Source organism: Glycine max, chromosome 9 (assembly GCF_000004515.6).
Source record: "Glycine max cultivar Williams 82 chromosome 9, Glycine_max_v4.0, whole genome shotgun sequence".
Taxonomy (NCBI): Eukaryota; Viridiplantae; Streptophyta; class Magnoliopsida; order Fabales; family Fabaceae; genus Glycine; species Glycine max.
Genome location: NC_038245.2, coordinates 14,894,738 through 14,966,826, shown reverse-complemented (window position 1 = coordinate 14,966,826; position 72,089 = coordinate 14,894,738). Strand labels below are relative to the sequence as shown.

General features: G+C 38.5%; 2 protein-coding genes across 2 annotated transcripts; both read right to left on the bottom strand.

Annotated features, from left to right (window-relative positions):
* Positions 1 to 41,535: 41,535 nt before the first annotated feature.
* On the bottom strand, positions 41,536 to 44,675 carry LOC100806228 (uncharacterized). Its single transcript, XM_041004921.1, has 4 exons — positions 44,552 to 44,675; positions 44,380 to 44,474; positions 42,960 to 43,029; positions 41,536 to 41,711 (listed from the first exon to the last, which is right to left on the bottom strand). Exons 2-4 carry the CDS (start codon positions 44,455 to 44,457, stop codon positions 41,551 to 41,553), a joined length of 309 nt encoding a protein of 102 aa, XP_040860855.1. The 5' UTR covers positions 44,458 to 44,474; positions 44,552 to 44,675; the 3' UTR covers positions 41,536 to 41,550.
* A 774-nt stretch (positions 44,676 to 45,449) lies between these two features.
* PIN9C (auxin efflux carrier component) lies at positions 45,450 to 50,904 on the bottom strand. The gene is made up of 6 exons (XM_003535012.1): positions 50,097 to 50,904; positions 46,841 to 47,108; positions 46,629 to 46,714; positions 46,158 to 46,315; positions 45,620 to 45,696; positions 45,450 to 45,516 (listed from the first exon to the last, which is right to left on the bottom strand). Exons 1-6 carry the CDS (start codon positions 50,902 to 50,904, stop codon positions 45,450 to 45,452), a joined length of 1,464 nt encoding a protein of 487 aa, XP_003535060.1.
* Positions 50,905 to 72,089: the final 21,185 nt, after the last annotated feature.

The window sequence follows — 72,089 nt, the reverse complement described above, 5'->3', positions numbered from 1 at the left end:
GATCGAGGTCGACTGGAAGTCGGTGATGAGGGGAGTGAAGAGCAGCATATATGTATGCAGTCCGCAGATGAGAGAAGTTTTGGAAGGCCTAAGCCTTTGGTGGTATATTTCAACAAAGACGCAGCTCCCCAAAAGCCCCGATACCCCTCGGTAGTTAAACCTATTCCATTCTCATACCGAAATAGCCACGCAGTCCCGTGGAGGTATGCACCTCCAAGTGAAAGGAAGGAAGAGGCCACCGACATCAGCTCGTTGTCAGCCAAGGTAACCAATATCACGTGACCCAAAGCGGTCGCGTGTTTGCACCCCCCGACCTGTCGACACAACCCGCAAATGTTAAAGGAAAGACAAAGATGGTGGAAGAACAAAATGACAAAACGAACCTCACTCCGAACGAGGATATTCCAGTGAAAGGTCTTCTGGAGAAAAGGGATGGTTGTGGCAAGAAGGAAGTATCACTAGAGGAGGTAGGCGAATTCCTCCACATTATTCAGCAAAGAAAGTTCAAGGTCATTGAGCAGCTCAACAAAACCCCAGCCAGGGTCTCTCTTTTGGAATTACTCATGAGCTTTGAGCCTCATCGGGCTTTGCTAGTAAAGGTATTGAACGAAGCTCATGTGGCCCAAGATATCTCTATAGAAGGCTTTGGAGGACTCGTCAATAACATCACCGCCAACAACTATCTCGCCTTCGCCGAAGAAGAAATCCCTGCCGAGGGGAGAGGGCATAACATGGCTTTGCATGTATCAGTTAAATGCATGGACCACGTCGTGGCCAAGGTGTTCATCAATAACGGTTCCAGTTTAAACGTAATGCCCAAAAGCACGTTGGAGAAATTTCCGTTTAATGCTTCCCATCTAAAGCCAAGTTCCATGGTGGTCCGTGCCTTCGACGGCACCCGCTGAGAGGTTAGGGGAGAGATCAACCTCCCTGTACAGATAGGCCCCCATACCTGTCAGGTTACCTTTCAAATAATGGATATTAACCCGGCTTACAGCTGTCTTTTGGGACGCCCGTGGATCCACTCGGTGGGAGTCATTCCCTCTACACTCCACCAAAAATTGAAATTCGTAGTAGAGGGGCATTTGGTTATTGTGTCGGGCGAGGAAGACATCTTGGTAAGTTGCCCATCCTCTATGCCATATGTGGAAGCCGCGGAGGAGTCATTAGAAACAACCTTCCAATCTTTTGAGGTAGTAAGCATTGCCTCCGTAGATTCCTTCTCTGGGCAACTTTGCCTATCCGATACGGCAGTAATGGTAGCCCGGGTGATGTTGGGGAATGGTTACGAGCCCAGAATGGGTTTAGGAAAGAACAACGGCAGTAGAACCAGCCTGATAAGCACCAGAGGAAACCGTGGGAAGTTTGGGTTAGGCTATAAACCCACACAGGCGGACATAAGAAAAAGTGTTGTGGGAAGGAAGAGCGGAAGCCAAGGCTCGCAATTGGGACGAAAAGTCGAAGGGGGCCCGCCCTGCCACATCAGTAGGAGCTTTATAAGCGCGGGTCTAGGACACGAAGGCCAAGTCGTTGCGATATGCGAAGATGATTCTCCAAGTAGGTTAGATTTGGTACGACCATGCCCTCCTGGTTTCCGACTAGGAAATTGGCGAGTGGAGGAGCGCCCAGACATTTACGCGACAAGCATAATGTAACCCTTTATGGCTTTTAAACTCTACGGTTGGGCCTAGGCTTTAGAGTTTCCTTTTGTTAAGGCTTTATGTCTTTTGTTCCTGAATTTATAATATAAAGATCTTTCTTCATCTGTTCCTGCGTCTCTACCCATTCTCATTCATTTCCATGTTTATTTCTTTACGTTTAAAAACTCCAGATCCAATGACGAGTCCCTCGAAGGTAATAATACCTGGGACCCATCCATCGATTTCAAGCAAGAAACAGATCAGACGAAGGGTGAAGAGGACGAAGATGTGGGACTTCCCCCGGAGGTGGAGAAGATAGTCGCCCATGAGGACCAAGAGATGGGGCCTCATCAAGAAGAGACAACACTAGTGGACTTAGGAACCGGCAGTGGGAAAAAGGAAGTAAAGATAGGCACGGGTATGACCGCACCCATCCGTGAAGAATTGACAGCCCTGCTAAAAGACTACCAATACATCTTTGCTTGGTCATACCAAGATATGCCCAATTTGAGTTCTGACATCGTACAACACAGATTACCTCTAAATCCTGAGTGTTCCCCGGTAAAACAAAAACTGAGGAGGATGAAGCCCGAGACATCCTTGAAAATAAAAGAAGAGGTAAAGAAACAATTTGACGCTGGTTTTTTGGTTGTCGCTCGGTACCCATAATGGGTTGCCAACATTGTACCAGTCCTTAAGAAGGATGGGAAGGTGCAAATGTGTGTGGATTATCGGGACCTGAATTGAGCCAGTCCCAAAGACAATTTTCCTCTACCGCACATCGATATCCTCGTGGATAATACGACCAATTTCGCTTTGTTTTCCTTCATGGATGGGTTCTCCGGTTACAATCAGATAAAAATGGCGCCGGAGGATATGGAAAAGACTACCTTCGTCACCCTGTGGGGAACATTCTGTTATAAGGTGATGTCCTTTGGACTCAAGAACGCCGGGGTAACTTATCAACGGGCTATGGTAGCTTTGTTCCACGATATGATGCACCGAGAAATCGAGGTCTATGTGGACGAAATAATTGCCAAGTCTAAGAACGAGGAGGAACACCTTGTCAACCTGCGGAAGTTGTTCGAAAGGCTTAGGAAATATCTATTGAGGTTAAACCCCGCTAAGTGCACCTTCGGGGTCAAGTCAGGGAAGTTGCTAGGTTTCATCGTAAGCAAGAAAGGGATAGAGGTGGACCCCGAAAAGGTGAAAGCCATCCTTGAGATGCCAGAACCTCATACCGAGAGGCAGGTCCGAGGTTTCCTGGGACATTTGAATTATATTGCCAGATTCATATCACAGCTCACCGCTATCTGTGAGCCGTTGTTCAAACTCTTACGCAAAAACCAATCCGTCCGATGGAATGAGGATTGTCAAGAGGCGTTTGGAAGGATCAAACAGTGTCTCATTAACCCTCCTGCGCTTATGCCATCGGTACCCGGAAGGCCTCTCATCTTGTATATGACGATTTTGGACGAGTCGATGGGATGTATGCTGGGGCAACATGACGAGTCCGGGAAGAGAGCGCGCGTTGTCTACTACTTGAGTAAGAAGTTCACGGCCTGTGAGATGAACTACTCCCTGCTCGAAAGAACGTGTTGTGCTTTAGTCTGGGCGTCCCACCGTTTAAGACAATACATGCTGAGCCATACCACCTGGTTGATATCTAAGATGGACCCGGTTAAATACATCTTTGAGAAACCTGCTCTCACAGGGCGGATCACCCGATGGCAAGTTTTGCTATCCGAGTTCGACATAGTCTACGTCACCCAAAAGGCAATAAAAGGAAGCGCCTTGGCAGATTATTTGGCTCAGCAGCCTCTCAACGACTATCAACCCATGCATCCCGAATTCCCGGATGAGGACATCATGGCCTTGTTTGAGGAAAAGCTAGACGAGGACCGGGACAAGTGGACCGTGTGGTTTGATTGGGCGTCAAATGTTCTAGGCCATGGCATTGGAACGGTATTGGTTTCTCTGGACAATCAATGTATACCTTTCACAGCCAGGCTGGGGTTTGACTGCACCAACAATATGGCTGAGTATGAAGCGTGTGCCCTGGCTGTCTAAGCGGCAATTGACTCCAATGTCAAGCTACTCAAGGTGTACGGGGACTCAACACTGGTGATCCACCAGCTGAGAGGGGAATGGGAAACTAGAGACCCCAAGTTGATACCCTACAAAGCCTATATCAAGGAATTGGCTGGTTCCTTTGATGAGATCTCCTTCCATCACATTCCCCGGGAGGAAAATCAAATGGCGGATGCCCTTGCCACTTTGGCGTCCATGTTCCAGCTAACACCGCACGGGGACCTACCGTACATTAAGTTCTGGTGTCGTGGCAAACCCGCACATTGTTGTCGGGTGGAAGAGGAACGGGACGGTAAGCCTTGGTATTTCGATATCAAGCAATACGTTGAAGACAAAGAGTACCCACCGGAGGCTAAGGACATTGAGGAGATTGGCGGCCGGTTTCTTCATGAGCGGAAGCATCCTATACAAGAGAAACCATGACATGACCCTCCTGCGATGCGTGGATGCCAAAGAGGCGAACCATATGATCGAGGAAGTCCACGAGGATTCGTTTGGAATGCACGCCAATGGGAATGCTATGGCCAGGAAGATCCTGAGAGCAGGTTATTACTGGCTCACTATGGAAAGTGATTGCTGCACCCATGTAAGGAAATGCCATAAATGTCAAGCGTTCATGGACAATGTCAATGTTCCGCCACATCCTCTGAATGTCATGTCCGCCCCTTGGCCTTTTTCCATGTGGGGGATAGACGTCATAGGGGCCATCGAACCCAAGGCTTCGAACGGTCATCGCTTCATTCTCGTGGCGATAGATTATTTCACCAAATGGGTCGAAGCGGCTTCCTACACCAATGTCACGAGGAGTGTGGTGGTCAGATTCATAAAGAGGGAGTTGATTTGTCAGTACGGACTCCCTAGGAAGATCATTACTGACAATGGCACCAATCTGAATAACAAAATGATGCCGGAAATGTGCGTGGATTTCAAAATCCAGCATCATAACTCCACCCCTTATCGGCCGAAGATGAATGGGGCTGTGGAGGCTGCAAACAAAAATATAAAGAAAATTATTCAGAAGATGACAGTGTCGTACAAAGATTGGCATGACATGTTGCCTTTTGCCCTGCATGGATACCGAACTTCGGTACGAACTTCTACTGGGGCAACACCGTACTCCTTGGTTTATGGGATGGAAGCAGTACTCCCGTTTGAGGTAGAGGTCCCTTCCCAGAGGATACTAGCGGAATCAGGCCTAGAAGAATCAGAGTGGGCTCAAACACGCTACGACCAACTCAACCTTATTGAAGGTAAGCGCTTGACGGCCATGAGCCATGGGCGCCTGTATCAACAAAGAATGAAGAACGTGTTCGACAAGAAGGTGCGCTCGCGCAAGTTCCATGAGGGCAACCTTTTTTTGAAAAAGATGTCCCACGCTGTTAAAGATAATCGAGGGAAGTGGGTCTCGAACTACGAAGGGCCTTTCGTTGTGAAAAGGGATTTTTCCGGAGGGGCCCTGGTGCTTACCAACATGGATGGCGAGGAGCTACCTTCACCCGTGAACTCCGATGTTGTCAAGCGATACTATGCTTAGGATCTGGGGCAATTGAGGAAGTCGCTGCATGTTCTTTTATTTTTGTGTGTTCTTCTTGGTTTCCCCCAGGGATTCCTGTTTGCTGTAATTTTCTCGTTACAGTCTTTTAAAAGAAGAAAACATGAGATTGAGGCTTCAGTCCTCACTTTGTGCTTTAAACCATGTGTAGTTTATGATAACCTGAGCCTTTTTGCTCAGACCATGGGAAGCCCCAAGCGCTTAATTAAAATTGAACCTGACCAGCTTTCACTAAAAGGATTATTGCATTTGAAAAAACTCATGCATACGCATACCATGCATATTTTGTTATCTTATGACAGGAGCAGAATCGTCTTAGGCAGTGGTCAAAGGCCGGGATGGGGCTAAAGGCAGAAACCAATCAAGGTAAAATGGTAACGCGGCCACAGTTTGTTGCGCGATGTCGTTTCCTACTTTCAGGTACTTAGGGACGGACGCAAGTAGAGGCTAGGATCACGATCGATAGATCGTCATCTCATGCCCAGCACTGGACAAGCGGGAAGCGCAACTGGGGAACAACCTAGTATCCTTTAAACTCCCAGTAATTATTACTGTTGCGTCTTTAAAGTAAATATCGGGTGCCTCGCGTACCCTAAAGGGGGTTCGAGTAAGCGAATGCCGACCCGTAGAGAGCATACTTGTGTCTTCCCAAAAAAAAAATACAGGTTAGCTCGCCTGGGCGAATTGAGCTCGCCTGGGCGAGCACCCTTGCACCTGGAAATATAAAAACGAGGGAGGGGGAGTTTTTCTCCACCCAAAACTCTCCCCCCTCATTCAAAAAATGCAAACACCCACGGGATTTGTGGATTTTCACCCCTAGGCCACCATTTTTGCGCTTTTGCTTCCATTCTTAGTGTTTTTGGTCACTCCATACAAGTGCACTATCCTTCAGTTTTTAGCTTTCCATTGATGCCTTTTATGCTTTGGATGGTTTATAATTTGGCCAATTCCATGAGACAATTTGGGGAAAATTTGTGCTTTGTTTCTTTGAATTGAGGGGTTGTAGAGGATGGCCTTAGGCCTAGGTTGTGTTCTGAAATAATGGGGCAAGCCACATTGCCTTTATTACCTTGTTATTGGCACCCAAAAGTGCGTCCACCAAGTGCTCAGTGAAATGCCTCAATGACATTTGGGCATGGTTTTGTGAACTTTGGATTGTGGGGCTGATTTGTGTGTATATGGACAGCATGTAGAGGTTAAAATAAGTGCCCATATTAAGGACTTAGACCTAGGAATCCAAGCCTTTGGTTTTGAGTGCAAGAAAGCATAAAAATGAAGGCATTGTGATAAGGATTTCCCTTTAGGCAAGCGGCTGATTTTTAGGGCTGCACCATGATGTTTTCCTAGTTGTTTGAGAATGTTGTTCATCATGCATAGAATAGGTGGCAAAATACCTCACAAGATATGTGTATGTTGCATGTAGATAGCAAAGAGATACCTCACCAAAAACCTTGTTGAATTGAAATGTAATTTGAGTAGCAAGATACTTGAATACGCATGAAATGTAATTTCTTTTGTAGCAAAGATTCTTTGAATATGCATGTGTACAGATTTAGCAAAGACATGTATGTATATGAGCTCGGGTAGCAAGAATATTTCAAGTATGCATGTGTATAAGTTTAGCAAAGAAATGAATGTGCGTATGTAACTTTTGGTAGCAAAATACTTTGAATACGAACATATGTAATTTTGGCACAATACCTTCGGCATGCATATATGAATTCTTTTCAAAAAGAAGAATATGGGTGGGATATAAGTAGCTAGAATGTTTTGAATATCCTTGTATATTGATGTAGATAGCAGGATATTTTGCGCGTATGCACATTCATAAATGTTCTTCTTCAGGGAAATGTGTGCACAAGTTTGTTCTAAGTCGAAAAGATTAGTATGCCGTTTTTGCTTTAAAATAGCATTTCCTTGTAAATTAACTTTCCAAATGTTTGTCCTCGCAAGAAATGGCTCTGAAAAAGCTTTCCATGAAGAGGTCTAGGAGAGACGCCGCGGCTAAAGGGACCAATGCCGCCCCCGAGTTTGATAGCCACCGTTTCCGGAGCGCCGAGCACCAGCAGCGCTTCGAGGCCATCAAAGGATGGTCGTTCCATAGAGAGAGGCGTGTCCAGCTCAAGGAGGATGAGTACACAGATTTTCAAGAAGAGATAGCTCACCGACATTGGACGTCGCTGGTGACTCCCATGGCTAAGTTTGACCCTGAGGTAGTCCTGGAGTTTTATGCTAATGCTTGGCCCACAGAGGAGGGAGTGCGAGACATGCGTTCATGGGTGAGGGGTCAGTGGATTCCCTTTGACGCAGATGCCCTCAGCCAGTTCCTGGGTGACCCACTAGTGTTGGAGGAAGGCTAGGAGTGCGAGTTCAGTCAGAGGAGGAACATGGCCGATGGGTTCAACGAGGAGGCCATTGCCCAGCTGTTATGCACACCGAGGCAGGATTTCGCCCGGACCACTACAGGGAGGCGGGTGCGGATCATGCGCACCAGTATGACCACCTTGACCCAGACGTGGATGACATTGCTACTCAGCAATGTCTTGCCTAGCGATCATAACTTTGATCTCCCTCTGCCGAAGTGTCAGTTGGTATATGCCATCCTGACACGGATGAGCGTCCACGTGGCTCAGGTGATTGCTGACACCATCTATTTGTTTGCAGGTATGCCACCCACCAGGCACCCTCTAGACCTGGATAAGTCTAATAAGGCCCTGGGGTTTCCGGCATTGATCACGGGCCCCTGCCAGTCATTTGGGGTTCTCGTCACCCCTAGTAAGGTGATCCAACCGCCAATCACCCGGGCCTTCATCGAGAAGTATTGCACGCCTAGGCAGGCGCAGGGTGATGCACCTCAGGCCGCAGACGCACCGCCACCACCTCATCAGGCCGATCCCGCTGGATCACTTGGCATGGAGCGTTATCTACAGCACTTGGTTCGCCAGCAGGCGGCCAACCACCGGGGGCAGGTGCAGATATATGAGTGTCTCTACCGGTTCAGCCTTAGTCAGCAGGGGCAGGGTTTCGCTCCTTTTGCGTGCCCTACTCCAGAGCAGTTTGGGGCTGAGGTCACATGGCCCGGAGACTGGCCCGAGGCCCAGGCAGGGGAGGCGCTTGCAGGATCCCCCGACGATGCAGAGGAGGCCCGTATTGATGAGGAGATGACGGATTTGCTCGGTTTCTTGGGAGGAAGCGGAGCCACGTGACTGAGGTCACCGTACCTTTTTATTGACGTTACTGCTTTCTGTTAGTTTGCTATTGACATTTTCTGTTATTGTCTATATTGTTGTTGACATTACTATTTTCTTTTTTTGTCTATATGGTTACTAACATTGCTGTAATTATTTTTTGTTTGGCGTTATGGCTCTTAGTTATTTCATCACCATTTTTGCGGCTTACCATTTCGTGCGTTCTTTTCGTTTACCTTGTGGTTAGACGTAAGTAGGTAGTGTGCACCCCCGTCCGCACGATCTTTTTAGAGAGAAAAAGAAAAAAAAAAGGGGGGGGGGGAGAAAATGAATAAATGATAATATCTTAAAAAAGAAAAAGAAAAAAAGAGCAAGCAAGAAAAGAAAAAGGAAGAAAAAAAGAAAATAAAAAGTTGTCTAGCTAGAAAACAACATGCTTGTGAAAGGAGATAGCTTCCAACTTTTCTTTGAAAAAATTCATTGATCATAACCAGTTTTTGAAAAAAATGTGTATACACTTGAAGGGTGAATGATGTGAAAGTTTTCCTGAACGCCCAAAAATAAACTCGGATGAATGCACAAATTGATAAAAGAACATATTTTGGAAACACTGGGTTGACTAAAGTAAAGAAAATGAATCATGAGCCCTAGCATCACATGACCAAAAAAATTTCGACACTTGAGTGTCCCCATAGGTGCATGCATGACTTGTTTTGCATAAAATTTCCTAATCATCATTATTGCATTTGTGTCATGGAAAAAATGTGGGACATCCCCTTTTATCCAGAAACCGCTGGCCAAACCCACGCCTTGACATATGTCATGTCCAGCCGTTCTACAAGCTTTGAGCCGAAATCCCAACTTACCATAAACCTTGACCCAGGGTGAGAATGTCCATCCTTGCTCTCGGAAGAAAACAAAAAAAAAGGAAAAAAGGAGAAAATTCCCAATCAAAAATCGGAAGAAAGAAAAGGAAAAAAAATTCCCGATCAAGGACCGGAAGAAAAACAGAAGAAATATGCAGAAAGGTCTTTGGACTAGACAACATCTGAACAATACAGAATTGTCACCAAGTAAACAAAAAAGAAAGGAAACCACGATCTAAAGTGGTCATCTCCCTTTGGTTGGCAACCAAAATCTTGTGCGTCGGTGACTTGTTCGCCTCATACTAAACAAAAACAGAAAAGGAAAAGGCCAAGAATACTCAAAGCCAAATTTCCCACAAGAAAACAAACCATTCCCAAGAAAAAATCCTATTGATCCATGATCACGCATGTAATCTTTGATTTGATAGGAAATGATTTGCAAAGCCAAGTCATGACATATCTATGGTTCGGAATTAGGATGAAACACTTACCTGTGTGAGATCGATACACTTTGAGTAATTTTCTTCTATTTCTTGTTGAACCCAGTGTTTCCTCTAAATGGCCATTTAGAAGCGAAATGCTAACATCCAAAATCTCATTTATGGTTATGAGAAGATTTCATCAACATAGTCTCCTTCCCCGGTAGACACATTGTTTTTCATCCAAAAAACATATGTTGCTCTAATCAGTTGGAAGTTTTGTCTCTTTACTAAAGCATGTTTGCATTTTGGTAAAGAAAACACCGAGGCTATTTTAGTCTCACAAGTTATCCAAAACTACGTAGGTCTGAGTTCCTCATTGAGGATACGTAGGAGCAAGAGCCTCGCTTTTGTCGGCCGCCCCACAATCTTTGTCATACTGACCCTAAGGTCATGTGACATGCGGAGACAAATTATGGTCATTACGCTCACCTTTTCGCCATCCAGAGGCGATTGTGTCCGATGGCGCACAGAGACAAATTATGGTCATTCTGCGCCTTTCCATCTAGGCTCGATCGTGTCCGATGGCACACAGAGACAAATTATGGTCATTCTGCGCCCTTTTGTCATCCAGAGGTGGTGGGCCCAATGACATGCAGAGACAAATTATGGTCATTCCGCACACCTTTTCGCCATTCAGGCACAATTGTGTTTGATGGCACGTAGAGACAAATTATGGTCATTCTACGCCCTTTTGTCATCCAGAGGTGGCGGGCTCGATGACATGCGGAGACAAATTATGGTTATTCCGCTCACCTTTTCGTCATTCAGACACAGTTGTGTCCGATGGCACGAAGAGACAAACTATGGTCATTCTGCGCCCTTTTGTCATCCAAAGGCGGCGGGCCCAATGACATGCAGAGACAAATTATGGTCATTCCGCTCACCTTTTCGCCATTCAGACACAGTTGTGTCTGATGGCACGCAGAGACAAATTATGGTCATTCTGCGCCCTTTTGTCATCCAGAGGTGATCGTGCCCGATGACACGCGGAGACAAATTATGGTCATCCACACGCTTTTGCTATTTGTAAGACTCGATGAGTGATAAACGCGCAGAGACAAATTATGGTCATTCTGCGCCCTTTGTCATTCAGGAGCAGCAAGTCGAGTGATAAACGCGTAGAGACAAATTATGGTCATTCTACACCCTTTATCATTCAGGACCAGCAAGTCGAGTGATAAACGCGCAGAGACAAATTATGGTCATTCTACGCCCTTTATCATTCAGGAGCAGCAAGTCGAGTGATAAACGCGCCAAGACAAATTATGGTCATTCTGCGCCCTTTGTCATTCAGGAGTAGTAAGTCGAGTGATAAATGCGCAGAGACAAATTATGGTCATTCTGCGCCCTGTCATTCAGGAGCAGTGAGTCGAGTGGTGGGCGGAGACAAATTATGGTCATTCCGCACACCTTTTCGCCATCCAGAGGCGATTGTGTCCGATGGCACGCAGAGACAAATTATGGTCATTTTGCACCTTTCCATCGAGGCCCGATCGTGTCCGATGGCGCACAGAGACAAATTATGGTCATTCTGCGCCTTGTGTCAACCAAGAGGAATGAATTCGGCAGTATCAGGATGATGTTGGTCGTTCGGTGCTGATCATTTTCAAAATTTTTGCAGGTTCCGCTGACGGGAAGATTGACCGGCCGAATGGTGTTTCGCTCAAACGAAATTAGTGTCTTATCTTTACTTCCCTTTTATCTCCAATAAAAGATAAGTAAAGAGGGGCAACTGTCATACCCTAATTTCGTCCGGGGACCATCCGTTTATTGGGATGCGACCCTCGTTTGACCACTTCGAGGTACTTGGCACCCATCGTTGCACAATCCGTGAAGTTCCGTGACATGTCGAAAGTTAAAAGGAAGCATTGTTGCACAATCCGTGAAGTTCCGTGACATGTCGGAAGTCAAAAAGAAGCATTGTTGCACAATCCGTGAAGTTCCGTAACATCCCGGAAGCCAAAGAAAGGATGATTACGTAATCCGTAAGGTTTCGTGACATTACGGAAAGAAAACAAGTATCGTTACGTAATTCGTAAAGTTCCGTAACGTTACGGAAAAAGAATTAGCAAAAAAGGGTAGGGGTGTATTTAGTAAACAGGGGGGTACAAATAGAAATCAGGCCTACTTGGGCCTTCCAGGAAGTTCCACCAGAAGGCGGTGCCTTCTAGAGGAAGCAACCGAGCTCGCCTGGGCGAGCTGGGTGGCAAGCTCCTCCCTCTTTTTCCCTATAAATAGGGGAAGGAGGGCAGAACAAATTCGTTCAACCCTCCTGGTATCTGAGAATCACTTAAAATTAGTGAGAAAAATTGTTTCCGTGAAGAAAATCCAAGCCGAGGCGCTTCCGTAACGCTTCCGAGACGTTTCCGTGGGCGATTTCACAAAGATTTTCCACAGTTCTTCATCGTTCTTCGTCGTTCTTTGGTCTTCAACCGGTAAGTTCCCGAAATCGAACTTTTCAATTCATTCTATGTACCCTTAGTGGTCCCCACTTGTTTCGCGTGCTTTTATTTTCATTTCATTTACTTCCCGTACCCCCTTTTGACGTGCTTTAGTCATTTATTTAAGTTGTTTTCTTGCCTAATCAAAAAATAAAATAAATTTCCGCCATTCATTTGAATTGTGACATCTTTTAATTTCTGTTAAAATGAAATCTGACCGTTCGGTCATGCCGTAATCACGTTTAAAACAAAAAAGAGGCAAAATAACAATATAATAATAAAAAATATCTTTTAATAAAATAAAATAAAAAATCAATCGGATGTTTTTCTTTGGGATTTTTCTTTCTTAATCGAATTGACTAATAACCAAAGTGAAACTAAGGCTAAAGTCAATTCATAAATCAAACTTTTTTCATCACCTAAAAAGCCATTTTTAAGGTCCAACGCCTTGAAATGGTCTTTTCCGCTTTTATTGGTTAAACGTAGATTTCTAAAAGCCTAAAATCAACATGTAGCTTTGTTACCTCTTTCAAAAATAACAAGAGATCATTAATGGTCCAATGCCTTAATGTTTTCTCTCCTTTCAAATGAATCGAAAGATTGTTTAATGGTCCAACGCCTTGAAATGACCTTTCATTCAATAAAAATATATCTTGCAAAAAAGGATAAAAATGATTTAACCAACGCTTAGTTCTCAAAGAACTATGTAGGTCTTATTTCCTTATCACAATTGAGGAATACGTAGGAGCAAGGGAAACACCCTTGTCGACCACAAAAAAGATAAAAATATAAAAAGGCATAAAAAAACATAAGAACGTAAAAAAGGGAAGATAACACAAATTGAAGTCATATTCGCACACTTGATTAAAGGCTGTCGTCCATTGTGATGGATGCGTGGGGTGCTAATAGCTTCCCCGTGCGTAAATACAACTCCCGAACCATTCACTTAAAGTTCGTAGACCACGTCTTTTCTGGTTTTTCCGATGTTTTCCTCAAATAAACATTGGTGGCGACTCCACGCGTTTTCCTTCCTTGGAAGATGCACCAGTGAGTCTCGCGTCGCCCTCCTGCCGAAGGATAGGTTGCGATAGTACCCCACCATCTTCTCGTACTAGAACACAGGTAAAGTGTTTACTATCATTGTGATAATTTTTCTTTCCAACATTGGGGGCGCTACTTGAGCCGTCAAATCCCTCCACCTCTGGGCATATTCTTTGAAGGACTCATGCTCCCTTTTGCACATGTTTTGCAACTGTGTTCTATCCAGAGCCATGTCGAAGTTGTACTGATACTACCTAATGAAGGTAGCCATTAAGTCTTTCTAAGAACGAATTCAGGAAGATTCCAAATTAGTGTACCAAGTGATTACTGCCCCGGTCAAACTCTCTTTGAAAAAAATGCATCAAGAGCTTCTTATCTTTTGCGTACGCCCCCATCTTCCGACAGTACATCTTCAAGTCGTTCTTGGGGCAAGTAGTCTCGTTGCATTTGTCAAAGTTTGGCACCTTGAACTTGGGAGGAATGATGACATTGGGTACTAGGCATAGTTTCGCCATGTCGACAAAAGGGTAGTCCCCACCTCCTTCAATGGCCCTTAGCCTTTCTTCTAGGTGATCAAATTTTTCCCTTTCCATCCTGGCAGGAGGCAGTCTTCCCACCGAAAAATGTAAGGGTTGTAGCTGCGATTGTGGGTGATATTGAGGGCCCCCCAAAGTGTTTGGCTAGGGTATACCACCAAATGCTTGCCCCTCAGTGGCATATCTGGGGTAAGGCTCGAAGCCGACTAGAGTGTGGTCATGGGGTACCTCATGTGTCTCCGCCATAGGTTTAGAGACATGTGCATGCCCAGATTGAGGTTGTTGGCCTTCAAGGGGTATGGGAGTGGAATGGTCGACGTTCTCCTCAAGCACATGTACAACATTAGGTGGTGCATAATTGGGAGGCAGACCATACGGTGGGAAAGGATGCTTACTCTGGACTTGCACAAAATGGGGACCGCCCGTACTTCCCAATGCTTCCCTACCCTGATCTACCATATCCGAGACTGGACGACTTATTTGATTCACACCAGATGGGTGAGTCAGATCTACCTCAGTGGCGGCACTTTTAGTGGCAACTACAGTCATGTTGGCCTCCATCACGATGGTCATTTGGTCTTTCATGGCCTCCATGTCAGCCTTCATCTATTCCTGAACTTCCTCTATCTCGCTCATGACTTTAGCCTTGGCACGTGTTCTGTAAGGGTGTCATAAAGCACGTTCATTCTTTTTGGTTACTATGGTTACTTTTTGATGATGACAATGACTGCTAAAAAATAGAATCTAATGAGTAATGTGACAACTGGATAAACGTGAATGCATGACAAGGATAAGTCGCTGAAGTAATTAATTCACACAGAACATTCTGTAGAACATAGGGTCGAATCAAATCCTATTTTCATTAAAACAATATGGTTCATCACATCTTGTCAAAGGCAAAGCATAAATACAACATAGACACGACTCCTAATTATGTGGGTCATTAGTTCGACCATGTGTTGGCAGTAATCGAAAAGATCGTGAACTTCGTTGGGAGCCGAGTACGTGTCAGCCACTGCCTTGGCTCTGGCTAACAGCCTTGGAAGCTCTTGACTCTCATTCAAAGTGAGAGCGAACCTATTCATCCATTTCATAGCTTCCTTGTGCAACAACTCTATCACCCTCTCTCTCGCTTCCCTTTCAATCTGCAAAGCTGACACCTTTGCATGTTCATCTTCTAGCATCTGCCCATGACTACCAGCTAGGTTCACCTTTTCCTTATATTGGTCGATGATTATCAAAATATTTTCTTCTTTTTTGCTCAACTCTTTCGTCAAACTTCTCTTCGACCTCTGACAAGCCTTTAACTTACCTTCTAACACCATGCTTTCCATCCTCGATTCGTCCCTCTCAGCACTTCTAAGCTTGAGCTCGTTATTGCTGCCCCACAGAGCCCCTCAAAACTTGTTCCTGTTCCATTCTTCCTTTCGAGCCCTTTTAGGTTGACATCTTTTAGCTCATCATACTTTCCTGACCCTAGTGACTGCCATCTTTAGCTTCTCTTTCACCACTCTTGTCTTTTCGAGCTCTGCTTTCAAAGCTTGCACCTCTTCACTTTCCTCAGAAATTTCAGCCTCTTTTCCACTTAGACTTTTTAGCTTTGGAAGCCACATTATCCCTTACGTTCTAGACTTCAACCACTTGTGATAGCCCCCGATGACGCCATTGCTACTTCCTCTAAGCTCCTTATCTTTCCTTCCCACTCTATTCCACGCTTTACGGATTTTATGAAGTATCTTCACCTTAGCTTCATTGAAGCCTTGCACGATGAAAGACGTGATGACTTCCTTCGACGGTGCACCTCTCAAGGGGGTTAGTCTAACTAACTTATGGCTAGCACAGGATTATAATTAATACAACCCCTCGTCCCCATCAAGGGGAACTTTAGGAATCCTTCGCATGAGCATAACACTCCTGCCCCTCCTTCTTTCCACCGTGGGAACCAACTAACGAATGCTCTCGTCATGCCTGCCAAAAGTTCTTCCCAATTTGCTTTACCCTTTTCAGAGCACCTGCAATGACTGTGTAGGGGACAAACAGATCTACCTTCATGATAAAAAAACATGGGATACCAACCATACATAAAGAGCATTGCTCTTTTCGCACCTTAAGTCAAATGTATCATATGCATCCGCCAAAACAACGATGACAGGGCTTTCCTTGTTGTGGTGATAAGCAAGAAAGGTGTCGATCGCTGCTAGGTCCACTAGCCCGTCTACATTCGAAAGTAGTATAGTCCCAAACACCAACAATGCTAATATGTCAATGAACGAGGTCCACTCCCCTTGATTTTCCAAAGCTTTTGCTTTCTCCTCCAAGCGCTTCCTTGGTATCCCTACCACCTCATTCCTATTTTGCTTCACTTGATCTAGCTCTTGTTCCGAGATCTTGACCACTTTTGCTATTCTTGCCATGGAAGGATAGAATCCGGCAAAGAGGTATGGCTTCCTTCCCCCTAATGGGCATCCTAAGATCCTTTCGAACTCTTCTATGGTTGGTGCCAACTGAAAGTCCCCAAAAGTGAAGCATCCGAGTGATTGATCATAGTATTGAGTGAGGGATGTGATGGCTTCAATGGGCACTTTTATCATTGCCAGATCCCAAATCTTCCCATATGCCTTGCTAAAGACATGATGTCAAACTTGATCCATTCGTTGCCCTAGTTCTCGCAAGCTGGCTAGCTCTAGATTCTTGACTTTGATATGAAAGAACCTCTTTTTAAAGGAAGGCGTTTGGTCCGACCCCATGTTTGTGAGAATGAAAATTCTGACGACCAATACTTCAACACCCTATCATAAAGGAGATATGATGAATGCATTAGGTCATGGTTATGCTATCCATGACAAACATATTTATCAACCAACACAAGACGCTCAAAAGACCATCTTTTCTTATCCACCATGCATTGGGCATCATGGTTTGTTTGCAGTTATTACCATGGTACCCAATGCATGCAATTAAGAAAGCGGTGCACACTTTCACGCTTCTTTGTGACTTTGACGACAAAAAGAATGCAAGGCATGGGTAACGACATGGGGGAGTATGCATGAGTGAACATAATGACTAATGACAATAGAAGGTATATGGTTGGTAGCACAAAGAAACATGCTAGATGATTGAGCATGATAACATAATAAAAATGGTATAAACACAAAAATAATGTATACTATTACGATGTATAAAGATATGCATGACTAGTTCAAGGAAACAAGACATAGTGAGTTTGTTACATGTCCCTAGTTTAGGATCCTAATGGAAGGGATCAAAAGTTCGCTATCTGGTGATAACCCCTAAGGGTAGTTGTATGTAAATTTCAAGGTTTCTAGAGATATCATCCTCTTTGATAACGACATTTTGGCGGTAGGGACTACCAGCGACAACGCATCATCAAAAGAGGAAAACTCTAGATGAGACTTCACTATTATCAAGCGAGTCGGAGACCCAGCATGACCACAGATTGACCTCCACTTCCTATGTTTCACACAGACCTGGGTATAGGGCCTAATACCTCAATGTGTATGCAAAGTTGTAGGTGCCATGTGTGCATAGAACAAACAAATATTTCTAACTATGAATGTAATAGATAGATAGACACATCCAAAAACACAGTAACACAGCAAGGGTTATATACAAATATGGACAAAACAAAAGATAAAAGGAAAAAAAGTGAACATAAATAAAGAAAAAGTCATGATAAAACATTACACACTGATTGAATGCCTTAACTCTCTAACAAGTCCCCAGTGGAGTCACCAACTGTCGCAACCTACCGTTCGGTGGGAGGGTGAGGCGAAATAAAATGAGCCTCTTCCAAAAAAGGAAAATGTGTGGGAGTCGCCACCAACGTTTATTCGAGAAAAACGTTAGAAAAACCAAAAAGAGGCCAACAGATTTTAAAAATAAGGGTTCGGGAGTTGTTTACGCACGAGGAAGGTATTAGCACCCCACGCGCCCGTCACAAGGGACGACAACCTTTAATCGAGTGTGCAAAAATGTGACTTCAATATTATTAAGTTTACCATTTATGTTTTTTTATTTTTTTGGGGTCGACAAGGGTGTTGCCCTTACTCCTACGTATCCTCAGGTGCGATGAGAAATTCAGACCTAGGTAGTTCTTTAAAGTGAAAAAGTTATGTGTTGAATTGGTTTTAGTCTTTTGAAAGATTCATTTTAATTGACAAAAACAAAAGAGAGGTTGTTAAGGCATTGGACCTTAAACGATCTCAAGTGGCTTAAATGGAGAGAAATTCAGTTATATGTTGATTGTATCTTGTCATACCCTAATTTCGTCCGGGGATTATTATTTGATGATATACAACCTTTGATTGGTCGCTTCGAGACACTTGGCGTCCTTGGTTGCACAATGAATGAAATCCCGAGACGTGTCAGAAATCAAAAGGAAGCGGGCTTGCGCAATCCGTGAAATTCCGTAATGTGACGGAAATCGAAAAGAGGTGTTTTTGCGCAATCTGTAAGTTTCCGTAACTTCTTCGAAAGCTAAAAAAGGGTAAATACATAATCCGTAAGGATTCGTAACCTTGTGGAAGGAAAATAAGTATCGTTACGAAATTCGTAAAGTTTCGTAACGTTACGGAAAAAGAATTACCAAAAAAATAGAAGGGGGTGCATTTAGTAAAAAGGGGGGTGCAAATAGAAACCAGGCCCACCTGGGCCCTCCAGAAGATTCCTCCAGAAGGCTATTGCTTCTAGAGGAAGCAACCTTGCTCGCCTGGGCGAGCTGGGCGGCAAGCTTCTCCCCTATTTTAATATAAATAGGGGAAGAAGTGAAGAAGAAAAGGGTTCAGCCCCTTAGGCACTTCTCTCTCCCTCGAAATTGCTGAGGGAAATTAGTTCCGTGAAGAAAATTCAAGCCGAGACGCTTCCGTAATGTTTCCGGAACATTTTCCGTGAGTAATTACGCGAAGATTCTCGACCGTTCTTCAAGATTCATCGTTCGTTCTTCGTTTTTCTTCAGTCTTCAACGAGTAAGTACCTCAAACAAGGCTTTTCAATTCATTCTATGTACCCGTGGTGGTCCACATTTTGTTTCATGTATTTTTATTCTCGTTTTCACTTACTTTTTATACCCCATTTTGACGTGCTTAACCCATTTATTTAAGTCATTTCTCGCTTAATCTAAAAAATAAAATAAATTTCCACCGATCGTTTGAATTGTAGTATTCATTAATTTCTGTTAAAATGAATTCCGACCGTTCGGTCGTGCCGTAACCACATTGGAAATCAAAAAAGAGGTAAAATAATAATATAATAATCAAAAAAATACCTTTTAGTAAAGTAAAGCGAAAAATCAATCGGACGTTTTCTCTTTTTTTTTCTCATTCTTAATTGAATTGATTAATAACTAAAGTGAAACTAAGGCTAAAATCAAACTCACCTAGTCAAGCTCGTCCACAAAAATAGGTTTTTTTGAAAGTTTATCATTTCAGTTTCTTACCAAGTAAAATGGATCATTTTTAAGGTCCAACGCCTTAAAATGATCACCCTTCAAGTAAAAAGAATCACTTGATTCACGCATAAGAAAGAACTACGTAGGTCTGATTTCCTCTCCAAAGGAGGGTACGTAGGAGCAAAAGCCCCGCTTTTGTCGACCTCAAAAAATAAAAAGAAATAAAAGTTAAGATAACACAATTCCACAATTCTAAAAAATAGACTGTTGTCCTTTGAGACAAACATGAGAGGTGCTAATACCTTCCTCAAGCGTAAATACAACTCCCGAACTTAGAATTTTCATTTTGACCAGTTTCCTTCGGTTTTTCTGACGTTTTCCACAAATAAACGTTGGTGGCGACTCCGCGCATCTTTCCTCCTTTGGAAAGCGCACCCGTGAGCCTCGCCCTCGCTCGCCCGCGAAGGGCACGTTGCGACAGTTGGCGACTCCGCTGGGGACCTTTTTGTGAGTTAGGCCTATTTTATGGAATTGTGGATTTGTGAAACTTCGTGTGTGCATTTGTTGAACTGTGTAAAATGTAAATAAATGTTGTCTATTTCGCATTCTTTACACTGCATTCTAAGCACCCACGGGTTTGAGTAAAAAATGGGCCCTATACCCGGGTTCATGGGAATTTAAGGAGTGGAGGTGAATCTATTATCATGCTAGATCTCCGACTTGCTTGATAATAGTGAAACCTTGTCTAGAGCTTTCTCTCTTTATAATGTGTTGTCGCTGGTATTCCATACCGCCACAATATTATTATCTTGAGTGATGATACCTCTAGAAAACAGCCGTGTGAGTTATGAATTGTTGGGGAGTAGTTATTAGAGACCCCTAGATATTGTCCTATAGGTTCCCAAATAGGGGCAAAGAGCAAACACGCTCCGTGCCATTCGTTCTCATGCATTTTTTGGTAAATAGCACTAGTTTGTAGTTTTGCTAGTGATGTTTGGTTTCTTTAGAGTAATACGTAACCTTTTTAATACTACGTTGAGGCGCCATCATGCCCAGAACGTAGTATTAAAGTTGGATCTCTGCAGTCTCGTATGTGTGAATTACCCCTTTGTGTTGTTTTCTTTCCGTTTCATGCATGCGCATCTGCATCATACCGTCACACATGCGTTGTATGTGGGTCTCGTCTTTTGTCATGGGAAGCCAGAAGATCCATATCATCTTCTTAACTGCACACATGGGGCACTGCGCCCCCAAATGCGCAGTAAGGAGAGATGATTTTCCGGGCTCTCGTGTCCGTAAATGCATTCATATCATGCACCGCATAAACATCTCTTCAGCATCATAATGAACATATCGTTCGTACATTTGTCCGTTATCACATTCCCATTTTGCATGAGTCATTGCATCATCATGCATATGTGTTCAACAAACTTTTTGATCTACAAATTGCATACTTTTTGTTCTACATGTTTGCTCATATATGATCCTTGTATTTTCCTCTACAAAACAAAAACAAAAAAAAGGGAAGCATGAAAATTCATGATGCATTCTTAGTTGCATGTGTTAGGTACCATGAGCCAAACCATGTTGGGATCATAAACCCATTTCACTTAAAAACAAAATGATTGAACATGGTACCTAATGCATGGTTAACTAAGAAAGGATGTTCTTCGGGCATCTCAATCTCATAATTACATTTTCCATGCATAGCATGCATATTCCCGAGTCTTTCATCCCTATGAATTGTTGATGAAGTATTGGCGATCAAAATTGCCATTCCCTGGGTTATGGGGTTGAACCAAGCTCGTGCTTTTACGAAACGATTCATCGAGTCAAGTTGAAGTATGGAAGTAACCATCTAAAAAAAATTGGGGCAAAAGATGGATCGTGTTACATCGCTGTTTCGTCTACTGCCAAACACATTTAGGGCTGTCGATGTCCCTGTTACTTCCAGTTTCACCTTGACGGAGATGTCATGGACCATGTTGAAAATCTAAATTGATTCAACCCACCAAGCTCGTGCTTTTACGAAAAGGTTCATCGAGTCAAGTTGAAGTATGGAAGTAACCATCTAAAAAAAATTGGGGCAAAAGATGGATCGTGTTACATCGCTGTTTCGTCTACTGCCAAACACATTTAGGGCTGTCGATGTCCTTGTTACTTCCAGTTTCACCTTGACGGAGATGTCATGGACCATGTTGAAAATCTAAATTGATTCAACCCCATATCCTGTGTAAAAATTCGCAATACTTCAATTGTGCATCATTCGCATACATCCATGTTGTTATTCTTTCCTTGAAAAGAAAAAGAAAAACTTAATCATTGTTATAAAAAAGAAAAGAACACGCTTTACGGTGCCCTTACCGAACCCGTGCTAGAACTAGAGTAATGGGTGAAGTAGAGGAGGTGCAAGAGCAGACGAAAACCCAACATGGAGGCCATGAAAGAGCAAATGGCCACAATGATGGAGGCCATGATGAGCGTAAAGAAGATAATGGAAGCCAATGCAGTTACAATTGCCGCTACCAGCATTGTTGCTAAGGTGAACCCAACGTCCCCATTCGGCATCAACCAAATGAATCATCCAACCTCAGATATGGTAGGCAAAGATTTGGGAAGTACGGGCGGCCCCCATTATGAGCAAAGTCAAAACAAGCATGCCTTCCCACCATATGGCTTGCCTCCCAACTATACACCATCCAATGTAGCGTACACTCCCAGTGAGAATGTCAATAACTCCACTCCCATACTCATTGAGAGCCGACAACCCCAAACTGATCATGCACATGTCTCTCAACCCATGGGTAAGACACATTAAATGCCCCACCACAATCTAGCCGACTTCGAGCCTTGCCTCGGATATGCCACTGAAGGGCAGGCAATTGGTGGTATACCCCTACAAAACCCTTTGGAGGGCCCTCAGTATCAACCACAACTACACCTCTTGCATTCCACGACAAGTAAAAACCCTCATGCTATGGCAGGAATGGGAAAGCTAGATCATCTAGAGGAAAGGCTCAGGGCCATTGAAGGAGGTGAAGATTATTCCTTTGCTAACCTAGGAGAGTTGTTCCCAATACCCAATATCATCACCCCTCTCAAGTTCAAGGTGCTGGACTTTGACAAGTACAAGGGGATTACTTGCCCCAAGAACCATCTAAAGATGTATTGTCGGAAGATGGGGGCATGCGCAAAAGATGAGAAATTGCTGATACATTCCTTCCAAGGAAGTCTTACTGGGGGTAGCTGTTACCTGGTACACTAACCTGGAACCTTCTCGAGTCCACTCTTGGAAGGACCTAATGGTTGCCTTCGTTAGGCAGTGTCGGTATAATGGCTTCGGATAGGATGCAACTACAAAACATGTGAAAAAAAAAAGGGGCACGGATCTTTCAAAGAATACGCCCAAAGGTGGAGAACCTGGCAGTTCAAGTGGCACCTCAATGACGAAAAAACGATGACAATGATAGTAGACACATTACCAGTATTCTACTATGAAAAGATGGTGGACTACACACCTTCAAGCTTTGACGATATGGTCTTCACCAACGAAAGGATCAAAGTGAGTCTAAAAAGAGACAAATCTGATTATCATACTTGGATAAATGCCAAAAAACTAGGGCAAGTGAAGAGGATGAGAAGAAGGGAGAAACCTATGTTGTGACTGCCATTCTTATACGACCAAGTTTCCCACCAACCCAACAATGTTATTACTCAGCCAATAACAAACCTTCTCCTTACCCACCGCCCAGTTATCCACAAAGCCCATCCCTAAAATCAACCACAAAGCCTACCTACCGCACTTCCAATGACAAAACCACCTTTAGCGTAAACCAAAACACCAACCAAGAAATGAATTTTGCAGCGAGAAAGCCTTAGAATTCACCCCAATTCCAGTGTCCTATGCTAACTTGCTCCCATATCTACTTGATAATTCAATGGTAGCCATAACCCCAGCCAAGGTTCGTCAACCTCCATTTCTCCGAGAATACGATTCGAACGCAACGTGTGCTTGTCACGGAGAAGCCCCGAGGCGTTCCATTGAGCATTGTAGGGCTCTGAAACGTAAGGTGCAAGGTCTAATTGATGTTGGCTGAAATTTGAGGAGAATCGTGTGTAAATCCTGACATTAACGAGAGATGCCACACATGGGGCAATTTTGAAAGCTGTTGTTAGATGTCTCTAATGACGCATCTTTGCTTATTCAACTTTCACCGGAATATGGGTGCAAGCCATTGGTCTGTTTGCTCAAGCAATCTGTGCTCCTGAGTTTGGACTTCCAAGACCGTTCAATCAAAGATTACTCGTCTTGCACGTTGGTGGGGGCGCCGTAAAACAACGAGTGAAGTTCAAAACCATAAGTTTCAAAATAAAAAAAAAGTTCAAAAAGAAAAAAAGAAGCATTTGATTGACTGTGTTTTCAAGACGTTCATGTGACCCCATTTTATCATTCTGGAAAGTTTGTCTTTTTAGAAAGAGGTGAGTTATCAAGAATAGGATGTTGGACAAATGGCCTTAGTTACCTTAAGAAAAAGGGGGGTTGAATTAAGATATGAAGACTATTCCCCAATTAAACTTTCACTCTCTCTTTTCGGATTAACAATGCACACAGGGACAACCCTTGCCTTGTGTTCAAGAATCCCCTACAACAAGAGACCCACGGTCTCTTAATCCCTTTTCAGAAATAAGAAGAAAAGAAGAAGAGATCTCTCTTAAAAGAGATAGATTGTAAAATGAACATCAATCAAAATTCCTTATTGAATATGCAAGTGGTTGACCAAGGAATCTTTTTGAGAGGATAAAGACATTTCAGTTTAGAAAAACTCTTAATCTTTTGAGAGGATAAAATTTTTTGGACAATGAAAACTCTCTTTAAATTCGTGTTTCCAAGTCACATATAAATAGACCTTTGATGGCCATTCATAAAACATTTGATAGATGTGACTCCTGGAAATTATTTTCTGAAAATCCCCTCTTGTGTAATCGATTACAGGCTTTAAAATTTGAATTAAAACGTTCAATAAACTGCTGGTAATCAATTACCATCCATGCGTAATCAATTACACATTATAAATTTTGAATTCAAATTTCTAGTGACTGTGATAAACATTTTCAACTGCCGGTAATCGATTACCATAGAGAAAATCTCAATTTGAAATGATAGAATTCTTTGGTCAAACCTTTTGTATTTTCAATTTAGAAACTTCTTCCTAAAGATTCTAGAGATCAACTTGATCATATATATTGATTTTCTTGGATTCTTGTCTTGAGTAAAACTTAGAAGCACTTGATCCTTTAGCATCATCAAGACATCAAAACTTCTTGCTTCTACATAGGAGTCATTTGACTTAATCCATCAACCGAAAGATCCTTCAACTATTTCTCGTCCTTGGAAGATTCTTTTTGCAAGAATCAACTACATCTTTCATTCTTCCTCACCGCGAGGTTGTGAAAACAAGACAACAATTGGTACCTCTAAGCCCTACACTGGGGCAACGAAAGGCACCATGCAAAAACCTCAAGCGAACCTAGGGGCAGATTAGAAGTTTTCACCCAATAGGTTCCAAGCTACAAGGTCATGACAAAAGATAACAATTGGTACCTCAAAGCCTTACACTGGGGCAATGAGGGGCATCGTGCATGAGCCTCAAGTGAACATAAGGGCAGATCAAAAGTTCTCACCCATCGATGTTTTTAAACAAAAAAAGGGAGACAATCCCTGGAATTTCAATAGATTGATTAAACGTCAAATGGCTCCATTGTCGTCACTCCAAAATGGTCAAGTGACTGAATCAAACAGGATATACACTCTGAGGGAGTTCCCGGAGAGATTTGCAAAAGATAGGATAAGGTTGCATGAATTATCACCTTTTTCAAAAGGACAGTCAATCTGTGTTTTTCAAAAAAATTAAATCAAAATCAAAATCACAAAATAGGGAAAGAATGTCATGAACATTGTACAACTTTCCATTGCATTGCATTGTTTCATATGAGGTCAGCATTACCAAATTTCACAACAAAGGTTGCATGCGTCTGCATCCCTAAATATCATGTTAACTGCATAGATTTCCTACATCTCGTGTCCAATCTTGTTGGATGACCGGCCCTCTCGATGGGCCGATCTCTTGTTTTCTCATAAAGGTGGACCCTTGGGTACTAGTACCTATCACCTTTAGAGGACCATATGTCCTCACCATCAGAGGACTGCACATCCTCGCCTGCACAGGGCTGCACACCCTCGCCGTTAGAGGGCTACGCGTCCTCATTTTCAGTGTGCTCCATATCCACACCTTAGAAGAATATAAGGTCCTTTGCCCTTAGATGCTTAACCGAGACTTGCGCTCCCGGTTAAGGGGCCAGTAGTTTCCTTTTATCAGTTCCTGGGCTATCCCCTGATATTAGAGGGCGACCAACTGTGCGAGCACATCTAGAGAGGGAGGCTATCACGCATCTACTATGCATACCGGGGCAAGATTTCACCCGTGCCGCTGCAAAAAGACGAGTGTGGATCATGCGCACCAACATGACCACTTTTACATGGATATGGATGACGTTGCTATTTAGTAACATTCTGCCCGGCGACCACAATGCCAATCTCCCCCTGCAGATGTATCGGTTGGTCTGTGCCGTCATGACATAGGTAAGTATGCACATGGTTCAATTGATTTCTGATGTCATCTATTGTTTGCAGGGATCGCGCCCACAAGACACCCAGTGGGCCCGAAGAAGTCCAACAGGGCCCTAGGGTTTCCAGCTCTGGTTACGGGCCTCTGTCAGTCCTACCGGGTGCCCGTACCCCCAGCAAGGTCATGCCATCGTGACATAGGTAAGTATACATATGGTTCAACTGATTTCTGATACCATCTATTGTTTGCAGGAATGGCACCCACAAAGACACCCAGTGGACCCGGAGAAGTCCAACAAGGCCCTGGGGTTTCCAGCTCTGGTTACGGGCCTCTATAGTCCTACAGGGTGCCCGTTTCCCCCGGCAAGGTCATGCCATCATGACATAGGTAAGTATGCATATCGCTCAACTGATTTCTGATTTCATCTATTGTTTGCAGAGATCGTGCCCGCAAGACACCCAGTGGACCCGAAGAAGTCCAACAGGATCTTGAAGTTTTCAAGCTCTAATTACGGGTCTCTGTCAGTTCTACGGAGTGCCTGTCACCTCCAGCAAGGGCATCAGGCCCCCTACTAATCGAGCTTTCATCAAGAAGTACTGCGTCCCCAAGCAGGCATAGGGCGAAATACCACAACAGCCTGGGGATGGCCGACAGCGGGCAACAGACGCACCGCCATCACCTCTAGAGTTCACCTCAGCTCATCCACAAAAAGGTTAGAGCGTTGCTTACGACCCATGACCGACCAATAGGCAACCAAGTCCAGAGCCAAAGGTAACCAAAGTACTAGGTCCGTGACCGACAAGCCATCAAGCGTCCAGCTCAAGACGTTAAAGAAGCGCTACTAGGAGGCAACCTAGTACCTTTTAAATCTCTGCTTGTTATTTGATCACTTTTTGTTTCTCAAGTCATAGCAGGACACACCTAGTTGCTCATGATCCTAAGAATTTAAATAAAACAAGCACAAGCTCGGAAGGTAGTCATACCTGACAAAAAATATATATATGTATGTTTAGGTAGAAAGATACCTTGGATATGCATGTATGTAGCAAAAATACTTCACAAAATATATATGTATGTTTAGGTAGCAAGATACCTTGGATATGCATGTATATAGCAAAAATATTATACGTATGTTTAGGTAGCAAAATATCTCATGGAAAAAAAAAGAGCAAAAAGAGAGCGAGCAAGAAAAGAATAAGAAAATATATATATATATATATATATATATATATATATATATATATATATATATATATATATATATATATATATATATATATATATATATATATATATATATATATATATATATATATATATATATATATATATATATATATATATATATATATATATATAATAAAGGTTGTCTAGCTAAAAAAAACAACATGCTTTTGAAAAAGAGATGACTTCCAACTTTTCTTTGAAAAATTTTTTGATCATAACTAGTTTTTGAAAGAATGTGTATACACCTGAAGGGTGAATGCTGTGAAAATTTTCCCAGGCGCCCAAAATGGACTCGAATGAATGCACAAATTGATAGAATAACATATTTTGGAAATACTGGGTTGACTTAAAATAGGGAAAATGAATCCTGAGCCCTAGTGTCACATGACCATAAAAACTTGATGCTTGAGTGTCCACATGGGTGCATGCGTGACCAGTTTTGCATAAAATTTCCTAATCATCATTGTTGCATGTGTATCATGGAAATAATGTAGGACATCCCCTTTATCCCCGAACCGCTGGCCAAACCCTGACATATATCATGACCAGCCGTTCTACAAGCCTTGAGCCAAAATCCCAACTCACCATAATCCTTACCCTCGGAAGAAAACACAAAGAGAAGGAAAATTCCCAATCCAAGAAAGGGAGAAGACACAAAAAAAGAAGAGAGAATTCCCAATCCAAGAAAGGGAGAAGACACAAAACAGAAAGAAAATTCCCAATGAAAGAGTGGGAGAGAAAAAAAAAGAAGAAAGGAAAATTCTCGATCAAGGATCGGAAGAAAATAAAAGAAATACGCAGAAAGGTCTTCGGACCAGACAATATCTGAACAATACAGAATTGTCACCAAGTAAACAAAAAAGAAAGGAAACCACGACCTAAAGTGGTCCTCTCCCTTTGATTGCTGACAAAATCCTATGCGCTAGCGACTTTCTCGCCACGCACTAAACAAAAACAGAAAAGGAAAAGGCAAAAACAGTCAAAGCCAAATTCCCCACCTAAAAACCATTCCCAAAATACGTCCTATTGATCCATGATCACGCATGTAATCTTTGATTTGATAGGAAATGATTTGCAAAATCAAGTCATGACATATCTATGGTTCGGAATTAGGATAAAACACTTACTTGTGTGAGATTGATACACTTTGAGTGATTTTCTCCTATCTTTGTTAGACCCCGTGTTTCCTCTAAATGGTCGTTTAGAAACGAAATGCTAACATCCAAAATCTCATTTACGGTTATGAGAAAATTTCATCAGCATACTCTCCTTCCCCGATAGACACATTGTTTTTCATCCAAAAAGCATATGTTGCTCTGATCAGTTGGAAGTTTTGTCTCTTTACTAAAGCATGTTTGCATTTTGGTGAAGAAAACACCGAGACTATTTTTAGTCTCACAGTTGTCAAGAACTACATAGGTCTAAGTTCCTCATCACAAATTGAGGATACGTAGGAGCAAAAGCCCTACTTTTGTCGACCACCCAATTTTTTGTTACCGTGTCCCAAGAGTCCGGTGGCATGCGGAGCTACATGACCGTGGGATCCCCAAATCCGTATGTTCCATCATTTATCATTCGTATGTTATCTTGAGGGACTAATGTTTGTTTTTGCGATTGTCATTTGTTTTGTGCATATATTTTGTTTGAGTTGTTACGTCGGTACTTGTTTCGTTGTTGTCAATAATGTTTGTTGAAATTCCGGAACCGTGTAGAGTATTTTCATTTAGGGACGTCGTCCTAAAAGTAAAATGAACCAAAAATCCTAATAAAAAGAAAGAAGCATTGTGAATAAAAGTCATGTTCATAAAGAAAAGAAAAAGGTTTTTATCTATACATGTATGTAAAAAGAAAATGTGTATAGAAGGTCTTTGTGTATAAAAAATACGTGTAGAGAAATTCTTGTGTGTGTGAACAACGAGTGTATATAAAGAAACCTTTGTATAAACCATAGGTGTGTGTTGGAGAAAAATGAAAAAATATTTGAACGTAAATAGGGTTTGTATATAGACCGTGTGACGTAAAGAGAAAGAGTTCCAATGCGTGTACAGAAAAAGTTTGTCATGTATAAAAATATAGATGTACAAAGAAAGGTTTTCCTCATAAAGGACCACAGTGTATAGTTTTAGTGAATATATAAAAAATGAAACAAAAAGTAAAGAGAAAGAAAGACCGCGAAGGTCGACATGTTATATTTAAGAAGTATAAATCATTCGTAAAGAGCAAACGCATCTTCTGGAAACAAGGGACTGATGCTAAGAGTGTATTTTCCGGAATGAACCGAGATAAAGATGGATGAATTCATTGAACTGATGAAAGAACATAACTTGGAAACGTTGGGTCTGTTTGTGTAAATTCCCAACCGTAGTATCACAATGCCATAAATAGGATGCTTGAGTGCTCACCTGGCTGTAGCCATGACTAATTTTGCACGTTGTTTTCAAATCATCATTGTCACGCGTGCCTTATGGAACAATATGGAAGCTCGTCCTAAGATCGACACCTTGACACCCAAATTTGTTTCGCCCCAGATATCAAGATTGGGTTCACACGATAAAAGACCCCATTGAAAGACAACCTTAGACCTTTTTGAACCTTGGCCTATGAAAAAGGAAAAGTGAAAAGAAAGAAAAAGAAGAAATGAAAAGAAAGAAAAGGAAGAAAAGGAAAGAAAGAAAAAGAAAAAAGATGAAAATAAAGAAAAGAACAAAAAAGAAGAGGGAAGATTCCCGGTCAAAGGTCGAAGGGAAGTGAAAAGGGAAAAGAAGCAATTCTCAATTAATGAAAGAAAGAGGACAGAAATTCTTCAAAACCAGATTGCCACTCAGAATCATTCTTGACTGGCAATATCCCACCCCACATGAACAAAGAGGAAAAGACCGAAACACCCAGCTTCCTCTCCAAAAAACACTATCCTCGAGAAAATCCTATTGGTCCGTGATCATACGTTTGATCTTTGATTCGATAGGAAATCGTATGCAAAATGAAGCAATGGTGCAGTTATGGTTTGGGAATAGGATAAAACACTTGCCTTGTGAGTTTTATACACTATGAGTGATTTATTTTCAGCTTAGCCCGATGTTTCCCCTGCATGTTCATTTGAAAGCTAGAAGTTGACATCCTACCCTTCATTCTCGGTTACAAGGAAGATTACCCTTGGCACAAGTATATTGTTTCTCTAAGATGTGGTGCTCTCGCGAATGATTTATATTTCTTTACAAAAAGCGTGTTATCCTTTTAGGTGGAAAAACCCGGTGGACCGTTCGGTCCCGCCAACACCCTTTTTAGGAGCCACATGAATGTTATTGCTTAGGGCTATTCATGTGTCCTCCACTTTCGAGTTTGGAGCTGAGTTTCATGATTGCCTAAGTGAGGACCCTCAAGGCAATCCTCCATTCTCACCCTTTTTCGGAGCCACATGAATGTTATTGCTTAGGGCTGTTCATGTGTTCTCCATTTTCGAGTTTGGAGATGTGTTCCATGATTGCCTAAGTGAGGACCCTCAAGGCAATCCTCCATTCTCACCCTTTTTCGGAGCCACATGAATGTTATTGCTTAGGGCTGTTCATGTGACCTCCACTTTCGAGTTTGGAGCTGAGTTTCATGATTGCCTAAGTGAGGACCCTCAAGGCAATCCTCCATTCTCACCCTTTTTTCGGAGCCACATGAATGTTATTGCTTAGGGCTATTCATGTGTCCTCCATTTTCGAGTTTGGAGCTGTGTTCCATAATTGCCTAAGTGAGGACCCTCAAGGCAATCCTCCATTCTCACCCTTTTTCGGAGCCACATGAATGTTATTGCTTAGGGTTTTTCATGTGTCCTCCATTTTCGAGTTTGGAGTTGTGTTCCATGATTGCCTAAGTGCGGACCCTCAAGGCAATCCTCCATTCTCTCCTTTTTCGGAGCCCCATGAATGTTATTGCCTAGCGCTGTTCATGTGTCCTCCATTATCAAGCGTGAAGCCTCTGGTGACTGGGAAACACGTTATTCTGTTGTTTTTCCGGATCGGTTCTTTCACCAGATATGTGTATATGTGTATATGTATATTATATTCGTTGTTCTGGTTGTTGTTTGTATTTTGTTTTGTGCAGAAGAAAAAGAGAAGGAGTAGAGACGAGAGTCGTCATCACGGAAAAGGCAGGACGGACGAAATCAGTGTCCTATCTTTGCTTTCCACTTATCTCCGATGAGAGGTAAGTAAAGAGGGGCAACTGTCATACCCTAAGTAAAGAGATGTTGTTAAGGCATTGGACCTTAAACGATCTCAAGTGGCTTAAATGGAGAGAAATTCAGTTATATGTTGATTGTATCTTGTCATACCCTAATTTCGTCCAGGGATTATTATTTGATGATATACAACCTTTGATTGGTCGCTTCGAGACACTTGGCGTCCTTGGTTGCACAATGAATGAAGTCCCGAGACGTGTCAGAAATCAAAAGGAAGCGGGCTGGCGCAATCCGTGAAATTCCGTAATGTGACGGAAATCGAAAAGAGGTGTTTTTGCGCAATCCATAAGTTTCTGTAACTTCTTCGAAAGCTAAAAAAGGGTAAATACATAATCCGTAAGGATTCGTAACCTTGCGGAAGGAAAATAAGTATCGTTACGAAATTCGTAAAGTTTCGTAACGTTACGGAAAAAGAATTACCAAAAAAATAGAAGGGGTGCATTTAGTAAAAAGGGGGGTGCGAATAGCAACTAGGCCCACCTGGCCCTCTAGAAGATTCCTCCAGAAGGCTGTTGCTTCTGGAGGAAGCAACCTTGCTTGCTTGAGCGAGCTGGGCGGCAAGCTTCTCCCCTATTTTGCTATAAATAGGGGAAGAAGTGAAGAAGAAAAGGGTTCAGCCCCTTTGGCACTTCTCTCTCCCTCAAAATTGCTGAGGAAAATTAGTTCCGTGAAGAAAATTCAAGCCGAGGCGTTTCCGTAATGTTTCCGTAACGTTTTCCGTGAGTAATTACGCGAAGATTCTCGACCGTTCTTCAAGATTCATCGTTCGTTCTTCGTTTTTCTTCAGTCTTCAACGGGTAAGTACCTCAAACCAAGCTTTTCAATTCATTCTATGTACCCGTGGTGGTCCACATTTTGTTTCATGTATTTTTATTCTCGTTTTCACTTACTTTTTATACCCCCTTTTGACGTGCTTAAGCCATTTATTTAAGTCATTTCTCGCTTAATCTAAAAAATAAAATAAATTTCCACCGATCGTTTGAATTGTAGTATTCATTAATTTCTGTTAAAATGAATTTTGACGGTTCAGTCGTGCCGTAACCACGTTGGAAATCAAAAAAGAGGTAAAATAATAATATAATAATCAAAAAATACCTTTTAGTAAAGTAAAGCGAAAAATCAATCGGACGTTTTCTCTTTTTTTTCTCATTCTTAATTGAATTGATTAATAACTAAAGTGAAACTAAAGCTAAAATCAAACTCGCCTAGTCAAGCTCGTCCACAAAAATAGGTTTTTTTGAAAGTTTATCATTTCAGTTTCTTACCAAGTAAAATGGATCATTTTTAAGGTCCAACGCCTTAAAATGATCACCCGTCAAGTAAAAAGAATCACTTGATTCACGCATAAGAAAGAACTACGTAGGTCTGATTTCCTCTCCAAAGGAGGGTACGTAGGAGCAAAAGCCCCGCTTTTGTCGACCTCAAAAAATAAAAAGAAATAAAAGTTAAGATAACACAATTCCACAATTCTAAAAAATAGACTGATGTCCTTTGAGACAAACGTGAGAGGTGTTAATACCTTCCTCAAGCGTAAATACAACTCCCGAACTTAGAATTTTCATTTTGACCGGTTTCCTTCGGTTTTTCCGACGTTTTCCACAAATAAACGTTGGTGGCGACTCCGCGCATCTTTCCTCCTTTGGAAAGCGCACCCGTGAGCCTCGCCCTCGCTCGCCCGCGAAGGGCACGTTGCGACATATCTCAATTTCGTTTATTAACTTTCAATCTCTTTAAAAGATGACTTACGACACTAATGATCGGTTAAAATTTACTTTACAAAAGAAAAAAGATTATTGATGGTAGAAGAAGGAGATGAATATGCACAAAAACAACAAAGAGGACCTCTAAGGGTGCATAGATCATATTCAAATAACACTAACCGAATGACGAACGAAGAACACGGAGCGAGAAACGGCGTAGGAATTGATCACAATCGTGATTCGACAGCGTCTCGACCTATTTTTCCTCTTCTTTCTTCTTCTTCTTCTCTCTCATTTCTCTCAATTGCTTCAATACTCAATGCTGGAATTCCTTCCTCAGCCCCCCTTCAAGCTTATTTATAGCAAAAAATGGCATTTGGGACCATGGGAGCTCGCCCCAGGCGAGCTGATGCTTCATCCTGAAGTAACTGGCTCACCCAGGGCGAGCTGGTTCCTTCAACCCTAAGCAATTTGGGGACCTAGGCGAGCCAGAGGCTAGTGCGAGCTAGAGGCTAGCCTGGGCAAGCTAGGGTCTTGAAAACTCACTGAAAAGACCCTTTTGCCTCTCCCTTTTGGTATCTTTCACATCCTTGACCAAAACATCAAACAATCTTTCGTCTTGTGTGGTAACTGGTGTCGAACAACACAGTTCGGCTAACGAGAATCAAAACATCAATGAATGATAGTCCCCGGACGAAATTAGGATCTGAAAGTAAGCTTATGACAAAACATCATTCTCTATAGAACTAAATATATATTAATAATTGTCAGAACAAAGGATGAAAGTTTGAAAAAAAAAGAAAGAAAATAAAAAGGCTTCAAGTCCCACATCGCTCAGGATAAACACTTGAATAGTATTTCACTCCCTATATATAGAGAGCTCATTTCTTCATTTTTCCTTGCCCTAGTTGAGAAGCATTTCCTCAACTTTTCTTTCTCCCTCCCATATTTCAGCCGATGCATTTTCGACAACCTTTTCCCTCTTTCTTTCTGTCGCTCTAAAATTTCGGTTGGCTATAAGAGTGACTTTTTAAAGTCATATTTTTGGTTGGCTATAAGAGTGACTTTTTAAGTCATATTTTTTGGTTGGTTATAAGAGTGACTTTTTAAGTCATATTTTCAATTGGCAATAATAGTGACTTTTTAAGTCATATTTTCGGTTGGCTATAATAGTGACTTTTCAAGTCATATTTTTCGGTTGGCTATTAGAGTGACTTTTCAAGTCCTATTTTCAGTTGGCTGTTAGAGTGACTTTTCAAGTCATATTTTCGGGTGGCTTTAGAGTGACTTTTCAAGTCATACAAGAGGGTGTAATTCTAGAAAAGGTTCCCTCAGTGCAGTGGGAATCTTATACAGTGATCTGGGCTGTTTTATCCTGGGGACTTTGTGGTTAATAGTCTGCTTGCACAATTTTTTGGCAGTGCCACGAAACGTCTTAAAGAAAGCGACATTGTCCGCGACTCAGCCAGTAATTTTTTCGGTTTGCCATAAACTATTGTTACAACAATTTTAAGACGCATTCGGCTCTGCTATGGCTACCGTAGATATTACTGGCTCGAACAACAATGACCTCAACAAACCTTTTAGGTTTGAAGGGTATCATTTCAAACGTTGGCAACAAAAGATGATGTTTTCTATGAGAAAAGTTGCCTATGTTTTTAACATTGATATTCCGGTGGTACCTGAGGATGCTGAGAAGGAAGTGAAGGATAAAAAGACTATGGAATTAGCTCTTTGGAATGAAAATTATTACCTATGCAAGAATTTCATTCTGAATTGGTTAGCTGATGATCTCTATGATTATTATAGCCCATATAAGTCTGCCAAATTAGTTTGGCTGGCTCTGGAAGAGAAGTATGATACTGAGGAAGCTGGGACTAAAAAGTATGATGTTAGCCGCTACCTCAAGTATCAAATGGCTGATGATAAATCAGTAGAGTCTCAATCCCATGAGATACAGAAAATTGCTCAAGAGTCATACATAGTTGTGATAACTGAGATCAATATGATTGGAGGATCAAATGGATAGTGGGTAGACACTGGCGCCTCCCGCCATGTGTGCTATGATCGTGCTATGTTTAAAACATACACGAATGTTGAAAATAAGAAAGTGTTGCTGGGTGATTTTTACACCACTACTATTGCTGGAACTGGAGATGTTGAACTGAAGTTTACCTCTGGAAAGACTTTGATTCTCAAAGATGTGATGCATACTCCAGAGATGAGAAAGAATCTGGTTTCTGGTTTTCTTTTAAACAAGGCTGGGTTTACTCAGACCATAGGTGCAGATTTATTTACTTTGACCAAGAATGGGGTATTTGTAGGGAAAGGGTATGCCACAGATGGCATGTTCAAATTGAATCTTGATATTAATAAAGTTTCTCCTTCTGCTTACATGTTGTGTGATTTTAATATCTGGCATTCTAGACTTTGTCATATAAATAGTCGTTGCATATCTAACATGAGTAATTTAGGTTTTATTCCAAAGATATCTTCAAATCACTTTGAAAAATGTGTTTTTTGCAGTCAATCTAAAATAACTAAGAAATCACATAAATCAGTAGTTAAAGAATCTGAGCCATTGGATTTAATACATTCTGATATATGTGAATTTGATGGAACGTTGACCAGAAATGGAAAACGATATTTTATCACTTTTATTGATGACTGCTCTGATTACACATATGTATATCTTATGAAAAATAAAAGTGAAGTGCTTGACATGTTTAAGTTATTTGTAACAGAAATTGAAAATCAATTCTATAAGAAAATTAAGAAACTTTGAAGTGATAGAGGCATAGAGTATGATTCCAGTTTGTTTAATGAGTTTTATAATTTGCATGGAATCATACATGAGACGAATGCTCCATATTCACCTAAAATGAACGGTAAAGCTGAAAGAAAGAACATAACTTTTACAGAATTAGTTGTAGCTACTATGTTGAGTTCTAGTGCAACATCTTTTTGGTGGGGTGAAATTTTGTTAACTGTCTGTTATGTGCTAAATAGAATCCCCAAATCAAAAAGCAAGACATCTCCTTATGAGATATTAAAGAAAAGACAACCAAATTTGTCTTATTTGAGAACTTGGGGATGTCTGACCTATGTAAGGATCCCAGACCCTAAGAGGGTTAAACTTGCAAGTAGATCCTATGAATGTGTGTTCATTGGTTATGCTATTAATAGCAAAGCGTATAGGTTTTATGACCTAAACGCAAAAGTGATCATAGAGTCAAATGATGCTGATTTTTATGAAAATAAATTTCCTTTTAAATTAAGGGATAGTGGGGGTACTTCATCCAGTTATCTTCCTGCTATTAGTAGTGAAAATCTTGCACAACCAGAACCAAATATAGAGCCTCGAAGAGGTAAGAGAGCAAGAATTGCTAAAGATTATGGGCCCGATTATATGGCCTATACATTAGAGGAGGATCCATCAAACCTCCAAGAAGCTTTGTGTTCTTTGGATGCTGACTTGTGGCAAGAAGCCATTAATGATGAGATGGATTCTTTAGAATCTAACAAGACATGGCATTTAGTAGACTTGCCTCCTGGTTGCAAAACAATTGGTTGTAAATGGATCTTGAAAAAGAAACTAAAACCTGATGGTACTGTGGATAAATACAAGGCTCGCCTTGTAGCCAAGGGTTTTAGGCAAAGAGAGAATGTGGATTTCTTCGACACCTTTTCACCAGTCACTAGAATAACATCTATTCGGGTGCTAATATCTCTTGCTGCTATTCACAGTGTAGTGGTACACCAAATAGATGTTAAAACTGCTTTTTTAAATGGTGAATTGGAAGAGGAAATCTATATGGAACAACCTGAAGGGTTTGTGATTCATGGACAAGATGATAAACTCTGCAAGTTAGATAAATATTTGTATGGTCTAAAACAAGCACCTAAGCAGTGGCATGAAAAGTTTGATAACTTAATAGTCTCGAATGGGTTTAAGGTGAATGAAAGTGACAAATGCATTTACTACAAATCTGTAAATAATATTTGCACTATCATATGTGTATATGTCGATGACCTTCTCATATTTGGTTCAAATATTCATGTAGTGAATGATGTGAAATCATTGTTGTGTAACAGCATTAATATGAAAGACCTCGGAGAAGCAAGTGTAATCCTTGGTATTAAGATTACTAGGTCAAAAGAGGGAATTTCTCTGGATCAATCTCACTACATTGAGAAGATCTTAAAGAAATATGACTACTTTAACTGTAAACCTGCTAATACACCATATGATCCAAGTGTAAAACTGTTTAAGAACACTGGTGAAGGTATACGACAAACTGAGTACGCAAGTATCATTGGCAGCCTTAGGTATGCCACTGATTGTACTAGACCCGACATAGCCTATGTTGTGGGATTATTATGCAGGTTTACCAGTAGACCTAGTATGGAGCACTGGCACGCTATTGAAAGGGTACTGAGGTACCTTAAAAGAACCATAAACCTTGGATTACATTATAAAAGGTTTCCCGCTGTACTTGACGGATACATCGATGCAGATTGGAACACTCTTTCAGATGATTCCAAAGCAACCAACGGCTATATATTTAGCATAGCTGGTGGGGCTGTTTCTTGGAAGTCAAAGAAACAGACTATCTTAGCTTAGTCCATTATGGAATCTGAGATGATAGCACTAGCAACTGCTAGTGAGGAAGCAAGTTGGCTGAGAAGCTTACTTGCAGAGATTCCTTTATGGGAAAGGCCGATACCAGTTGTGTTGATCCATTGCGATAGTACCGCGGCTATTGCAAAAATTGAGAACCGTTATTACAATGGTAAGAAACGACAGATACATCGTAAGCATAGCACTGTTAGAGAATTACTCTCAACAGGAGCTGTTAGAGTGGATCATGTACGCACTGATGATAATTTAGCAGATCCTTTGATGAAAGGATTAGCTAGAGAGAAAGTCCATAACACTTCTAAAAGAATGGGACTATTGCCCTTACTGCGATGATCATTCATGATGGTAACCCGACCTAAATGACTGGAGATCCCAAGAACTAGGTTCAATGGGTAATAACAAGTTATGAAGTGATATGAGATGAACATGCTGTTATATGTGAAAGCAGCATGATTCCTGAAGTAACAAGAGGATGAGTTATGAAAAAAATTCATAATTCTTAATGAGATCTATACTCTACGTTGAGTGGAGTACCTAGGCTACAGGAGTACTCTTGATAGACTCACCTATGTGAATGTTGAAGTGGGGGCCGCATCATATGAAATTTTGGGCAAAACATTTCTAGAGCATTCACTATACCGGGATATACGTGCATAGCCTTTAACGCATGGGCTTTATAGAATACACCTATGAAAAGGTTGTGTGTGGTTTGATGTCGGAGATAGAGTTCAAGACTTCGAGTCACTCTAGTAAAATCTGAATCTTACTCACTATGCAAAGGTTCAAGTTGTATGACACCTTTGTTTATGCATAATTTAATGAAATCCTCGAAAATCTTCTTTTCAAATTTCAAGTGGGGAATTGTTAGAACAAAGGATGAAAGTTTGAAAAAAAAAGAAAGAAAATAAAAAAGGCTCCAAGTCCCATATCGCTCAGGATAAACACTTGAATAGTGTTTCACTCCCTATATATAGAGAGCTCATTTCTTCATTTTTCCTTGCCCCAGTTGAGAAGCATTTCCTCAACTTTTCTTTCTCCCTCCCATATTTCAGCCGATGCATTTCCGGCAAGCTTCTCCCTCTTTCTTTCTGTCGCTCTAAAATTTCGGTTAGCTATAAGAGTGACTTTTTAAAGTCATATTTTTGGTTGACTATAAGAGTGACTTTTTAAGTCATATTTTTCTGTTGGTTATAAGAGTGACTTTTTAAGTCATATTTTCGGTTGGCTATAATAGTGACTTTTCAAGTCATATTTTTCGGTTGACTATTAGAGTGACTTTTCAAGTCATATTTTCGGGTGGCTTTAGAGTGACTTTTCAAGTCATACAAGAGGGTGTAATTCTAGAAAAGGTTCCCTCAGTGCAGGGGGAATCTTATACAATGATCTGGACTGTTTTATCCTGGGGACTTCGTGGTTGATTGTCTGCTTGCACAATTTTTTGGCAGTGCCACGAAACGTCTTAGAGAAAGCGACATTGTCCACGACTCAGCCAATAATTTTTTCGGTTTGCCATAAACTATTGTTACAACAATAATAATATCATTCTTAATATACTAATTAAGCTTGTACCGATGTCAAGGCTAGAGATATTGGTTGTTTGAGAGCAAATTAATTTACATGGTTGGTGGTGGTGCTACTGCAGAAAGAAGCTTAAAGGAAACACCCATATGGGCAGTAGTTGCTGTTTGCTCAGTGTTCGTCATCATCTCTGTATTAATTGAACACGGAATCCATTCACTTGGAAAGGTACGTACTAGGTGTTTCATCCTTTATTTTTGTTTTATTACTTGTAGTAACTAAATTTAATCAATTTCCTTCCACACACACTTTCTAATTATAGTGGTTTCAAAAATGACATAAGAAGGCCAAGAATGAAGCCTTGGAGAAAATCAAATCGGTTAAGCAGCAAAATCGGAACGAGGCAAAGTTTTTTTTGTTCTTTTTTTTTTAAAACTCGCTTCAAATTTTAATTACATATATGTATATGGTTTTTGTTTTTGCAAAATTAATGTTATTAGGATTCATATCCCTAATAATAACTTTAGGTACACAATATATTGCGAAGATATGCATCCCTGTGTCAACTGGTGACATAATGCTTCCATGCAAGAAGGTGGAAGTTTCAAATTCAGATGATGACTCAAATGACAGAAGGAAGCTACTTTTTTTTTTTTGACAACATGGAATGGCGTTGAGTTTTAGCAACTGCAGCTAGGGGTGACTATTGCTCACAAAAAGTCAAGATCCTTAGTTAATTATCTCTCATACTAATACTACCTCTTTCTCCATTAATTAATAACTCTTAATTATATGTATTGTTAATTTCTCTCAGTAAGTGCCTTTGATCTCTCAGTCTGGGGTGCACCAGTTGCATATATTTATATTTGTCCTTGCAATTTTTCACATTTTCTATAGCGTCATGACTATGGTACTAGTCCAAGCAAAAGTAAGTTAATTATTATTCCAAATATAAGATTTTTTAAGTTACGCTTCTTGATCAGCATGAATATGATTGAAATTCTAAGATGCTGATAAATGAATTGACTGTCTTTTTAAGTTAATATAAAGTCAACTCATTGGAATGACCAAATGATTTGGGTTATTTATATAAGGAAAATGATTGCAAAATAGGTAATTAGATACATAATAATTCTATGAGAACTAAAAAGGATAAGTTTAAAAATTATAGGGATTAAATTGGATAACAAAACCTTTTTTATACATCAAATTAAATATGTTTAATTACCCATTTAATCTCTAGATCTTTTAGAGAAAACTTTTAGGGCTTGTTTAAAGTGGCAAAGAAAAGTAGAAATATTTCATGTCAGAAGAAGCTTAAAAGTGGAGTTTTATAAATATTTAGTCTTTAGATCATTTTTATAAATATGTAGATTTAAGAGTGGAGTTTGTGATGCCACAAGTCATAACCAAGAAAAAAAATTCAAGTTCATGACACTAATGCAATTATTCTGAGAAAGCAATTCAATGCACTATTTCAATAGTTTAGATTGAATGACTGGACTAAAGGTGTTTTGTTCGCTTTAAGCCTATCGTGGCATTTTTATGAATTCTCTCCATTTACAACTTTTTACATACATTTTAACATGGCAAGGCATTATTTCTACTTGTTCACTATGTATAAATTATAATATAATAACAATATATATACACACATATAGAAATAGTTATCTTCATTAAATTTTCATTTTTATTTGTTTGCTTATGTTCAACTCTTCCTTCATGATTACCAAGACAATATTATTGCAAGTTCAAATGGAGGCAAACTACGAGCATTCTTTATCGGAATGGGATTCCTACCATGCCTTGTCGATAAAGTGATAGATAAGAATGGTACATTACTTGGGAGTAGGGTACTTATGTAATGCACTAAATGCATGGCACATTTGATGAATTTCTGAGATATTTCACTTTTCCATTTGAGGTATTATGGTTCTGATTGGTTTTCTTTGAAATTTACAGGTGAAGAGAATTTCGATACTTTGGCTCTTTTGAGATATTTTGTATGTAGACTGAAATATATGTTATAGTTTTTTTTCATTGTTGGTACTCTTGGGATAGGGATTTTGGGAAGTCTTTATTTATTTATTAAAAGCTGACTTAAAAAAATATAATGGTAGAAGCTAAACCGTGTTCTGCATGTTCATTGAGATGAGAAATGTTAAATTGTATAGAGAGAAGATATGCATATACATGAAGGAAGCTGAGCTATCTTTTTTGAAGTTGAAAGTATCATTTTTTAGGTCATTTTATCAGGTGTGAGACTGTGAGGTATACTAGCCATTTAAGTAAATAATAAATATCCATTTGCTATCCCATATAAGTTTTAATTGGACTACTTGTGTGATCTTGATTGGGTATGAACACTTTAAATAGATTGATTAGAACTTCTTTCATTGAACAAAGAGGGATATGAAAAGCTGAAGCAGCAATTTGGGCAACTTTGGTATGCAAACCTTGCCCCATTTCGACACCCCCATGGGTAACTAAAATAGTTCCATCTGTATAGACTTGAACCAGAGCACCTGCCTACAGTTATTGAGAAAATATGAAAGTACACCATTATTACTATCTAATAATGCAATCATTTCACAACTAACAAAATACGAATATAAAGCAAAAGAAAATTTTGAAAGAAAGCACCACAAAAATATATAGCACAATTACTAACTGAGTAATGTAGTTCTCATTGAATTAAGTAGTCCCATGACTAGCATGATAGGATTGAATTCTGGACTGGGCTTCGTACTATTTACTTAATCTGGTATAAATAGCCCTTACCCTTAACATGCTGTATTCAACAACCATATGTTATGCTTTCAAATTTGAAGTGGTTTGTGACCACACTAGATACAATATCCCGTGCATTTGCATGAGAAAAAAAATACAGCGAGCATTAAAAAAATATATGAAGCAAAAGAATTCAAGAGGCGGGAAATGCAAATAGCAGAATAAGCCATGTAATCCCTGGATGGACAGATTATTACATATATAGAGATAACCCAAATTCTCTCATTCCCACTTCAAATTTCCTTTCTCTTAATTGTAATTCTGTTAAGCAATTTCTCTCTATCTACTTTCTCCAAATTAAGAGAGACCTAAAAGAATACTAGTGCTTAAAGCAATCATAAACTTGAATCCCACACTAACTGGTAACTTTAACCTATTAAAAGGTTCTGTATATTGATGCTTTAGAAGAATTCGCTGTCTTCTTACATTTGTATCATAAATTTATTGCAAGTCTTTGCTTGTTCCTAGGTCTTGGAATTCCACACTAACCAATAACCTAAAATTTGAAAACTGTGACATATATAAAAAAACCTCATCACCTACAATAGACCTATAAGTGTAAGTCTAGTACGTGATCTATATAGTTTTAGTTTTAATGTGAATATTAATTTGTTTGTGCTTAAGATTCCTTTTTACTTATTATTTTTCGTATAAATAGGAGCTCCTTTTTTTCTTGCTTTTTTTTTCTATTTGGAAATTGAGGGAATGTGACAAATGTCCAAGACTCACTTAAACATCCACGATTAACTACATGATATAAGAATTCTGAAAGCAAATTATATCCTTTCTAAATTCAAGTGCTAGCTATAGATGAATGAGATCCAAAACTAAGAAAAGTGACTTGAAGCCAAATAGAAGTTATTATTCCTAAAAAATTAAGTAAATGTTATATCATTAAAAAACATGAAGATGGGAAGAATAAGCAATTTGAATTGACGCTCATAAGGTGCAAAAGAGAAATTAAGAAGGATAGAGATAGAGAGATACAAGTAATTTTGTGCAAACCATTGGCGATGATGAAGCTTAATAACAGCCTTAAGTATCCCTTCCAAGATATCTGCGATCAAACAAAACCACCACAAATGATTCAACAGAAGACAAAGCTTGTTTCCAAGATCCAACAAAGCCAATTTCTTTGGAGACCCTAAATCAGTTTTGCAACTGATCAAAAGCAGAAGAGGTTGATTGAAGCATATCTAGTGCTGCAAGAGAAGTACTATTTGAACCCTTTGTGGTGTTCATGGATCCAATATATGTTGATGAAAGGAAAAACCCTATATACTTGCACAGAGAGAGATGACTAGCTGCGAGGTAAGGTTCCTTTCTATAGCAGCTCAGGGTGCATTGTTAGAAAGTGGGACTGGTTGGAATGTAAGGAAAATTAAGCCTAAAATACTTTTATTCATCGCACATCAAATCAAATATTCTCACAAATTAGAATATTCAAATATAATAAGATTTGTGTCCCCATGCCTCTCTTCCAATTTCCTTCTTGCCTACATCTCTCCATGATAATCTTTACTATTAATGTCATTAGTTGACCTCTGTTACTGACAACTCCTATTTAGTTTTTATTTTATAAAAATATTATTAATTAGGTTGCAGCCATATGGTAACATATCAATTTTTTAAGGCATATACTGACCAACATTTATAACTTTTAAGCTCTTGTCTTCAAACACAAATCTCTTAAATTAATTTAAGAGAATTGTGTTTCTCTATGTTAACAGGGAATCCTAAGGTTTCAATTCAATTGCTACTATTCTAGTGAAATCGGTCACACCATTGTCTTGGTGATAAATATTTCTTAATATTTATTCCAAAGACATTGATTATTTCCAGTTTAGAAAAAAAAAAAAATCATTCTGCTCCTCTGTCAATTTCACTAGCGCCATCAAACATGGCCAGAGCAAATAACCTTAACAATTAAAGCATGGAATAATAGGGAAAAGAAGAAACCAAAACAATTAAAGCATGGAGAAATTGACAAAGCTCAGTAAAGAGAGATCATTGAATTGATTCAAATTTTAAAAATAATATAAGAAAAAGAAGAGAGAGTACAGATTGAGAATTAAAACCGATGAGTGGATAACAAACCACAATGAGTGAGGCGCGATAAACCCTACATCTGCGATGAGTAAGGCACGATGAACCTTAACCCTTGAATTTGCGATTCAATTTGGGAGTGCAAAAAGAGAGTTTGAGAACCAAGTGAGAAAGTAGGCGAGAAAAAGCTAGAGTCAGTAGGCACAAATGAAAAATTGAAAAGGTCATGACATACATCCAAAAACATAACACAACATCAATTTTTATATCAAATATCAAAAATAAGAAAGAAATCAAATTTCAAAAAACATAATAGATAAACTGCGGAGAAATCAAACGCGAAAACATGGAGAGTACATACCTCACCGAAATATGCAGAAACAGTGGTGACCTCGTCAAAAAATGGTGAGAGAAGTGAAACCGCCTCGGACAATACCATGAAAGGGAGAGTGAAGACTGTAGAGAGACCGTGCCAGAAAAGACCGTATCAGAAAAAGGAGAGAGAAGACTCAGGAGTGAGGGAAAGATCGCACCAGAAAAGACCGCGTCCGTCGCCCTCCGTCGTGCCTCCACATGAACAATGGAATCGTGAACAAGGAAGTTACAGTGAGTGTGGTGTTTGCGTGAAAGAAATGATGGAGTGAGAGGAGGCAGCGTTTCCTCTTATCACTAATCCCTTTTAATTTGTTTTCAGAATTAAGAGGGTTTTTCATCAAAATTCATTGTAAATTTTATTAGACATAGCATCATTCTAAGGTAGTTTTCAATAACCGTCTTAAAATGTGTGTCTTAAAAGACATTTTTCATTATAAAAATGTCACTGTTTCATTTTTTAAGGCGATTTCACAAAGAACCATCATATAATACGTGTCGTAAAAGGATATATTTATAGTAATGTAAAAATGACCTACTTGATGTTAAAGGTTCAAAATAACCAATGTTAAATTTTTCTAGTATTGATTGGACAAAGCAAAATTAATGTTGGACAATTATATATATGTGGCCTCACACAAATACATATAAAAGAGAAAATGAGTAAAAGATTGATCTCTTGTATACTCAATTATTGTAATCACTTTTGCATATAAATGAAGTGTAACTGTGATTAAATAGAAAAATTATGAAGTCTTTGATTCGACTAAAAAAAAAAAGCACTAATGATTAGACTACAAGTAAACACCATTAGCTTACAACTAAAGTTTTATTGGGAGAGACAAAATCTACTATGATGATCTTTACATATCAAGGATTAGTCTCACGACTTTTGACCCTTAGAATACCTTGCTTAAAAAAAATACTAACTTTTTCTTAACATAAGCCACATTTAACTAACTTTACAACTAACTTTACAAGCTATCACAAGATTGCTTGGACATACATTTAATATTTTAAGATAAAATCTCAAATTTATAAAACCTTCAAACTTGTTAATTAGAGTCCAAGAAGCACAAAGTACATTATTGTTGCGGGCAATGAAATCGCCGTTCCGAAGATAACCCTGCAAATTTTTGTGAAATCTTTTAGAATTTATGTTGATCAATTACATTAGCAAGGCAGAGCATACTTTAATAGCTGTAAATTTTAAAAATATAGACATTTACGCGGTGCTAAGTATATCTGCGTGGATATTGTATTCTTTGGCAAATACAAAGGCAACAATAGATTGAGGTATAGCAGCCTGCAAAATTAAACAAGGTGACAAAAATAGTTATATGAATTTGAATATATATGGCATTATAATTTAAGGGTAGTATATAACAGTAATCTCCTTTCAGGTTTCAAAAATAGATATAAGTCTTGAACTCTTTTTTAAGTCTCTCCAGCGGACTATTATAACTTCTTTCTTCCTCATTATTTAATTTGAGTTAAGGAAGATATTTCATTAGCATTTCTATGAGAGTTTAATAAAGTTTAGGCAAGAGTGTAGTTTATGGACAAGAACAAGGCTCAGCTAGTTTTCAAAACCTGTAAGAAGGAAGAAAGTATTATTCATTCTATGATTAATTTGAAAATAAAAAAAATTGATCCGTAGGTATTCAACATAATATTAGAAAAGTTTATAACACTCATACTCTATTCAACCCATTGAATTAGACCTCCTTGGTTAATTTGAGGAATTTGCAAGTGGGTTTTGTTTACCTGAACAATTGCAACACGTAGAAGAACTCCTCGAATACCGATGACTATAGAGGTTACACCAATTACTGCAGGACCAACCAAACATCGAGCTACGATAGACATTGCTGCCGAAGTTTTTCCACAAGCTATGATCTTGGGTTGTAATGCCATGAATAGACCTAATTAAGAACCACACAACAAAGGCAAGAGGACATAAATAAATATTGATATAGGAATACACCACCAACATGCATGTTTGTTACGTATATGGCAAATTTTAAGTTGACTATAATATAGGATTACACCAAATTATATATAGGAAGATTTGCTATTGTACATTGAAATATTAAAAAAATATTAAGTTAATTATCATTTAATTTTCTTAAAATAGATTCATGTAAGATGTAACTTGTTAAAATGTTCTTTCTGAGAATCAAGCGTACATAACCTAAATTAGTTGACACTAGCTGAAAGGAGAGAAAAAAATGTTACCCATACTAAACATGGCTATTCCCGTTGCAGTTTGTGATAGTATTAAAATGGAACCATTTATAATGGATGGCATTTTGATGTTCCACCTGCCCATCCACACAACCAGAAATTGATGCATGAAAAAACAAATATTAGTAAAAAGATGTTTTTTTCTCTCGATTGACAGGGGGTCCTAGAAAGGAAGAATAGATGCCAAGATTCTTGAAAAATACCTAAATGATATGAGAGACCATACTAATCCAAAAAAACTCGCGTATGTATTAGGGTTTCTCACGAGATTCCGCCAAACCATGGAGAGAGTGAGCCTTACCATGACACTAGCACGTGGCATTTGTTGTTTTTTATATGCATCTTTTTCTTCAATTTTTACCTCTTTTGGGCCCTTGCTTAAGGGATATTGGATCCCATGCACAATCTTGACCTCCTTGTCCTCTATTACTTTGGGACTCGAACTCGTGTCAATGATTGATTCATGTTTCACTACAGTAAGATGAGATGCTCAATAATTGCATTAGACTACAATTGTCATAATTACAGTAAAACTAATTTTATCTTAATCATAAAACATTCAAATATATTTTTTATCTTTATCTTTGTAATTTAGAATTTTTTTTTCATTGTCTTTTTTTCGGTTTAATTATTATAAGATGTATTATTCTATTTTTCGCTCTTAAAATATTTTAGAAAATAGTTTGAACAGTAAAATAAGTGTTTTGAACAGTAAAAAATATTATCTAAAACATTAAGGATAAAAATAAAATAAATATATTTTATAAGGATTAAAATAAAAAATAATAATATTGTAGTGACGAAAATGAAAAAAAAATGTTTAATTACAGTAACCAAAAATATATTTAAATCAAGATAAAAAATGCTTTGTACCCGTTTCATACGAATATATATTCACAAAATTAAATACGAAACAGGTTGGCCTGCAACTTCTTTTGGATATTTAAATCAAACAGATGAAGACCAACTCATTGAAACCTTAAAAAAATTGTTCATGGCTATATAGAACAATGCTGGAAGGACTTACATAGTTACATATATCTTTATTCAGGATGCATATAATGACCCCTAGAGCGTGTGCCTTTAGTGCATATTACACGAAAATTCTGGACTGGATGGGGTTACAGTGATCAGGAAAAGAGGCTGGAAGTTGAATCTCGTAAAGGAAATTTTGGATGGAGATATGGGGAAATTAAAGGGGTAGGGCTAGCAATAAATAAGTCTTGATTCAAGAGAAATTGATAAACTAATTTTGGTTTTTTAAGTAAAATATTGGTTTCGAATTTTATAAATAAAAAAATATAATAAAAAAAAGAGATTCTATTAAAGATTATCCGTGTCTGATTATTTTTAACAAAAATTGATCGTTAACATAAAAACATGAACCATAGGGAGTACACATATGGAAATGGCGGAAGTGACACTTTTGCGGAAGGCACACTTAGACCAAAGATATGATTATCTCAAAGGCCTGTTGGGTACTGGAGTATGCACAATAGTGGCTGCTTATATAGCAGGTATCGATCGAATTTAGGATCTCAGGCAAGTAGGGGCAAAGAAGATAGTTAGTAGCTGTTGTTATTGGATAAAACATAAAATTAAATTTTATTTTCAAATCAAATATTTGAAAGAAAATGAGAAATTGAGGAGTAGTAAAGATTCAAATATGATACATTAAGGGTCTAAAATACAAGTACTCAATAAAATTAGAGATATACGATTAATTTAATAATGAAGGAAAAATAAAATAAAAAAGAGATCGGATGTTTGAACTCTCTCGACAACAAAAAAAATAGGGAATTGTGCATGCCGGAAATAACAATATCCTATGCGCTGTGCGGAATGGGTTTGTTTATGTTGTTGCTTTTTTAACTGGCGGGTTAAATTGGACACATAATTGCGTTCAATTTAAAAACTCTATATTAATAAAATGTGGTTCAATTCAAAAGTGTTAATACATGAATGATGAGTAGGGTTGAAAATGGGTTGGGTTGGACTGGTCATGTTCTATCAAAGTTTAGTCTAACTTATTTTATATGTATAGTATAAGCATGTGTCTGTTATTCATCACAACCTTAATTTTTAGGTCTAACTCTAATGTTTGTATAAGTTTGATCTGTTAGTTTATTTTAAGGCATATTTTATATTAATAGTTGTATAATTTTTTTAACAAAATCAAAGATTTTCATTAAAATAATAAAACAATTTTAAATCATAAGATATGGACAAAACTTACATACAAATATTACATGTAACATGATAGCAAAGTCTTTTAAATCCACCAAAAAAAAAATAGTCAATATTTATGCTACTCATCTAGGTTTATAGGAATTAACATATTTTAAAAATTAATTAAAATAATTTAAATCATCAAACCACTATAATAATTTTATAATTTAAATAAAATAATTATAATATTATATATCTTATTATTAATACTATTTTTATTAAAAAAACATTGTTGCTAAATGAGCCGGGCCATCAAGCATAATAAACTTTTCTTAAGGCACACGACCTACCTTTTTGACTAAACAAGCTTTTCAAAAAATTTGAACATGACTTTTTGGATAAATGAGTCGGATCGAGCTAGGTTTTAAATAGGCGACCCGACCTACTTTCACCCTTAATGATAATAGATAATTTATAAGTGTGATTCTTGAAACATTCTAGAAAAACATTTGTGATTTTATCAATTTCCTTATTTTAAACAAATCTTTTTATATATAAAAGTTAGGGAATTATTATTATTATTATTTTAAGGCTAAGTTACAATTTTATTTTTTTTAGTTTTATTTGGGATTTTTATCTTCTTTTTCTTCCTTGCGATTTTAATACCCAAAATTTAAAAAATAATCATTTTGATTTAATCTTCAACCTTGTATACATTTATTTTTATTTATTTTTTAATTTTAATTTATAAAATTATTTTTAATTGTTGAAATATTATTTTCTACCTTACCATAATATTGACATATCATAAAGTCATCGCTAAGATAAGTCAACATATATAAGATTGAAGATTATAATAAAACTGTAAAGTTTAGTCTTACTTTAATTAAATACCTGAACATTATATTTCCAGCAAAACAATTTGTCTATGAATTCGGCGGAAGTTCATAAGGTATCAAATAAGATTTTTTTTTATATATATTAAGGATGGAAATTAAAAACATAAATCATTAGATTGTAGTAAATGAATAGTCAAAATTTAACAAAAAAAAGATGCATGAGTTTTTTAAGTGATCATTTGACTAATATTTAATTTTTAATTTTAATCAGTATAATTCTATAATTTAAATTTATAATTTTTACTTACCATAGTAAAAAGAATTGTCACTTTATACGTGTATCTATATGTTCCAATGCACGTTTTTTCTTGTGAATGACTTCACTCACTTTAGAGTTAAATCCATATTGCAACTATTGATTTAAGAGACATTAATTAAGAAGAAAGCAAACCTGAATTCAAAAGATACTTAAAAGCGTCCCTCTTGCACATTTTCTCCTCATGGATCTTCGGCATCTCTTCAAAACCCTCACTTTGGAGATCAAGAATTGTACTAAAACTTGAAGCTCTTCGCTTTGGTAAATGGGCACAACACATCTCGGTTGAACGGTTAAAGATTTTTAATGAAGAACTTCTTACCATGACATGAAGTTCTCCATTTTCTTTCTTTTCTAGGTCAACTAGTAGCGGCTCGTTGCCATTGAGAGTGTTAACATCAGGATCAACGGTGAATGTGGTGATGATGGAATCTCCACTATCAGGTATCCGATTCAAAAAGAGGTGCATAGCGCCTTGATATTCGTACAAGAACAACATTAGGGTAAACCACAAGACACCTTGCATGAACACAAGTTGGCTCATGAGACTGGCTGATGAGTCTCCATACATAGCTGTCAGAAGCGGGACACCGACGATGAGTGTGTTTGGTAGGGTGGAAAGAGAGAAGAGTGTGATGGTCCAGTCGAGACCGCCACCACGCTTTGCGAAGGCAGTCCATAGAAATAGGGCACCCAAAATCACAACTTTTTGAAGAGTGTCTGCGGCTATGAACAAAATGTTCATAGTGTAAGGGCTGTTGGAGGATAGGAAATGGAATGTAAGGAAAGGAATTGCAAATATTGCCACGAAGCGGTTTATGCCGGAGCACTGTTCCGGAGTGAATATCTTCCACCACCGCACGGAGTAATAGGCCAATATCATTGGCACATATAGGGGCACAAGAGCTGCCATAACATTGTACACTTCTTTATCGTTTATCATTATTAGAATAAGAGAAAAAAATTTAATATCCTATTCAATTCTTATGAATAGGAAAAAAAAAGAGTAAGGAGAGGTAGACAATGAAAGTGTAACTGAAAGGGAGACAAAGAGATTGGAATTTTATAGAGGTATGAATTTTCCAAGTTTTTCACTTTAATTTTCTCATGTAAAAATCTCTATCATCACAATCCTATATATCTCACTGCATTTAATTTAAATTCTCTCTCCTGCTTTTAATTTAAAATTGAGATTTTATTAATAAAAAATGCATGTCACATGAGAAGATATTCACTATGATGAACTTGAACATTAATTATATATTGACATGTAATAAATGATTGGGATGCATTCAGGAAAAATGAATTGGTCCAACTGATTGTCCATGTACATTTCAAATTCTAAATTTTAGAAGTTAAATTTAATTAAGTATAATACTCTATCGGTTTTAATTTTATTTGTCACTTTGAGAAATTTTTATTTCAAATTATTTGTCATTTCAAAATACCAAATATATTACTTATTTTTTCTAATAATATTCTCAAAACTCATAAATATATAGTTGACTATACAAATTAGTTAATAAAAGTATTTTAGTCAGAGGAGATTAATTTGTTATGCAAATTGCATACAATTAATTTTTTTCTTAATATGCTTATATTACTTTGAACAAAATATAAAATAAGAGGGGGAAATAATAACTACTTATCTGTTATATACCAAAAACAGTTTTTTTAGATTTCTAATCATAAATTATACATAATATATTTTTGTTTCACTACAAGAAAAATTAATGTACGGTCGCTTTTACACATAATTTAGTGTAGGTAAAACTCAAATAAATTTCTATTTATAATTATTTGTTGTAGGTAAGACTCTTATAATATTATTCAATTCTTAATATATTTTTATATAACATTATATAATCATTGTCGGCTTTAAAGTGTCATTAGAAGAAATGATCAATGCTATCTACATTTATTACAAAAATTAATTAGCAACTTCCCACTAAAAATAATCAAATTTAACGATTCGTAAAGCTCAGACTTATGAAATAACCAATAGATTTGAGAATGTAGGTTTAGTCAGTGGTTCTTTTCCAATGAGGAGGAAAAAGGACTCAACGTTTACGGAGGTGCCTCGGGCAGGGGGCATGGCCACCCTCACTACAACAAAAATTATTTATTATGACATGCCAATAAAGACGGTTGACGGAAATTGTCTTTGAAGACAATGCGGTGGCAATCTTGTAATTAAGTTCATTAATAACAATGACGATTTTTAAATAACCATCTTGAAATTGTAAATTTAAGAATATTTATTGAAAAAACCTTCGTAATTGAAACCAATACAAAGACGGTTTTACAAAATAACAATGACGATTTCTGTTTTACAAAACCGTCTTTGAATGGTTTTGCCTTTTCAAATTCAAGCTTTTTGTCTCTCTTATTAGGCAATGGTTGGCCCTCTCTCTCTCTATTGTGAAATCCTCATCTTTTTTTCTTTTCTACTTTTGCAGCAACAACAAATTTAATCATCTTTTCACCGACGAGCTTGTCCCTTTCAATACCAACCCCGACAAGATGCTCGACCTCCAACACACCACCACCTTCCTCCCCTGCACCAAGATCAATGCCTCTGCTGATTCCTCTGTCACCGCTGACTCTGACCTCTGCATTTTCACTACTGGCGCCCGCCAGATCACTGATGAGTCACGCCTCAACCTCCTCTAGAGGAACCTCTCCCTCTTCGGCACCACCATTCTGCCTCTCGTTCGTTACTCCCCCAACGCTATTCTCCTCATCATTTCCAACCCTGTCGACATTCTCACCTACACACATGCAAGAAATGAAGGAAAAAGAACTCAAGTACTTGAATTTGGAGAAGAGGTTGGCGAAGGAGAGGGTTTGGGAGGAATGGCCGTGGAGGCGAGGTGGCGCTTGATGGAGTCAGTGGTGGCAGCGGCGTTGGGGGCAACGAAGGGGGTGAGATGATTGGAGAGGATGTGAAGGGCGTAGCAGAGGAAGTTGTGGAATTCAAGAGAGTTAGGGTTTAGAGGAGGGAAATTTGGGGGAGATTTTGGGAGAGTAGGTGGTGGACATGTGCTGTCACCAAATCTGGAAGCTTCCGCTAGTCTTCTTCTTCCTCCATTATTTGCAACCAACTACCGTAGAAGGAACCTTTTTCTTTTTCTTTCCCTTTTTTTCTTTTCTTTTAATTTTCAAATCTCAATGGAGTAGTGTAAGAAAGAATGGGAAAAGGGAATGCTTTTTTGATTTGTTGTGGGCGGGGAAATGAAATGAGGCCCTTTATTTTTTTTGCAAAGGTATATTCTCAATCTGAATTTCTCTCACTCGGCACTCTCTAAGCAACAATAGTCAGTAGCCTCAATCCATTGTTTAGCTATATCCCAATTGATTTCTTGTAAGTGATGGATATATGGTTGGTTTTTTATTCTTGAAAATGAATTTTTCCTTGCAGTCATTTGCCTCCTCTAGGAGAAGTTTCAATATTTGTATAGTTTTTTCATTGACTATTGTGCCATATATTAGAAATAGGGACAATATTTATAGCTAATTTTATTGTCTGAAGTGAATGGATTCTTCAGTTTATATGGAATAGGCTTATTTATATCACTAGCTTGGTTTAGTATTGTTTGATATACCCATTTCTTTTTTATAGGGAAAGAGATACAAACAGAGATGGGAAGATCAACTTTAAAGAATTTTTCCATAGGCTATTTGATTTGGTAAGGAACTATGATGAAGAAAGTCACAATGATACACATAATTCTAATAATTCAATGGATGCTCCAGCTAGAGTATTGTTTGCTCTACTTGACATGGATAGGGACGGGTATTCACCCTTTCTATCATTGTTAGTCTACTTTCTTTGAATCATTATGGTATTCTCCTAATAGCATACATCTTTTGATTTTGGGTTATCATCTTGATCTTTGCAGATACTTGTCAAATGTTGAACTAATGCCCATAATTGGCAGACTCCATCCATCTGAGCATTATTATGCAAAACAACAAGCAGATTATATCATTTTATAGGTATTGTATTTAACTTTACAATAATTACACTTATTGTTGGCAAAGGTGCTAATTCTTTATTGCAAAGTCAGCTGATCATGCACATGACTATTTATTCAATTGATATTGGCTTAACACAGATTACATACATAATTGTTTTTTGACATAAGTTTGTAACATTTGATCTGTTGACTATATGACTATAATTAGTTACAAAAGAAAATCTATAAACATATTTTATTTTAGTTAATTCTCAATGTGGCCCATCTCGGACGGCTAATATAACATTTCATTTTTTTTGGAAAGAGAAAAAGAAAATCATGTTGTGAATAATACTCTAGAAGGCTGGACCAACCTTGCATTGACCAAATCCGACACTTTTGTGCATTGCACGACACCTTCTCAAGAACCTACACTCATGGTCATGGCATAACAAAACCAACCAAAAAACCACCCTTTTTCTCACCTGTCACATATGACAAAGACTCCTATATATAAAAGCCTCTCACCTCTCTTCATCATCACAACAACCCCCATTTCCCAACCACTACTATAACACCACAAACTTTTCTCTTCTCTCTTTTCTTGAATTCAAATATCAAATGAAAGAAAGAACAATCAAGAAGTTATAGGAAAAATTCCACCTTTTGTCGACTTCGAACCAATTGGGTTCCAAAGCTAGATCCCGACATGGTTTCCATTGATGTGGGAGGCCAACTGTTCACACATAGTTTAATTTTTAACCACTATCAAATTGAAAATGACCATGGTATAATCTTATTAGCTTGCTACCAATCCAACCCACATTCTGTTCATTTCACAAGGACAAAGAAAATTCTTTTCTATAAGAAAAAAAGGATTTATTCAACAACTATGCATATGCGACACTACCACATAAAAAAAACTGCAATAGTCATACAAACTGCTATTAGACCCAGAAGCCAAATTCACAGACCCATTTCATAATTCACAAAAAAGCATGCATCTTGGGAGAAGAGGGGTACCTTCGTTGTGAATAACGAGGTTGAGGAGAGAGGATTGGCGAGCATCGAGGTTGGAAGAAGAGAGAACGAGCAGCTCGATCACACTCGATGTGGCAAGCTTCGCATGCTTTTTCAACAGCAATGACAATTTTTGAACCATCTTCCTTATCTCCTTCGCGACCTCAATCTTGGCACTTAGGTTGTTCCTGTTTATGAGCTTCTTCGAAAGTCTGTGTGTTTTTCGAGGCTCCATGTTGTCGATGTTGCTTATGATTCTATTTTTTGTGGCACACTAAAGAAACCCATCTCCATTTTCTCGCCTTCGTTGTTGTTGTTGTTTGCCATGGGGGAGTCGAAAGGAGTTGCAAATTTCTCGGATTCCATAAATTCTACAGATTCCTCTTTGCTACAATCTCTGTCGTTGTTCTCTCCATTGGTTATAGAAACTTTCACAGAAGAAGGCGAAATCTCCAGATTTTAAGCGCGATGGTCATTGGGATCGTCAGATCTAGGGCACGGGTTCATCAGCGGAAGCCACAACTGAACCTCTTCACATGATACGTCATATGAGGAGGTGGATGCAAATGGCCAGAACTTGAAAATGTCGATGGACCTCATCTTGGATGTGTAGTCTCTGCAACAGCAACACCAAATCAAAACCTATAAAGCACATGCACTTCTATATAATTAACGTTTTGCACTCTCACACTAGAAGAGAAAAAGAAGGAGGTATGGGATCCTCACCATCGCCACCAGCCTTCGATGACAATGAGGAATTGCAAGACCATTTTGGGAACCCTGGAGGGGGAGTCAAAGAGTGAGAGGGAGTGTGAGAATACAAAGAGCGCAAGAGAATAGATGGAGACTATTAAAAATAGCAGAAAACCTTTTAAGATGGTTTTGTAAAAACTATCTTAGACTGTTAGATTCTAAGAAGGCTTTTGCACCACTGCCTTAGAATTGTTGTATTCATTTACAAAAATGCTACCGTGTTTCTTTCTAAGACAGTTTTTTCTCAACCGATGTTAAATCAATGTCATAAAATTACCTTTTTCTAGTAGTGCATGTAACCCACTATCTAATTGCACACTCCACTTTATATGGTATTTATTGGCGATAACATGTTGGTCTTTGCTTCTTAATCACTAAAGATTATTTTTTTTTAAAATTAAAGATTTTAGCTTGTAATTGATAATTGTCAAATTCAATGTTGTCTTAACATGATTTTTTTTTCATTTGTCTCGTTTTTACTTTTGGTAGAAAGAATGTAAAAAGAAAAAGGTATTTTTTGACCAAATAAAAAATCAACAAAGTAATTGTGATTATAGTCATTTACATTTATTGGGATTGTTTACAATTGTCTATTGGTTGAATCATTATTTATAGTAAATATTAAATAACACAAGTATTTTATTATACAAGTTCAAAAGGTACAAGTGGAATTGCCAAATTGTCGGAGCGGCTGCTATATGGAGAGCTTGGTATTCCTATTATTATTTGCTAGCATTTACTCCTTTGATTGTAAGCACATGCAATGCCATAATTAGCTTAATTAATTATAGCTTATCCTAATGAAAATGCAAATTTTCGTACTAAAATGCCAGAACATTCCTATGGATTGATTCTTTGATGATATTGTTCTTGTCAAAGCACATGGTAAATAAAAAAAGATAGCAGTTACATGATCATTTTGTGTCTTAGTTTCTTTCACAATTTTTTTTTAATTTTTTTTAAAAAAAGGCATTCTAAGATGGTTCTCCAAAATAAGACATTCTAAGATGATTTTTCATAAAACTGTTTTAGAATCCTCAATTTTTTTTTAATTTTTTTTTAAAATAGACATTCTAAGACGGTTTTTCCAATTCTAAGATGGTTTTTGGGATAGTATGAGAGTAAGAGTAACTCTTTCACAGGGGGTTCACAAGGATAAAGGGATGGAGAAGGTGAGAACTTAGAAAAGCATTACAAGATTCGACAATGGGGTAGAAGTCATGGTGTTTCACTAGGATGTAAATGTGGGTGACATGGCAGAAGATGTTGGTGTTGAGAGGGGAAGAGTTGTTGTAGATTCAATATTGTAATATCCTGGACGAATCACTCTAGAATAAGAGGAATCAAGAGATTGTGAAGGTATGAGACTTTACAGTTGAGGATGATTTAAAGGAATTGATTGGTACTACCTATACCGATAAGATGTATATACTTTTTGGTAGCTCATCACTTAAGAACTCTATAGTCAAGTGTGCTTGAATTGGAGCAATTATGGGATGAGTAACCTTCTAGGAAGTTTCCCAAAAATCATATGAGTGAGGCCAAAGCACGTTGAAAAGTCTTGCATTGGTTTATCGGGACATTCATTGATCTTGAGAGTAGTTGAGTAATGTCAGAGTTGGTTGTTGATGTCTCAGAAAAGACTACCTATGAAAGGTTTTGACTGGTGAAGGATTCTGACTGACCAAGACGTTGAGTGAAGTGTCACCGTATAAAGTGTTGTAGAGTGCAAGCCATTGAGAAGTTGACACTCAGGGGCATTACAAATGGTATCAAAGCATACCTCACTTTCATTATGGTGTGGTTCGAGGATGAACCAGGTGAAAGTTAGTGGGCATTTAAAACCCCAAATGAATCACACTAGAATAAGAGGAATCAGAGGTTGTGTAAGTATGAGATTGTACAGTTGATAATGACTTAAAGGAAATAATTAATATTATCTATACCAGCAAGATGCATCTATTTTTTGGTAACCACTTAAGAACTCCACAGTGAAGCGTGTTTGACTTGGAGCAATTATGGAATAGGTGAGCTTCTAGGAAGTTTCTCAGAAAGCGTGTGAGTGGGCGAAAGCACATTGAAAAGTCTTATTTTAGTTTGTAAGGATAGTCATTGATCTTGAGAGCAATTGAGCAGTGTTAGAGTTGGTTGTTGATGTCTCAGAAAGGGTTACCTATGATTGATTTTGATTGATGGAGGATTTTGACCGACAAGGATGCTAAGTAAAGTGTTACCCTGTGAAGTGCCATAGAGTGCAAGCCATCGAGAAGTTGACAATGAGGAGGGTTACAGGTAGGAGAATAATAATGCTTCGAAGAGGGTGTTAGTGAGGGTGTGAATAGAGGGTTTGTGAGAGGATATTTTAGGTGGTTTTGAATTGGTGGTGTTTAGTGAGGGTGTGGGAAAAAACATGGTTGCTTTGGAAGACGAGGAAGAGGTGTTTATGTCGTGGCGGTGTGAGATAGTGATGAAGTCCAGGTCTTGGCCTCACAATTCAGGAATGCTTCAATGAAAGATGGGAAGAACAAATGGAGGATGAAGGATGAAGGACAGTGATAAAGATCTTCTACATGCTGCAAAAGTCAAGGTACTATGTAAGTGATGCTGGAAATGTCAATTGGAGAGAAGAGATAGAAGAGGGGAGATGGTGAAAAATTCAAAATTTTTCACAACGGGCAATGACCAGAAGTTAAATGAAGGTGTCAGAAGTGTACCAAGGTCTGCACCTTGGGTCTATTACAAAAGTAGAGAGGTGCAAATATTGACAACTTGCAAAATGGAAGTGAGAATGTAAAGGAGTAGCTTCAAAAGAGAAATAGGTAAAAAAAAGACAAACAAGTGTAAAGAAGACGTTAGAGGGGAGTACGGTTACTTAATATTTACATATATGATGTGTGTTAAATATAGTACTACTATATTGTAACATTATATGTTTATTTTCTTTGGTGACAGATTCTAGCATGGGGAAGTTCATCAAGTTTCTTATCATGGGAAAGAAATTTAGGACCGTTAGATTGGTTATATTTTGAATCGATAGTAAATAATGTTTCTTCTTTTCTTTTTTTTTCTTTTCTCTTTCTCCCTTTCTTTCATTGATTTGTCTTTGTTTATTTTCCTTTTTTCTTCCCTTTCCCAATTTTGCTCAAACCCTTCTTCCATTGTCGACAATCCACTTCCTATTAGAATAAAAATTTTGAAGATTCAACAATTCAATTTTTTTCTTATTGTTAATTAAAAGAAAAATGAGAGCATATAAGCCAACAAGCATATACGCAGTCACTCCATTCTCAAATGTCATCCATGTCACTATGAGAAACAAGAAGAAACAGAAAAAAAGTGAACAAATGAACAAGAAAAACAAATGGAATGAAGGTTTTTTGGCTTGTGTTGAATGCATTTCTTTTGTAGATTTGATAAAGGGGTGTTTTTTTTATTATTTGGGAAATGAGGGTGGTTTTTGATTTCCAAATTCGTGAAAAGGAGGGTGGTGTTATCATTGTTAGGTTGGAAAGGAGAGTTGTCCCAGTGGAGGTGTCACAATTGCCTTTTACCACGATAAAACTTCAGTTATTCATATGTCTAGCAAAACTTAAGTAAAGAGGGAACGCCCAATTTTGTTTGGATTATTTATTATTTTACCAAAAAATGAGAAAAAATGAAGAAAAAAATGATGATAAAGAAAGGAAAGAGAAAAAGATCACTAAGAAAAGAAAGAGAGAGAGAGAAAGTTACACAACTTTCTAATTTTCAATTGTTGGCAAACCCAGGTAAATCAAGTTATTGGCCCATTAACCCACACACACAATCCAAACCCATTTTGAACCCAGTTCATATTCATCCAAGACAAAAATAAACACTAACAACTATAGCCTCCCTCTGTCATGACAACACACACACACACCCTTCTTCCATCCTTTGTGTATATTCGTTGCCCCAGATACTCCTACACGCAAACAACTTCCATGCGAGCTCTGCCACACACATTCCACTCATGGTTTCCCTCGAAGATGAAAATGGTGGTGAACCCAAAATGGAATGAGCCTAGTCTGGGATGAACCAAAGAGGTCTCAAAAATGGAAAATGAAAAGACTGAGGGCTAAATAGAAGCTACAACACATGAAGATTCTTGGGTCTTGAGGTAAACTTTTGCAGTTGGTTTGAGAAGGGAAAGGCACCAATAATAAAAGGGAGCCATTCAAAGAAAACCATTGGGGGGGGGGGGGGGGGTTGGACTTCACAGAAATATGGGGGACGATTTCTTTCTACTACTAAAAAAGGGGTTTCCTAGAGTTTTTATGTAAAGAGGGAAAAGGGAATTAGGAGGAAAAAAGAACTTGTTGTAATTTTCTCTTCTTAAAGAATAAACTAGCTTGTATTTGGGCATTGAAATCTTAATAGAAGGCAGACTTTGATTCGGTATTGCCTTTCAATTTGCTTTGTCAATGTTTTGTTGTTCAATTATTGTGTAAAGCATGTCTCCTACTAGATGTTTTTTTTTATCTTTGTTTCCCTCAAGTTGTATGGTGTAATGATTGAACAACTAGACTTATAAATTTTTGTGCTCATTAGTTCATATCTACGCATTCTGTGAAGATATGTCTCTAATATCAGTTTGCTAGCGGTCAAGTTAGTTAGAAATAGTTTTCTGATAAGTTAGTTGGTGGCCAACAACTAACTGTTTTTCAGTTTTTCTATTTTGGTAGTTTTCATTTTGATAGTTTGTCTTCTTGAGTGCTATTTAAAGATAAGAGTATTTCCTTATAGTTATGTTGCAGCAGTGATGTCCCATTGATGTAATCAAAATGAGAGGAAGATTGGAGTGTGTAAGAGAGATAGAGTGAAACTTGGGGATCCTTGATGTTGTTATCTCAACAGTGAAATGACCAAACAAGATTTTATTTGTACACAAAGATATTTGTAACTCTTGCACCATAGTAGATTGGTTTCGCTTTTTCCCCTTGGATGTAGGTCTTTTGTGGTTGAACCACGTAAGTGCTCGTGTTCATCTTCTATTCATTATCTTTGTTTGATTCAATTTCTTTTCTTTTATTAGCTTTTGTATGCTCGCTGTTGTGTTGTTCTATTTGCTGGTTTTGTTACTCAGTTGCAGGTTTCGAACCATAACAACTGGCACCGTCTGTGGGGAGAAAAGAGAAGAAGATCAACCATGGGCTTAACGAAGTTCAATATTGAAAAGTTCTCAAGGTCCAATGATTTTGGCTTGTGGAGAATCAAGATGCAAGTAGTCTTGATACACCAAGGATTGGGTGATGCTTTGAAAGGTGAATCTTCTTTCCCTGCAACAATTTCAGAAAAAGAAAAGAAAGATTTAATTGAAAAGGCAAAGAGCACAATAATCTTGTTTCTTAGAGACAAGGCTTTGAGGAAAGTAGCAAGGGAACCAACAACTGCAACAATATGGTTGAAGCTGGAATCTCTCTACATGACAAAGTCAGTGGCAAATCAATTTTTCTTGAAACAACAACTCTATTCTTTCAATATGACAGACAAAAGAATGTTGTCAGATCAAATTACTGACTTTAACAAGATCCTTGATGATCTTAAGAATCTTGAAGTGAAGACGAGGGATGAAGACAAAGCTCTAATATTGCTCAATGGACTTCCAAGGAGTTATGAGCATTTTAAGGATGATAAGTTGTTTGGAAGGGATCAAACCATTACCCTTGAAGAAGTGCAGTCATCAATTGGAACCAAGGAAATGCGAAGGAAATAGGAATCAAGGGTTGACAACAATGCAAAAGGATTGAATGTGATGAGGGGTAGATCAGAGAAGAGGAGCTCAAAGTTAAGCAAGCACAGATCAAAATCCAGAAGTCAATCTCAAAACAAGTTCAAATGTTTTCACTGTCATAAGAAGGGACACTACAAGAAGGATTGCCCTAAGATGAGAGGAAAAGATTTAAAGAAATCTCAAGAACCAAGAGATGTGGACATTGCGCAAGCAAGTAATGAAACTATTGATGTTCTAGTTGTCTCAAATTCTGAGATTAAGAAGGATTGGGTTATGGATTCCGGTTGTACCTTCCATGTGTGTCAAAGGTGTGACTACTTTGAATCCCTAATTTTGAATAAACGTGAAGTAGTGATGCTAGGAAACAACAAACCATGTAAAGTCCAAGGTATGGGTTCAATTCGACTAAAAATGTTGAATGGTCAAGAAACACTCTTGACAGGTGTAAGGTATGTACCTGAACTTAAAAGAAACTTGATTTCTATCAGTATGTTTGATGCTTTAGGATAAAATTCACAAATTGAGCATGGCATGATGAAAATCCTTAAAAGTTTTGTGATGATTGCTAAGGGAATTAAAATGAACGGTTTGTATATCCTAGATGGTTCTACGGTTATAGCACAAGTTGTTGTTGGTATTCAAAACCAACATGATAAAACCAATTTATGGCATATGAGGTTTGGACATGTCAGTGAAAAAAGTTTACTTAAACTAGCAAAACAAAATCTTTCTGAATGGTGATATAATAGAAAAACTGCATCGATGTGATTATTGCATCTTAGGAAAAACTAAAAGGGCCAGTTTTGGAATAGGCTTGTATGCTACACGTAGACCTATTGAATATGTTCATTCTAATCTTTGGGGTCCTATAAGGACCATGACTCATGGTGGTTGCTATTATTTTTTGTCTATCATTGATGATTATTCTAGAAGAGTTTGGATCTTTGTCATTAAAAATAAAAGTGACACTTTTGGAAAATTTAAGGAATGGTATACTTAGATACAAACTCAAATGGAAACCAAGGTTAAACGTTTGAGAACTAACATTGACCTGGAGTTTGTTTCAGAGCAATTAAATGAGTTTTGTAGGATATTAGGAGTTCAACGGCATAAAATAGTGGCTAACACCCCTCAACAGAATGGCTTGGCAGAAAGGGTGAACATAACCATCCTAGAAAGGGTCAAATGCATGTTACTAAGTGTGGGTTTACCAAAAACTTTTTAGGGAGAAGCTGTTACAACTACTTCCAACCTAATCAATAGATGTCCTTTTTCTGCATTAGGTTTTAAAGCCCCAATGGAACTTTGGAGTGGAAAACCAGTAGATTACTCAAATTTGAGAGTGTTTAGGGCTTTGGCTTTTGCATATATCAAGCAAGACAAGCTTGGGGCTAGAGCTATCAGATGTGCCTATATAGGATATCCACCTGGAATCAAGGGGTACAAGCTCTGGAGAATGGAACCGGGTGAACCAAAGTGTATCATCAACATAAGTGTAATCTTTGATGAAACCAAAATGGCTATGCAGGTTAAGGATCAACAACAGGCTATCAATCAAGGCAAAAACTTAGACATTATTGAAGTTGAAGTGGAGCTACCAACACAAAGTGTTCAAGTCAAGGGCACTGATAATGATCAAAAACCTGAACCTGTAGCTAATGATTACAACTTAGCTAGAGACAGAGTTAGAAGAAACATTGTGCCCCTTAGGAGGTATGGAAAAGTTGATCTAATCTACTTTTCCTTGACAGTTACTAAAGAGATTTAAGCTACTAAACCTACAAACTTTAGAGAAGTCTTGAACAACAAGGAAAGTGAAGAATGGATCACAGACATGGAAGAAGAAATTCTTTCTCTTGAGAAAAAAAACCTAGATTCTAGTTGATCTACCAAGAAATCAGAGTGTGGTAGGGTGCAAATGGATATTCAAAATGAAATAAGGTGTTCAAAGAGGTGAAAAGGATAGATTCAAAGCAAGACTTGTGATGTAAGCTCCATTGGAGCTTGTAGGCCTAGGATCTTCTTCATCAATGGATTCTTTTGCTTCTTGGAAGATGAATGACAATAGAATGGAGAAGGAAGAGAGAGAGGAGACGCCACTTCAAGGAGAAGATGAGTCTAGAAGAAGCTCACCACCATAGGAGGCAATTGATAAGACCTTGGAGGAAGAAAGAGATGAATGAAGGGAGAGGAAGAGAAGAGCACGAAATTTTATGCTCTAAAAGAGCTCGGAAATCTGAAGTTTAATGTCAAAGTTTCAAAAAAATGCACACACATGACCTCTATTTATAGCCTAAGTGTCACTCAAAATTGGAGGGAAATTTGAATTTCTATTCAAATTTCACTTGAATTTGAAATTGAATTTGTGGAGCCAAATTTTGGAGCCAAAATTTCACTAATTATGATTAGTGAATTTTAGCTATGGTTCAGCCCACTAATCCTAGATCAAGTCCAAGATTCTCCACTAAGTGTGCTTAGGTGTCATGAGGCATGTAAAGCATGAAGGACATGCACAAAGTGTGACTATATGATCTGACAATGGGGTGTAGCAAGCAAATGCTCACCTCCCCCTCTAAAATTTAATTGGATTGGGCTTCTCCCAATTCAATTAAATTTATCTCCCAACACACACACACATCAAATAGTGCACTTAATGCATATGAAATTACAAAACTACCCATAATACAAAAACTAGTCTAGGTGCCCTAAATTACAAGGGTTGAAAAATCCTACATTACTATGGTACCCTCCCAACATTATGGAACACAAAATACAAGGCCCAAAAATAATGAAACCTTAATCTACTATGTACAAAGACAAGTGGGCTCATACTGAGCCCATGGGCCCAAAATCTACCCTAAGGCTCATGAGAACCCTAGGGCCTTCTCCTGCATCTCTGGCCCAATCTTCTTGGAGTCTTCTATCCAATGCCCTTAGGGGGTAGGATTGCATGATTCCCTCCCCCTTGAAAACAATTTGACCTCAAATCTAGAGGTTTTTGAAACTCTGGGCTTCTTCCCTCAACACCTGTAAAAAGAATAAAAACATATATATTAGTGGTGTTTGGTATGTTGGAGTAGGGTAAGGTCTGAAAACCCCTTTCTAAGCATCTTCCCATGAAGGAACATGGTTCCTCACCAACTCAATGAGTGGTGCTACGAGTATAGAAAAATATGGGACAAACCTTTTGTTAAAGTTTGTTAAGTCATGGAAGCCCCAAATTTTCCTTATACTTGGTGAAGTGGGCCACTCAGGAATGAACTTTATTCTCTTAGGGTCCGTGAGAACCCCTTGATCACTATTTAAAAAAGTACGACAAACCTAAGGTGTCCCATATGAGCACCTAGGTTTGTATTGAAACCAAAAATAAGAACAAACCTAATTAATGAGTCCCTATGTACACGAATCATAAAGATGTTGGGTGCATGAATGATTTTACAAAAGAGGGTTGCACCACTCAACACATTCATCATATCATCTATTTTAGGGATTTGGTGCCTAATAATACCTATTTTGGGCACCAGCAGAGCACAATGATTTAAGCTCTTACAAACCAAACCTTCGTCCAATAACTCCTTTACTTGAGGAATAACCTCAAGCCCAATAGGTGTGGCAATGCTAACAAGTGTCTTTTTACAAAGGAGAAGATGTGGAGGTTGTCTAAGAGAGGAAGTTTCTTTAATGTTTGTCTTTATTGAAAAATGACTTTCCTTCTTAGCTAACCTCTTGGAGGAGACACTTACCTCCTTATCCTCCTCTTTAACCATTAAAGCTTGTCCTTATTCTTGGGGGTAGATTTCTTCACTAGATTCTTCCACTTTTGCTTCTTAACTTTCACTAGAGGAAGGTGAAGTAGTAGCTTCATATTGGCTACTATAAATTTCTTGGCCCCTCATAATCATAGTTTTCTTGGTGGGGCATTGAGAAGTAATTTGTTCTCTTCCAAGACATTTAAAGTACTTTATAGAGCTAGTCTTCTCTTGCATACTAGCCTTAGGGGGTTGTTTTTCTATTGTCTTCCCCTTATCATCTTTGGGCTTAGAAAGTGCCGCCCCTAAGATGCCTTGACCTTGGTCTTTCTTTGGATAAGAGTGAGAGCCATAAGATTTTGAAGTAGACTTCCTTTTAAGTTGTTGCTCTACCCATATTTCCCAATCTAAGTAAGCCTCTACATTGTCCTTTCCATGGAAGTATGGGAGGTTAATGTTAGCCTCTTGAGGCTTTCTTTCCTTTCCATGACTTGAGGGAACTTAACTCATCTAAGATTCTAGATAGATGGTCCTTATGACTAGTACCCTCACCATTAACACTAGATGAATGATGACTCATGTTGGTTCCTAAGTTGTGGTTCTTTCTTGTTGGGGGTTTGTAAAAGGTAAAAGCTAGGGTTCAAAAAAACTCAAGATAAGCATGATAAGCAAGAAGAAAGTATTTTGTAATAACAAGATAAACTAGGCGTGACTAGTAAAGAAAATAAGCTATGAAAGTAAGCAAGAAATTAAAGTGCATGTAAACTAGGCGGATCCTAAGAGTGTTTGGATGACCACAGTTAAGGTTCCCAACAAAACACTCACTATCCTAAGGGAAAATTGCCTAAAATTATTACATATAAATAGAAGTTTGGTAACCTATTGGAGGCTCCCAACACACTTCCAATGAAAGGTCTTTTTGTTACAAAATTTGAAAGCAATGAAGGTAAGTAAATTGCCAATTACAAAAAGGTCCTCAATTTTGATGGTTTTTCTTTCATTGGTGATTCACTCAATTTGGAGTGCTTCTTAGTCCAATAGCTCTTAAGGTGGTTGGCCCCTTGCTTCTTGACTCTAATTCTTCAAGGGATGGCACCAATCCTCTTTTCCAATTTCCTATATGGCAATTCACAAACAAGGAAACAAAGAGACAAGCAATAACCAAAGACCAAAAAAATGAAATGAAAGCTAAACCAATAGAGTTTTAACAAGACAAATTTTCAAGGATTATTCAACAATTAAAGCAATGAAAAACACATAAAAGCAAGCTAAGACTTAAAGAGAAACCTAGAATGGCTCTAGAGTAGAGTAGAAAAACTATAAAAAAAAAGACTTAAGAAACCTCTAGTTTTGGCACTTGTTTTCACACTACTTTTCAATTGAAATATCAGAATTAAGATTGTTATAAAATAGGCACCAATTATAGAACAAATTTTGAGCCAAAACAACAAGCACACTTTTCTTTCACCTTTTTTTCCTGGACACTGATTTTCCTACCAACTTGTGTGATTTTTCTTATTTTTTCCAAGTCACTTGTTCATTTTTTTTTCTAATTTTTTTCTAGATGTCTAGAAAATTCAGTAAAAATTTCTGCTCAAAATTCGCAGTGGTGAATTCCCAGTAATTTTTACAAGTTCATATGTTCAAGCTGCCAGCACTAGCGATTTCAGACTTCGAATTTTTTAAGCATGGTATATTGATTGCCTTAGGGTGTGTTTGGATAGGAAATTTAAAATTCTAAGAAATTTAAAATTCTAAGAATTTTAAATACTTCAATTGAAATTCTTTTGTTTTCAAAATTTTATGTTTGGATAAAAAAAATTAAAATTGTGAGGGTGAAAGAAAATGAATGCAAAGAAAAGAGAACATATGGTTGGTGTGCTTCCAAAGAGAAGAATATTAATGCAACACATGAAGTTGCAGGGACACCAAGACACGGTGACGTGCACCACCACACCCAACCATAACATTCAATCAACAATGCAAGGCATGGTGGCTCAGGCCCTCCACGCCGGCAAGCACCTCCGCCACGTGATGGGTAGCAACGGATGCTCCCCTGACTAGCAGGTGCAGTTCTACGTGCCCCCCTACACCCACACCCGATCGATGCTCTACAAGCTTAGATGATGTTTCATGAAGAAGAGGATCATCGATGTGAGGGAAGAGTCGCAAGTTTGAGAATAGGATTTAAGAAACTTTCAGGTGAAAGAGAGGAGAAATATAAAGAAAATACGCGAATGTTTTGAAAGATTCTTCTATCAAGAAGAGAATTTCAATTTCTCACTTTTTAGAAGGAAATTGAAATTCCACATTTTTAGTTGTTTAAAATTATGTTTTAAAATTCCAAAATTTAAATTCTTCATAACAAAACATCCAAACAATGAATTTTAGATTATAGAAATTTAAATTCTCTGATAAATAACTTTCCACAATTAAAATTCTTTATCCAAAGGTACTCTAAGGCTTACTTTAAACCTTCCTATGTATGTTGAACTCACTAGGCTTGTTTACCACACTTTTAGAAGTTCAATATTCACTTAGGATCAAAATTTCATACAACAATTCAATCACCAAAACTAAAATTCACAATAGACACGAGCATAAGGAAACCTAAAAGTTCAAGAAAAGATTCACAATCAAAGACTCGCTAAGAATTTTGCATGAACATGTTAAGGACAAATTAATGTCATACCCAAATTTAGTTCAGGGACAATTGCTGTCGGCGTGCGGACCTTGGTTGATCACTTTGAGACGCTTAACACCCATTGCCGCGTAAACCATAAAGTTCCACGACGTTTCGAAAAGAAATCAGTCAAAAACACAAAACTGGGGTTGCACTTATCAAACAGAGGGGTGTAACTAGCATTGGGTACATCTGAACCATCTAGAACACTTTGGAGGGGGGTGCACTCATCAAATTGGGGTTGCGCTAGGGAAACTTCGTCACTAAGCAACCTGAAAGGGGGGTGTACTAATCAAATTGGGGTGTGCGCTCAGGAAACTTCATCTAAAACACTCTAGAGGGGGGTGAAGTAATCAATTGGTGGTGCGCTCAAGGAAACTTCATCACTAAGCAACCCTAGTTTTTTGCTATAAATAGGGGAGGGGGGCTGAGTTTAAGGGGTTCAGTATTTCTTGCACTGAGTTTTCACTTGAAATTGGTGAGGATAAGAGAAAGAAGGGAAAAAATCCAAGTCGAGGTGCTTCTGTAACGCTTTCGAGACATTTTCATAAGCGATTCTGTGGAAGTTCTTTGTCGTTCTTCGTTCGTTCTTCATCGTTCTTCGATCTTCAACCGGTAAGTTCTCAAATTCAAAGCTTTCAATTCATTCTATGCACCCTCAGTGGTCCATTCTTGTTTTGTATGCTTTCATTCTTACTTCGTTTACTTTCAGTATTTTTTTCTTTCATTTTTAACGAGTTTCGACCGATCATTTTAGTCGTTATCTTGTTTAATAATTGATAAAATGAATTTCAACCGATCATTTGTGTTGTAATCTCGTTTAATCTCTGTTAAAACAAAATCCAACCGATCGTTCATGCCGTAACCTCGATTAAATAAAAAAAGCAAAAATAATAATAAAATAATCAAAATATCTAAAAATAATAATAAAATAATAAAAAAAGCCTCAATCGAACATTTTACTTTGAAAGTTCCTTTAAATGAGTTGATAATAATCAAGTGAAACTAAGGCTAAAATCAACTCACAAATCAAGCTTTGCCCGCGAAAAGGTCATTTGAAAACCGTTTCAATGTCCAATACCTTAAATGGTCGCGAAGAACTACGTAGGTCTAATTTCCTCATCACAATTGAGGATACGTAGGAGCAAAAGCCCCATTTTTTTCGACCTCATGAGATCGTTAAATGTCCAACGCCTTAACGTTTCTCTCCCAAAAATCAAGAGATCATTCAAAAGGGTCCAGCACCTTAAAACAATTCTCTATTTTCGAAAATCAAAAGATCATTTAAAGGTTCAACGCCTTAAACGACTTTTGTGCAGTTAAAATCAATCTTGTGAAAAATGATCAAAACAAGGCTTTTTGTTGTGCACCTGATGTCTTTTATGCTCTTTCTGATTGACAGGTTTCGCTGATTGAGCTATTAGTCGGTCGGGTGAAGATTCAGGTTGAACGAAATTAGTGTCTTATCTTTACTTCCCTTTTATGTCCAATAAAAGATAAATAAAGAGGGTCAACTGTCATACCCTAATTTCGTCCAGGGAAAATTGTTGTTGGTGTGCGGACCTTGGTTGATAACTTTGAGATGCTTAACACCCATCGTCGCGTAATCGGTAAAGTTCCACGATGTTTCGAAAAGAAATCAACCAAAAACACAAAAATGGGGCTGCACTTATCAAACAGAGGGGTGTAACTAGCATTGGGTCCATCGGGGACCATCTAGAACACTCTGGATGAGGGGTGCACTCATTAAATTGGGGGGTGCCCTTAGGAAACTTCATAAGCAACCTAGAAGGGGGTGCACTCATCAAATGGGGGGTGCGCTCAGGAAACTCCATCACTAAGCAACCTGAGGGGGGGTGCACTCATCTTATTGGGGGCTACGCTCAGGAAACTTCCTCACTAAAAAACCTGGAAGGGGGGTGTAGTCATCAAATTGGGGTGTGTGCTCATGAAACTTCATCTAGAACACACTAGATGGGGGTGAACTGATCAATTGGGGGTGCGCTTAGGAAAACTTCATCACTAAGCAACCATATTTTTTTTTCTATAAATAGGGGAGGGGGGGGGGGGCCTGAGTTTAAGGGGTTCAGCATTTCTTGCACTGAGTTTTCACTTGAAATTAGTGAGGATAAGAGAAAGAAGGGAAAAAAATCCAAGTCGAGGTGGTTCTGTAACGCTTCCGAGACATTTCCGTAAGCGATTCCGTGGAAGTTCTTCGTCGTCCTTCGCCGTTCTTCATTCATTATTTGATCTTCCACCAGTAAGTTCTTGATTTCGAAGCTTTCAATTCATTCTATGCATCCTTAGTGGTCCATTCTTGTTTTGTATGCTTTCATTCTTACTTCGTTTACATTCGGTATTTTTTTCTTCCGATTTTAACGAGTTTCGACTGATCATTTAAGCCATTATCTCATTTAATAATTGATAAAATGAATTTCAACCGATCATCTGTGTTGTAATCTCGTTTAATCTCTGTTAAAACAAAATCCAACCGATAGTTCATGTCGTAACCTCGGTTAAATAAAAAAAAAGCAAAAATAATAATAAAATAATCAAAAATAATAAAATAATAAAATAATAAAAAAGCCTCAATCGGACATTTTACTTTGAAAGTTCCTTTAAATGAGTTGATAATAATCAAGTGAAACTAAGGCTAAAATCAACTCACAAATCAAGCTTTGCCCGCAAAAAGGTCATTTGAAAACCGTTTCAAGGTCCAATGCCTTAAATGGTCACGAAGAACTGCATTGGTATGATTTCCTCATCGCAATTGAGGATACGTAGGAGCAAAAGTCCTGCTTTTGTCGACCCCATGAGATCGATAAAGGTCCAACACCTTAACGTTTCTCTCCTTCCAAAAAAGAAGAGATCGTTAATGGTCCAATGCCTTAACGTTTCTCTCCTCCCAAAAAACAAGAGATTGTGAAAAGAAGAGACCAATGTGGTCATCTGCTCCATTTGTCGGAGACCTCAGTGCCATTCGATCGAGACTACTTTAGTCTCACCCTCGTCATCCAGAGATGACAAGTCTGATGACACGCCAAGACACCTCATGGTTATCCGCACCCTCGTCATCCTTTACAAGCCTTGACTCTCTTTGAACTTCTTCTTCTTCTTTGTACCAAAAGCTTTCTCAAGTTTTCTGGTTTTCCGAACCTTGAAAACTTGTGCTATTCATCTTTTCATTCTCTTCTCCCTTTGCCAAAAATAATTCGCCAAGGACTAACCGCCTGAATTCTTTTTGTGTCTCTCTTCTCCCTTTTCCAAAAGAACAAAAGACTAACCGCCTGAATTCTTTTGTGTCTCCTTTCTCCCGTGTCAAAGAATTCAAAATGACACAGTCTGAGAATTCTTTTGATTCTTCCCATTCCCTAATACAAAAGTATTCAAAGGACTAACCGCCTGAGAATTCTTTTGTATCCCCATTCACAAAGTATCAAAGGTTTAACAGCCTGAGATCTTTGTCTTAACACATTGGAGGGTACATCCTTTGTGGTACAAGTAGAGGGTACATCTACTAGAGTTTGACTGAGAACAAGAGAGGGTACATCTCTTGTGGATCAGTTCTAGTGGAGGGTACATCCACTAGGTTCAAAGAGAATAAGGGAGGGTACATCCCTTGTGGATCTCTGCTTGTAAATGGATTTTTACAAGGTTGAAAGAAATCTCAAGGACCGCAGGTCGCTTGGGGACTGGAGGTAGGCACGAGTTGTTGCCGAACTAGTATAAAAACTCTTGTGTGTTTGTTTCCTTCTTCCCTACTCTTTTATTTTCCGCTGGGCATTTAATTTCTGCTTTTACTTTCTGTTAAGTTTCTCTTCTACTCCTCATTCTCTTAACAATTTAGTAAAAGCCTTAAAAGAGTAATTTTTTAATTGGTAAAGGTTTAGGAATAATTAATTCAACCCCTCCTTCTTAATTTTTCTGAGGCCACTCGATCCAACAAGTGGTATCAGAGCAGGTTTCTTGTAGAAAGTCTAACAACTTCAAGATTAATGGCCTCTTTAGATTCTTTGTCTTTCAAAAGTATTTTCAGGAACAGGTTATTCCAAGATCATGATGAAGACCAAGTCAATTTGTGTCTCATGACAAAATCTGATGAGAATAACAAAGAAGATTCTGTAAGGAAGAAATGGTACATAAACAGTGGATGTTCCAAGCAAATGATGAGTGATGTATCCAAATTAACAACTATTTCTCCCAAGAAAAGTG

What these genes read in the sequence shown, in the direction of transcription:
- LOC100806228 (XM_041004921.1), bottom strand. Translation starts at nt 44,457, where the DNA reads ATGGTATTGTCCGAGGCGGTTTCACTTCTCTCACCATTTTTTGACGAG. An exon ending in TTTCTGCATATTTCGGTGAG is followed by an intron (nt 43,030 to 44,379) that starts GTATGTACTCTC and finishes GTTTGATCGCAG; the next exon opens with ATATCTTGGAAGGGATACTT. An exon ending in TGGTTTGCACAAAATTACTT is followed by an intron (nt 41,712 to 42,959) that starts GTATCTCTCTAT and finishes CAATAACTGTAG; the next exon opens with GCAGGTGCTCTGGTTCAAGT.
- PIN9C (XM_003535012.1), bottom strand. Translation starts at nt 50,904, where the DNA reads ATGATAAACGATAAAGAAGTGTACAATGTTATGGCAGCTCTTGTGCCC. An exon ending in TAAGTATCTTTTGAATTCAG is followed by an intron (nt 47,109 to 50,096) that starts GTTTGCTTTCTT and finishes ATCTTACTGTAG; the next exon opens with TGAAACATGAATCAATCATT. An exon ending in TACGTGTTGCAATTGTTCAG is followed by an intron (nt 45,697 to 46,157) that starts GTAAACAAAACC and finishes TTAATTTTGCAG; the next exon opens with GCTGCTATACCTCAATCTAT.